At 39.4% G+C, this 72,089-nt stretch overlaps 6 non-coding genes across 6 annotated transcripts; all 6 read right to left on the bottom strand.

Annotated features, from left to right (window-relative positions):
- Positions 1–33,885: 33,885 nt before the first annotated feature.
- Positions 33,886–33,959, bottom strand: trnan-guu (transfer RNA asparagine (anticodon GUU)). Its single transcript has one exon. It is a non-coding gene; the product is annotated as a tRNA-Asn (tRNA).
- Positions 33,960–36,147: 2,188 nt separating this feature from the next.
- trnan-guu (transfer RNA asparagine (anticodon GUU)) lies at positions 36,148–36,221 on the bottom strand. The gene has a single exon. It is a non-coding gene; the product is annotated as a tRNA-Asn (tRNA).
- Positions 36,222–37,784: 1,563 nt separating this feature from the next.
- trnan-guu (transfer RNA asparagine (anticodon GUU)) lies at positions 37,785–37,858 on the bottom strand. The gene has a single exon. It is a non-coding gene; the product is annotated as a tRNA-Asn (tRNA).
- Positions 37,859–38,409: 551 nt separating this feature from the next.
- Positions 38,410–38,483, bottom strand: trnan-guu (transfer RNA asparagine (anticodon GUU)). The gene has a single exon. It is a non-coding gene; the product is annotated as a tRNA-Asn (tRNA).
- Positions 38,484–42,621: 4,138 nt separating this feature from the next.
- trnan-guu (transfer RNA asparagine (anticodon GUU)) lies at positions 42,622–42,695 on the bottom strand. The gene has a single exon. It is a non-coding gene; the product is annotated as a tRNA-Asn (tRNA).
- Positions 42,696–44,042: 1,347 nt separating this feature from the next.
- On the bottom strand, positions 44,043–44,116 carry trnan-guu (transfer RNA asparagine (anticodon GUU)). The gene has a single exon. It is a non-coding gene; the product is annotated as a tRNA-Asn (tRNA).
- Between the last annotated feature and the right edge of the window lie 27,973 nt (positions 44,117–72,089).

Genomic DNA, 72,089 nt, shown 5'->3' with positions numbered 1-72,089 from the left:
AAAAAAAAAAAAAAAAAAAAAATCCCTCAAAATAACAAAAAAAAAATATAATAAAAATAAGGAAAGCTGCAAAATAAGAAAATAAAAATAAAGAAAAACTCAAAATAACTAAAAAAAATAAAAATAAATAAATAAATAAAAATTAACCCCAGGATCATGTAGAGGGTTAATACGAACATTTAAGACCAGAATGAGTCTGAAGCAGCAGAGACAGAGAGAGGGGACAGTTTTTTATGTAAAGTGAATTGGAGCCAGAGTCGATGGAACCGGAAGCGCGCCCATGATCACTTCCTGCTTGGAACACAGCGGCTAGCAGGTTAGCTATGTTCATTTGCATATACAGTCTGTGCATTCAACTGAAAAAAGAAAAAAATCACTTGTATATCGCTAAACCAGACCAAAACATCAGCAATTTGACAAACAATCAAATGGCAAATCCAGTTATTCTCTCTGTTTTTGTCTGTAAAACCCCTCACCACACACTTTATACACTTTTCTCACACAGGCGTTAACATTTTCTCACATTTCTCTCTCGTTTAAACTCTCTCAAAGTTCAAACCTTTGTCGGCGTCTTTGTCGGTGCAGAACGTTTCATCGACATTGTGGGTTTTGTCGGGGAGAAAACAAATTGCAAACGTACAGCACTTCAGAGTCACACTGAGATCCAACGTTTATGTAAATTTGTCTGAACACATTCTGTACTGGACAGGAGACACGGCACGGAGGAGACTGATGGACAATGGTCTACAGTCCAACAGCCAATCAGGACGCACGACACACTGGTCTACAGTCCAACAGCCAATCAGGACGCACGACACAATGGTCTACAGTCCAACAGCCAATCAGGACGCAGGACACAATGGTCTACAGTCCAACAGCCAATCAGGACGCACGACACAATGGTCTACAGTCCAACAGCCAATCAGGACGCACGACACAATGCACGTTCATACATTGTAAAAAAAAAAAAAAAAAAACATGTAAAATTGCACAAAAATTCCAAAATAATGCAGGGCAGTTAGCATTAGCATTCTCACTGACCTCGTCTAACACTTTGTACTCAACATTTGTTACAGATCAAACTACGTGAACGAGCCCCAACTTTATCCAAATCCACCTCGTTCTGAACTTTCTCTCATTTCCAAAGACGTTTTGTTCCAGGTCCGATCTTAACCTTCGTGATTATTCCCCCACTTTTCTTTATGCTTGTCTCGTTCATTTATTATCACCCCACTTACCCGCAGAGGTCAGAGGTCGCGGCCGTCACCCTTTTTGCTAACGACGAGCTGAGCCGACACATCCGTCCGGTCGGTTAGCCTCCGCGCCACGTCCCGACCCCCGGTGCCCCCTGCAGGTGCGGGGCAGGTCAAGCAGCCAATTAGGCAAACTCATGGCTATGCGAGGGGAATAGATCTCATTAAAAAACACGGCTACAATTTGACCGAGCGGCCGAACACGAGCTCCTCAAACACGACTGAAACCTCCTGATTGCACTTTTAAATCACAGACGTAGAATCCAGTTTTTTAGGCTTTATTTATTTATTAGAAGGGACGATGTACAGAGACTTTATGCTCATAAAACAGAGATTATACCAGACCAGATTATAGATAAACAGCTAGTTTACATCTGCAGTCCCTGACAAACAATAGAAAAAAAAAGAAAAAAAGAAAAAAAAGAAAAGAAAAAAAAAGAAAAAAAAGAAAAAAAGGAAAAAATAAATAAAAAAAATAAAAAAAGAAGAAAAAAAAGAAAAAAAAAGAAAAAAAGGAAAAAAAGGAAAAAAAGAAAATAAAGAAAAAAAAGAAAAAAAAGGAAAAAAAAGAAAAAAGGAAAAAAAGAAGAAAAAAAGAAAAAAGAAAAAAAGGAAAAAAAGAAAAAAAAGAAAAAAAAAAGAAAAAATGATGCGTTCGATGTTTGCTAACGAAGGGCAGGACAACCGGGTCAAGACGCAGAACCTGTTAAAATAAACTTCTCGTAATGTGTTTTGCTCTTTACACCGTTGTTAAATGGTGAGAAAGTCATGTAAATTCTGACCAGACGGAAAGCTTTCGCCGTCATCATACGTGTAGAAAGAGAGAAAACACGTGAAAGAAGAGGAAGAGGAAGAGAGTGACCGACGCTGCCCTGAATCTGACGACAGCTGTTCAAAGCCTGGATCAGACGTGATGCTGTGACACATTTTACATCGACACTTTTGAAGCTCCAGATTAAAATTCTACGTTCAGATGTGGGCAGCATGGACTGTTTATATAAACGGACATAGCTAACCTGCTAGCCGCCGCCGCCGCGTTCCAAATACGACGTGATCATGGGCGCGCTTTTGGCTCCATCAACTCAATTCAGTTTAATCAAGATATGAGACAAATCGGTCTTCTTTTCCTGCGGGAAGGGGCGTTTACCTTCAATAACCTCGCTCTGGATTGGCTCTTTGGTTGCTACGATAAAAAGGCACTTGACAGGATGTAGGTGAAATCGAAAAAAAAACAAAAACCAGATGTTAAAACCACATGGGCTGCTGGTATGTGCCGTTCTTTACCCTGAATCTGATCTGTTTGACCTAATTCCTAAATCTTTACATGTATTGATCTGTAATGTTTTCTATTTCTTTGACCTAATACATATTAATCAATGCGTCTAAAAAAGTTTCCACATAAATATGCCGGAGTTAGCGCTGAAGCTACATAAAAAACGATGTGTCCAGCAGCCTCGAGTCGCCTGGACGAGATTAAAACTAGTTTGATTATTTTGATGATACAAATACTCAGTTTGTTCATTTGAGCTGAAGACGACACTATGGAGACGACAGCTCTTTGACCATCGTGCGGAAGTGATTCAGCGTAAATCTGACTTTTTGATCTATTGATTTTATATTTTTTAAGGTTTGTACTATTAGGAATTCCACAACACTACACAAACACTCACTCATTCACACGCAGAAATGTCTTGCCCAATGATACAATAACAGTATTCACCTGTGGGAGCTGCTGTTGTTTGTATTTATAGATTATGTTTCTTGTGTGCGTCCCTGAATCTTCTACTTTTCCCATAATCCTGGCTGTTGGACCTTTGCTGTTATTGGACGACTTCAGCGAACTCCCACCCTCTTTGTCGTCCGTGCTGACTTTGTTTGTTAGTCAAGATGTTGTTAATTACTGTGAAATTTGTGTTTTAGTTAACTTTACCTTTTGTTTTTCGTTAAAATCTTGCAAGGAACCATATGTTTCAATATGTATTTTTAGTTCCTTTTGTTCCGTTTACCCTTAATATCCCTGTTGATTAAATTACTTCTTAATTTACCATCCTCCATCTTGGTTTTCGTTTGTTCCTTCCCCGTCCCCACACGAGTTGAGTCATAAACAGCTACCAACAATATTTCACGTCAAGAGTGGAATTTGAACCGTTAACCTATAAATCAGACGACAAACGCTAAACCAACTGAGCTACCAGAATTTTCCTTTTAATCGACACAAGTTTTAACGATAAAATTAAACACGTTTCACTTATTTTTTAGGAGTACGAGCAAACAGTCACGAAAACATCGCGCAGTTGTATCAGGAATCCAAAATACGCAAAACAATATTAATAAAACTCCGAATAATCCAGGTCCATTATCAAAACAGGTGTGAAAATCAAAACTAGAATGTAGCGTTTCAGTGCAGCAGCTAACACAGCGTATTCTCAAAAAAAGCTATCTCGATTTTACCATCCCATCCCCGTCTCCTATCTCTTTTTCCCCCCGTGGGTTTGAGCTCCTCTGTGGCTCCGCGGCGCCTCCTCCCAGTGTGGAACCAGCAGCAGGGCCCCGGGCGAATGCTTTCCCTCCCCGCGACCGTCCTCCGCGGGAAACTTTGATCCAGCCGTTCTGCTCAGATGTAGATACGAGTAAAAACTTCTTCACTTGACGGAAACCGAAACGAAAAATAAAAAAGTCTGAGGTGTTACGTGGAGGAAAATTGTTAAAGTGTGTGTCTCGGTTGGACCAAAATGGACTTTCTGGACGTACTTAAGCTGTGAGACGTGTCAAGTCTAAAGTTTAAGTGTCTGACAAAACTCATATTGCAATAACCTGTAACAATGAGAAATAGTCTATGAAAAGTATTTATTGCTCCACTACAGTGACTTGAAGATACAGATCAAACCTTTTCCAGTCAAACACTCGTTACCGGCTCTATATTCTCGTTGAAGTTAAACGTGTTGGAGAGATTGCATCAGGAGTTTTGTAATAAAGTTGGAGGATTGCTGCTGTAACTTCACTTCTGCAACGATCTTCGGTAAATAATTGGTCACGTTTTTTTTTTTATACGGCGCGTTTCCATCTTCAAAGCGATTTACGTCAAGGAACTATTCACACGTTCATGAAACAATCTGAGCGATCGAGCGGGATTCGAACTGTCGACCTTCAGATCAGTGGACAAACCGTAGACTGTTTATATAAATGGACATAGCTAACCTGCTAGCCGTCGTGTCCCAAAGTGAAGTGATCACGTGCGAGCTCTGGCTCCAATTCACTTTACATTGAAAAACTGTCGCTCGTCTCTGTCCCTGCGTCTGTCAGACTCGTCATTTTGGTCTTAAATGTTCGTATTAACCCTCTACATGATCCTGGGGTTCATTTTTTTGAGTTATTTTGAGTTTATTTTTTAAGTTTATTTTATTTTATTTATTTATTTTTATCTAGTTTGCATTTTGTTCGTTTTTTTGTTATTTTTATTATATTTTTTTATTTTGAGGCTGTTGTTTTTTTTAGTTATTTTTATTTATTTATTTATTTTGTTATTTTGAGGTTGTTTTTTGTTATTTTTATTATATATATATTTTTTTTTGTTATTTTGAGGTTGTTGTTTTTTGTTGTTTTTATTATAATTTTGTGTCTCTAAATCAAGATATGAACATTAATAACAGACAAATCAGGCGCCTTCTTTCCCCGAGGTCGCTCCCGTTAGCGTTAGCAACAGGTTCGATCGACAGCGTTGCAAAGTGGCACAGCTTTGGTCCAGATCAAAACTCTAAATATGGTCACGTTCTAAAAATAACCCGCAATAGGTGAAATCTGTGAAGTCTCAGCTTTATTTTTTACATTATTCTCTCTGTTTTTGTCTGTCAAACCCCTCACCACACACTTTATACACTTTTCTCGCACAGGCGTTAACATTTTCTCACATTTCTCTCTTGTTTAACTGATTAACAGTGACTCAGGTGTTACTTGTGTATTTTTATTGAAAAGAAAATAACTTCCACTCGACTCCGATGTAAAAAGACAGTTACAAAATTTAAATTCCCAGCTTTGCAAAATCATTTTTTACAGAAATAATCAAACCAAGTCTCAAAAATAAACAATACTACGGTAAGAAAAACATTTGTCTCCGTCTTTCTGCGCCGCCTCAGCACGTTTCAAAGGCGTGTGCTCTTTTCCTCGTCCGTGCTGTCGCTCTTAAAGTGACGGTAACATATTTACGTAAAACTTAAATAATAACAGTTCTAAGATATTTTAACATCAACATAAAACAGCATTTAGAACAAAATATCAACACTGTAAATGTGCAGCATGATTATATATGAGTTAAACTTGTCTCCTAAACATTCTGTCCTGAGACGCGACACAGAGGAGATCGATTGCGGCGGTCTGTAGCGCCTTGGCCGGTCGGGACGCAGAGCACAGTGCACGTTCATACGCTGTAAAAAAGACAGTAGAATTGCACTGGAAAAATCCGCGAAACAGCGAAAACACGAAGGGTGAACCACGATTTCGCGAGTTCCCACTGTCGTCTCACACTAAAACACTGGTTAGTTAAACTGTTCGCCCTCGTGTGCGTAGATTCTAACTCACAAAGTCGCTCTCTTTACAAACTCTATCCCCAAAACTCTCCTTCAACCTTATCAGAACCTCTGGACTTCGACGATTCTCTTTACATGATTCGCTCAAACAGCAGTACGTTTCTCTCTAAGTACTTCAATCCTTATCGTGTACTTTGAAATACATCGGCAGAACACTTGGCATCATTTACGTAGCCGTTCACTCCGCGTTTTGAGTGCTTCGTAACGACCGCCGCCTGAGGATTCTGACTCCGAGACAGAAAATCAATGTCCTCTTTGTGCGCGCTCGTGTCTATTTATGATCCCGATGCAAAGTGATGCAATAACGTTTTACGTCAATACGATAAAACGTCTTTACTTCGCACTGTACAAACCATTTTATATCACACCGCGAGGCTACGCTGGTTTATTTCAATCAAAACGAATGATAAAAAAAAGCGAATAGGCTCAAATGGGTTAGTTTGTAAACGCACGCCGCGGTCTCCAGATGGCTACGCTAACAAGGAGACGGAGAATATCGGACCGCGGCGGCGTTAAATGGGACATGGCCGGTGAAAACTACTCAGGCTTGATATTGTGTGCTTCAGTAAACCCAACTCGTTCACGCTTCATTTGAACCCGGAGGAAATAAAAATCACTACTTTGCCTTTGAAACGGATCCTGCTGCAACCAAGCTAACACGAAAACCCTTTAACAGCCAGCGGACACTTTGTTTTATTCGTTTATTCTGCAGCGTGGTGGCAGGGTTGTGGGTTCTACTCCCGCGCAGACTGAGGCGTGAGGAGTTTGCGTGTTCTTCTTGTATCTCAGTGGTTTTACTTTAAATAGGATGTGCTCATAGACGCACCCCCGGCTCCTTGTATTCACCGTATTTTCCGGATTAAAAATGTCACTTTTTTCCATAGTTTGTCCGATGGTGCGACTTATATGTGAAATTATTCAAATATAAAGCTTCATCTTCCTCTGGAGTTGGTGGATTTGTTCAGAAGTGACACCGAGGATGAAGAATTCAGTGGATTTATTGATTTGGAGTGAGATCCAGAGTAAAATTATAACTTATAACTTGCCTTTAAAGATAAAATGTCTGTTCTTGGTCATTACTTCCTGTTAGCGTCACTACTTCCTGTCCAATTTTATTAATTTTTGCAAGATTCAGCTAAAACGGAGATAAATACTGTTAATAGATGCTGTTGTTCTCTATTTTATCCTTATTATTTAACTTGTCTTCAAAGATAAAATGTCTGTTCTCGGTCTCGGATTTTGTAAAATAAATTTCCAACTGTTGAAATTTAAATGCAAACCCGTTGAAATTCATAGGAGAATGTCTCTGTGTAGACATTTTTTTGGCTGAAACATGTGGCACCAGACACAGTGACATTCTCCTGTGAATTTCAACGGGTTTGTACCTTCAGAAACCAAAAACGTGATAACTGACCACTGTTCAATCCTGGAGCTTCTTGGTCGGCCATCTTTGTTAATCGCCAAAACTCTCAAAGTTGTTTTTTTTTTATCTGCAAAAGAAATTAAATCCATGTGAAAAACAAGTAAAAAAAAAAATAGTAAGGTTCTAACTGTATTAAAAGTCCTTAAACCGAAAAATTCACCTTATTTATTGAATGACCCTCGTACATGCCACTTTGTCCTGTGAGTTTATATTTTACTTTTATTTTTCCGTGTGTCATGTGCCGTTTTGTGTGTTTATGTAACATGAGTCTGAGTTTGTTATATTTGATGTGTTTGTTCTACTGTGATGAAGAAGTAAGACCACAGTAAAAATCAGCGAAAGGAACTCTAGTTTTGTAAAATAAATTTCCCCCAAAAATGTGACTTATATTTGCTTTTTTTTCTTCATTATTACGCATTTTTTCACTGATGCGACTTATACTCCGGAAAATACAGTATATACTTTTTTAGAGTTGAGAACAGACTGAACTTTCCGTGTTTAAACTTCATCTTACATTTACTTACAGTCGTCCTTTTCTTTAAATTTCACCATTCAATTCACGTATTCTGTTGTTTCGTTCGATTTTATCTTATCCAAGTTTGAAATGTCACAGCGCTGACGTAATTCAATACGGTCTTTATTAATTTTCCTCAAATCTAAAAATAAAAATGTACTTTCTGTATTTTCAACGTGAAGATGCTGCACAGAATCTGAATGTGATCAGATTTGCAGAGAAGTAGAAGTAGAAACTGGTACTGTACATCTGAAGTGCAGTCGTATAAGTCGTGTGGACGGGCTGTGCATTATTTATACAGAATCAAAAGACAGTGATGATGCCAGAAATGACACTCAGCTGATGCAATGGAAAGGAATCTGATTGAAAGTAAGTTAAAAATGCACACGCGACAGGAGCTCATCAATAACTCATATGTACAGCATGTGTAGAGACTCCAGCAGCGTGGAACCAAAAACCCATCAGGATTTTCTTACAGCCTATAATTTCAGTTTGATAAAAGTTGGATGAGTCTATCTATGTCGTTAAAGCAGAACTAAGTCATTTTCGGCAATTAGAGCTCCCCCTACAGCTCCTTTGTGAGAATACACTGCCGGGAAACAATAAATAAATGAATAAATTAATTAATTAATTAACAGTATAATTATACATAAATAATTTAATGTCGCAAAAATATGTACTAAAAAAAGAAAAAGCTTTTTTTTTTTAATAAATAAATAGATTAAATTGAAATAAGGCAGTATAATTACATATAAATAATTTAATGTTGCAAAAATATGTACTAAGAAAAAATAAGCTGTTGGGTTTTTTTTAAATAAATAAATACATAAAAATGAAATAAGGCAGTATTAATTACATATAAATAATTTAATGTTGCAAAAATGTGTACTAAAAAAGAAAAAATAAGCTGTTGTTTTTTTAAATAAATAAATACATAAAATTCAAATAAGGTAGTATAATTACATATAAATAATTTAATGTTGCAAAATATATATTTAAAAAAAGTAAAAGAGGCGTGTTTTTCTCTCGTCGGGTCATGTCGACCATATTGCCGCTGGTTTTCCTCATGGACAGAGCAGGTGGAGACGACAGATGTTTCAAACACCCCAAAAATACATATTTAACCATCACATCATGAGGTAAAATGTAATGTTACTTAGTTCTGCTTTAATGAAGCGTCTTAATTTTAACTGTGTAACTTCTCCGTTTGAGGTTCTGCCAACAGCTGGTCTCATGGAGATGCTGTTGTTTTGGCAAAAATATGGACAGTATGGCATTGTACTGTTGCATTTATTTATTACTGCACAAAAACTTGTAGTTTCTTTTCTTACTGTGAGCGCAGTCGCCTTTAGGCCTGACACGATAACACATTTTGAAGTGCGATATATTGACGATAAATGATTCTGAAACCAAACTATGAGCAGATTTATCCCCAAAAAAACATTCTAAATGCACAATATTACAAAAAAAAATTAGCTGAAATAACTAAATATCAAAATCCAACACGTAAGTAAATACTTTGCATCTATAACGAGTCACGTAAGTTATTTATTCAACTCTCTACAGCTCAAATCTTCTCATATTGCAAAAAAAACAAACAAAATTAAAGCCGCAAGCGGCATCGAACGGCCCTCGCGGGCCGTGCTTCGCACTCGGCCGACCCGGCACTCCCTGTGGGTGGCGCTGACGCGCCACTTGCCTCTGTTTTATTGCGGCTTTGGACTCCGTTTGGCACCAAACAAGTGAAAAGACATCGGAAGTGCTGATGCACAAAATGGCAAAATTTGGCTTTTTCCAGGCATCGCCATGGCAACACTGTGCAAAATACAAACTTGGCCCCCTGGACATTTTTGACGGGGACGACCTGAAGTATCACTGTGCCAAATTTTATGTCCGTCGTTGACGGTAATAAGTCGTTATAAGACTTTGAAATGTACGACAATTTGGACATTTCCCCATTAGGATAACATGGGCGCTCTCGCGCATCGCCATGGCAACACAGTGAAAAATACGACATGGGTCTGATTGACTTTTTTGATCAGGATGACATGAAGAGCCATGGTGCCAAATTTCACATTATTCCATGAAACTAATATTTTTGCCATGAATGGGAAAAATTGTGAGGTTTCCCATTAGGATAACATTGGCAGTTTGGCGCATCGCCATGGCAACACGGTGCAAAAGACGACTTAGGTCTGATTGACTTTATTGATTGGGATGACCCAATGGAATTTTGTGTCAAATTTGGTAACATTTGGGAAAACTAAATTTTCGGTCCTCCATACAAATTTATTAGGTGTTCTGTAGGGGGCGCTATCGCGCCAATTTAGTTTCTACCATAATGAGTAGCTTTAAGCCCGAAAGTTTTACAACTGATTCGAATTTGAGCCAAATCGGACTTTGCATGCGCAAACGGGAGCAAATTTTGAAATTTGAAAATTGCAAAAATTCCGATGGAATTTTGCGGCTTCGCCGCACGGAAACCGTAAAAGGGATCATCATGAATTGGATAACTTTTGATGCCCCACTTGTCTAGATGATGTACAGTGATTTTCAGCCCTCCAGGTGAGGCGCCTTTAGAGGAGTTGACAAAAATGCGAGGTCAGCGAAAACGCTGACTCGGCATTTTGGAATTTTCAATCCAAGATAGCTGACTTCCAGTGCGTCCGAGGGCGTGGCCATAATAATCTTTTTTGTTTGGCATCACTTGAAGAATGCATGTCCCGAATTTGGTGGCTGTATGAAAAAGTTGACGTCGACGTCTCCCATTGACGTCAAAAATTTGACTTTTGCAGGGGGCGCTGTCGCGCCATTTTTTTATGTCCAATGATGCACCACATAAAAAATTAAATTTTTCGCCAGACCTGAATTATGGGCAAAATTTGGTGAGTTTTGGAATATGTTCAGGGGGTCAAATTCCTGCTCAAAGAGCAGAAGAAAGAAGAAATAAAAAAAAAAAAAAAAAAAAAAATAATAAAAATAATAATAATTTTAGCAAAAACAATATATCCGATAACATTAGAATGACATATTATACGTTTTTTTGAAAGCTCTCGACTTTCCCCACGTCACTGTGGGGTCAATGGCGAATGACGAGCGCTAACGCGCTCGTCATTCGCCATGGCGTCGGGGTCCGCCATTGACCTCCCATTGACTTCCATTCATTTTAGCAGTAACAAGTATGGCCCATGCCTGCGGCATGGGGGCTTGGATAGGGCTCGATGCCAGGAGTGTGTTTGGGTACATTAGCGCTTCGCGCTGCGTCAGCGTCAACATTGAGTCAATGGGCTTCGCCCATTGACTCAATGTTGACGCTGACATGCTAGCAAGAACAAATATGCATGTCCCATGCCTACGGCATGGGTTGCTAGGACACAGGAGTCTGTGCAGGGGGCGATGGGGGACGACTCCTCCTATTGACTCCTGTTAACGCATGTCAGCGTTAACATCGAGTCAATGGGCTTCGCCCATTGACTCGATGTTAACGCTGACATGCTAGCAACAACAAATATGAAAACCCATGCCTACGGCATGGGTTGCTAGGACACAGGAGTCTGTGCAAGGTCGCGGTGCTGCCACGAAGTTGCGCGCTTCGCGCGCAACTTCGTGAAGACACTCTGCAACGATGAGTGCTTCGCACTCATCGTTGCGGAAGCAATAGGCCCTACGCCCTGTAGGGGCTCGGGCCTAAAAACGGCAAAACCATCCCACTACTGCAAATAAAAAGCCCCGAGATAAAGACGGACTCTCATAAAATATTGTTCCATGTACTATTTATTGAGCGAGAAGTGAAGTAGTAGTTAATGTGACAGGCTTCGCCGCCTTTCCATAGATCTGACCTGGTGGTGTCGTGCACGGAGATAAATGTAGAGACAAACAAGTGGCAGACTCTTGTTTAAAACGTGACATTGTGCATCTGTGTATTATGTTTTTACGTAGTTTTTTTTTCTCGTCTGACAGTTCCCATGTGCACTTCACTGTGATTGGCTAAACCCACCTGTCAATCACTCAGAGCACGACTGAGACTGACCGGTTGTAAACACATAACGCCACTGAACTGCTCGTTATGTTTCCGACGCCCGTTGGAAAACATCAGCTGTGAAAATTACACTCGTTCCAGTTTGGAGCGGAATAATTAAAATGACATTGTTGTGGCGGAACCCGGAGGACAAACTCGGTTAAATCAATTCATGTAAAAATGCATTTGAAAATGGGATATGACATGCATAAATGAGCCATAATGCTGACAGTGGGGAGGTAATGCATGCACTTATAAATCTCATTACTTAAATCCAGGGCCGCGCGGTGACGCTGATCTCCATCGACGTGCAAGAAGATTCCAATGTCGTCCGGATAGCCTCTTGTCGAGCTAATCGGAATTCTGATGAAAACAATTCAAACTGAGCCAGCGTTTCAATGACTGCCTTCCATGAGAAATGTTTAGGAAAAAAGCCTGATCAGATCCGCGGCGAGTTAATGGAAAGGGCGGGGTCACGGAAGGTGGAGTGGAGAAGCATCATCGACGAGCGACAGGCCGAACGCTCCGTCAGGCAGTGAGGAGTGAACTGTATTTAAACAAAAGTAAAGCCGTCTTTCCTCAACGAATGTGTCTTCAGGAGGTTTTAAAGTGGTAATCGGGCGGTGAAGGGTCGTTGGTGCGGTCGTGGAATTTTAAAAATCGAAGAAAAGTTGCATAATACAGTCGTCCCTCGCTACATCACGGTTCACCTTTCGTGGCCTTGATGTTTCGTGGATTTTTTTTGTGCAGTTTTGCTTTGTTTACAGTGTATGAACGTGCATTGTGTCGTGCGTCCTGATTGGCTGTTGGACTGTAGACCATTGTGTCGTGCGTCCTGATTGGCTGTTGGACTGTAGACCATTGTGTCGTGTGTCCTGATTGGCTGTTGGACTGTAGACCATTGTGTCGTGCGTCCTGATTGGCTGTTGGACTGTAGACCATTGTCCATCAGTCTCCTCCGTGCCGTGTCTCCAAATTTACATAAATGTTCGAGCGACACTACAGGCGCCAGGAGGAGGAGGAGGCGCGGTCAGAGGAACTGTGAAATACACGTGAGTCACTTAATTAAAAAACACGAGAGAAATGTGAAAAAAAATGTTAACGCCTGTGTGAGAAAAGTGTATAAAGTGTGTGGTGAGGGGTTTTACAGCCTTAACCTCCTGGGACCTGGCGTCTTCATATGTGGACAACACATTTTGGGTTGTCTCGGCCACAATGCAAATTTTTAGAAGAAGAAGAAGAAGAAGAAGAAGAGCAGCAACAAGGCAAAAATGTTCAATTTAGAATATTTGTAAGAGTTTAGAATGTTCAGTTTTTTGGATTTTTTTTGGAAAGTCACATGTCTCCTGCTCCTGTCTCTTCACATGAGACACTTTGTTCTAAGAGACACAATTGTTGTTTCTCATTTTATTTTTACTCAGGACAAATGTTGCTGTTTCAGGGTTTTATAGGTTGTTGTTTTTTTAGGTTGTTTTTTTTTTATACTTAATAGTTTTTGCAAATCATTATTACATTTTTTTGGTCAAAATGATTAAAATGTCCACATATGAGGACATTCGTTTTACATCACTTTTCTCAGAAACTACATCATGTGAAAAGATAATTGTTTGTTTTTACATCGTCAGGTCCAATCAGCCCAAAAAACAGATAAATTAATAAATTAATAAACATGTCATAGAAGAGCTTGGGTCTCAGGAGGTTAAAACATAAAGAATCACTGTAAAAAATAAAGCTTTCACCTATTGCGGGTTATTTTTAGAAGATTAACATTGCATTGTGGAACTTTTTTCTGGTGGAGGATAATGTGTTGTTGTTCACTTATCTGTCTCCATGGCAACAAGCACCAGGCCAAACCCAGAACACACACTTCTACATCACTTTACGAAGACGCCCGTCTGAACACTGGAGAACCTCCTCGTTTTCAGATGATTGACAGGTGGATTAACCAATCAGGGACATGCCTGGTCTGTATGGGGAAAATAAAGGAACAAAACAGTCACATGGGGCTGAAAAACATGGCGGATTTCTGCAGAATCAAAGAGCGAAACACTAAACTCTGTTAAGATGAAAGAAATTTGATTTAAATTTGTTTCATGTGTCACTGAAAAAAAGAGTCTAAAAAACACAAAGATATCAGTCTGAATTCAAGTATTTCAGAGCAACAAATAAACACCTGTAACAGAATAAAATAAATCCAGATAGATTAGTTTCATATCAAAGTCTTCTCCATAGAGACCTGCACTGTCACCTGCCAGAAAAGTTACACATTGCACCATTAAAAAAAATATTCTGAATTCGAGATATTTTAACCGAGACTATACATTCAGTTTTGCCAGTGTGTATATATATTCTGTCCTAATTATGAGTGTCCACATAGCAGGCTAATATGCTAATAAGCTAACTTCGCGGTTGTGTAAAACTTTCCAAATGAAGTACCACACTGCAGTAACTTCCATTTTCTCCTCGCTGCAAATACCATTTTCCTGAATAAAATCACTTGTGACAAGCACGATCAGTCAAAGTGTCCAGAACCAGCTTAAGCTCGCAAAAAATCTCATTTTATTCACTCTGCCCCTACTGTATGTGACGCAAACTAAGGGAGCTGTCAGAAGAAATATGCATAGAATAATACAAGTGCAGGAATTAAGCGGAGATGTATAGTTAAGCCCGTGCATTCGTTCAAAAAAAAGTTAAGTTAATTTGCATATGCTTGTATAATCAGATTCTCTGCCATGTCCACAGTACAACATCCAAAAAAAAGATGGCGTTTCTGTGCTGCAAAAGTGTGAACTGTGACTAAAGTGAGAGCGGAGTTCATTTATATTCCGAGTTTCTGACAATTGCTCCAAATCTGGACTCAAGCAAAGAAATGACTTGAAATGTGGACAGTTTCGGGACAGATACTTCTCCTTCTCAGACCAGCGGGGACCAGTACCAGTCCGTTATGCATTTGCTGCACAAAAACAGTCAACAATTTATCAGCGACCGCATCTTCTCCGACGTAACTTTCACCCGTCCCTCATGACTCGCTAATAAACTTGTCGGCAAATCCTGAGAGGAAATCGCCACAGAAATCCCTTTGATATAACGGCGAGTTTATTATATCTGTGCCGGATCTGCTCTTGTCTCCACGACGACGTACCACGTATAACACATCAGACACGACGCACAAAAGTAGAGCCACGAGCGAGCGAAAATGAGCCAAAAACAAGTCTTTGGAGAGGTTTTTTGCAAAGGAAAAAAGGCCAACTGAGTAGCCAGAAGAGGAGACTATGACCTCCAAGAAAAAGAACGCTAAATTTAACAGAAAACACCAGGAGTCCGACTTAAAATATGGGTTTGTCGCTACAGATGAGTCTCACACGCAGAGTCCGCTCTAGCTAGCTAACGAGGCAAAACCTTACTGCCATTTCCAACGTCATATCTGTGTGAAAGGGGCTTTTCTGCAGCGACAGCACCAAGACGAAATAATGGAGCGGACTGGACATAAGAAGCACTCCGCAGGTCATCGTCTCCCGTCACTCCTCGATGGGACGACCTCATCGTGGAGAAACAAGCACAGAACTCCCTCTGACTCAGCCGTATACTTATTTTTGCCGTATTAAAAAGGCCACTCCGTGAAAATAAAACCTACAATATTCTGCTCCATGGTGCAAAAAAGGTTGAGGACCCCCTGGATTTGTCGGTATATTTAACTAAAACTTCATTAACATCATCAAACTTCTGTTCATCCATGTTCTTCCTCTTCCTCTAAGCAGGGACTCCCAGACTTCCCTCACCCCAGACACGTCATCCAGCTCCTCCAGTGGGACCCCAAGTCATTCCCAGGCCACCCAAGAGCCTCCTCCCGGTGGGACATGCCCGGAAGAACAGGCATCCAGGATCATTATACTTGCTAGTTATTTTCTAGTTTTTTAAAAAATGTAGTAAAGTTTATCATTTTATTTCCAGTTTAGACACAAAGGTAATTCCACAACTGTTAGCTAGCAAATGTAATGCTAACAAGAACCAAAACATGTGAAGATTAAACAATATTCATGATTAAACTAACAACCTTTATATTATTAAATGAAGGTTCAAACTGTCAGAAAAACATGATCTTGGATACAGTTTTCTGTGTTGACGTCGTAGTCGCTAGAGATGTTTTATTTTAGAAATCAGCTCTACTTCCTGTATCATTTTATTCTTTTCTTAACTTTTTTCTCCACAAACTGCCACTTAACTGATGTAAAACTGTGACAAATATTCACCACAGATACAACCCGACAAAATAAATCAAAAATGACAAAAATATAAAAGCCCGTCATGTTCGCTTTACGTTAGTTTTGTTGCTCTGAGACGCTTAAGCACATGTAGTAAACGTTGTGTTACGATTACCATTTAAAATATTTTACGACAATTGACAACAACAGAAAACAGAAATGTATAATTCTGATTAACAGTGCTTTATAATCAATGCGCCGTTAGCATGCTAGTTGCTTTTAGCTTCACCGTGATGGCAAAACTCTGCTCAAAAACTAAACTAAGCGTGTTAGGAAAGTAGGGAATATGTCTGGACCGCTGCAAACTACGTCAAACTACTCCTTGTGGATGACTTTCCATTGTCAAAATGTACTTTTGGCACGACGGTGTTTGCAAAGAGTGTGTTGATCCTGTATCTCCTGGAGTTATAGCGTTACCACAGCAACAGCACGATTCTGGGGCTGTCTGACCCATCCAGAATGATTACTTACATTTCACAGTGTGGTCGGCCAGTGCAGCTGCCTTATGCTACAGCTAATTACTTCCATCTTGGAGGAGAAGTGAGGCCATCGCACGTACCCACAGACCCAGAGGAGGTGTTACGGGATTCACGCTTTTGATAAATTATTTGCGATGGCTCCTCCGTTTTCAGCATGAGTCGGAGAGGCTGTGTGTTTATACCTCCCTCACGACGGCAACTGCAAACAAGAAAATGCATAAAGGTTCAACGGTCTGGAATGAATTTGGATGCCCTGCCACTGAGGAACATGTACGTGCAATTGTTCCTCGCTATAACGCGGTTTCTCGCTGTTTCGCGGATTGTTTTAGTACAGTTTTACGTGCTTTTTTACAGTGCATGAACGTGCAATCTGTTTACATAAACGTTGGATCTCAGTGTGACTCTGAAGTGCTGTGCGTTTGCAATTTGTTTTCTCCCCGACAAAACCCACAATGTCGATGAAACGTTCTGCACCGACAAAGACGCCTACGAAGGTTTGAACTTTGAGAGAGTTTAAACGAGAGAGAAATGTGAGAAAATGTTAACGCCTGTGTGAGAAAAGTGTATAAAGTGTGTGGTGAGGGGTTTTACAGACAAAAACAGAGAATAATGTAAAAAATAAAGCTGACGACTTCGCAGATTTTTAGAACGTGACCCCCGCGATAAACGAGGAAAAACTGTAGTCAGATTCCTTTGTGTGGACTTTAAAACTGCACAGACCTTCAGACTTTTACCTATGACGTTACAAAACTGGAAAATTCAAAATCACATGTTTTTATGGAATTTCGAAAGAGTGGACTTACTTAACGTGTGTGAATAAAGCAAAAATACAACTCCAGGGATGTTTGTGATGAGGGAGCAGTGTTTTTTATGGTTAAAAGCTAAAATAAAGGTACATTTTGCTTTAATTGTGTTATTTAATTTGCAGATCCAAACACATTTCAGAAAACTGTGTCTACAAATTTAGACCAATATTTATTATGCAAATTTGATATTTTGTATTGTCTTTAAGAAGAGAAATGTGAGAAAATGTTAACGCCTGTGTGAGAAAAGTGTATAAAGTGTGTGGTGAGGGGTTTTACAGACAAAAACATAGAAAAAACTGTAAAAAATAAAGCTGATACTTCGCGGATTTCGCCTTTTACGGGTTATTTTTAGAACATAACCCCCGCGATAAACGAGGGACCAGTGTAATACAAGTTTGTCCACTGATGTGAAAGTTGGTGGTTCGATTCCAGCTCCCACGGATGATTTGCTGTCGCTGTGTCCTTGGGCAAGACACTTAACCCGCCTCGCCCCCAGTGTCTGTGTTCACTGGTGTATGAATGTGTGTGTGAATGTGTGAGCGGTTCCTTGATGTAAAGTGTTTTGAGTGCGTAGAAAATGGAAACGTGCGATATAAAAATGCATTTCTCAAGGTTGCGGGTTAGACTCCAGAGCCAGATTGTTTCTGTGTGAACTTGGCTTGTTTCTTTTCAATTTGGATTTTCTTCTTTCTTCCAACAAAACCAAATTGGCAAAATAGGTCAAATCCACCAGCTGAGGAAGTCCTGACCAAGACTCGCTCAAGATCTGGAGATCCTATGTGCCGTCTTTCCCTCTCCCTTCTGTGTTTTTGCACCTGGACCTGGGCGGAGACTCTGGCACCGCCCACCACACACCTGCAGCCAATCAACAATCAGGACTGAGGATCCTAGATGCACCGCTAGAACGTCAGCGTATCCTCCATGGTACAGTTTTTGTGATTTACAGTCATAGTACTCAGGTGTTTTTTCTCGTTTTTGGCTGATCCCGTTTCTTGGTCCCACCTCAGCCTCCGACCCAGCTCCCCACGACCGGAACGAACACCTCAGCCTCTGACCCAGCTCCCCACGACCGGAACGAACACCTCAGCCTCCGATCCAGCTCTCCACGAACGGAACGAACACCTCCGCCTCCGACCCAGCTCTCCACGAACGGAACGAACACCTCAGCCTCCGACCCAGCTCCCCACGACCGGAACGAACACCTCCGCCTCCGACCCAGCTCCCCACGACGGGAACGAACACCTCAGCCTCCGACCCAGCTCCCCACGACGGGAACGAACACCTCCGCCTCCGACCCAGCTCTCCACAACCGGAACGAACACCTCCGCCTCCGACCCAGCTCCCCACGACCGGAACGAACACCTCCGCCTCCGACCCAGCTTCCTACAACCAACATTTGCATTTCCTTGTTTGTAATAAACTCAATCAAACTTTTACCCCGAGTTTGCGTCTTTGATCCCTCAGACGTTGCGATACCTCAGAGGCTCTTGATGAAGAATGGGTCAAATGCACAGACTGAAAACAAATCTCCGGAGGTGGCCTGTACCCCCCCCCCCTTCCGTCCAGAAACAACCATGTTTTCCATATCGGCGTTCTTCTATATCCAGTGAAACGGGCGACTGCGTGATAAGATCCAGCTCTACAGGCAGAATAAGAGCGATTCGATGTAACTGATGAGAGCGATAGAAGAGGATTAATGAACTAAAGCTGGTGTCGTTGTCAAAAGGAGAGAAAAACAGCTCCGTCGGAAGTTGGTATTCCATGTTCGTCTTCCCTGGTAGATGAATGCAGTTTGTGTTGTAATGGGTTTGGCCTTTTCTCAATCTTCCACCTGAAAACAGCTCGTGCATGTAATGAAAGTGATTGAGGATGGCTGTTTGCATTTGTTTTGGGTGTTTTCCCCGACTCCGAATGGAAAAGTCATTTCAGGACATCGTTTTAGTCAAACAATCCGTCAGCACATCAGGATTATATTGGTCATAAATAACGCCCTGTCGTTTTAAATCACATTTCTGGGTCGTTTTTCCCCGATCTCTCCGCAACTGCTTTTGGTTCGAGTCCAGTTTTTCGTCCCCGGCGTAGACTCAGTTTGGTCCCGTTCTAGACCTGGTTTAGTTCTGAGTTTAGTCCCAATTTTAAGACTGCACAACTTCTGAGCTATTCTGAATTCTATCCCACTATGAAGAGACTTTCCAAAATGATTTCTTGGCCTACTTTTAATGATGCAATCAATCTATGTCAAGTGAAATAGGGTGAGTTTTGTCTTCCAAGTTCCCAGGTAATTTGCAAGAGAATATGCTGCTTAAAAATGATACCCGCTCCCTGTAAGTGTGGATCTGCTCTGCATGTAGACGGGACGTAGCCGGATGAGTCGGATGCACGAGGAAAGAGGTGCAAGAGAGTGCATTTATATGAAAGTTTGATGGAGACACAAAGGTAGAAGGCTGAGATCGGGCGACAGTAGCTCAGGTGTTATCGTTGTAGTGTTATAAACCATTATTTTTATTGCAAAAACGAGCAGTGCAGATCATTCACGAGGTTGTTTTACTCGGTCTTTTCATCCTTTCCAAATTATTAAAAATTCCCGACCTTGTAAAATATTAAACTGCAGTTGTATAATTCAAAGTTAAAAATGTAAAAATGTAAAAATGTTTTGCTCTTAAATAACTTAAAATTTGAGAGGCTATGGAAATGTTCTACTGCCTAAAGGGGGACAGGGGGCACCTTGGACAGGGAGTGCGGAGGAGACGGTGCGGGCGGCGCCGGAGTGGGGAGCAGGATGCGAGTCCGGGAACGTGGGGCGCAGAGGCGGAGACAGGTTGACCAGAGCCAGGGAGAGGAGCAGGGTGCAGAGTAGGGTCCAGAAACGTGGAGTGCAGAGACGAGACGAGACTGTACCAGGACGGGGAAGCAGGGGCGGAGCCAGGAGCGCGGGAGCTGGGACGGTCCAGAGAGCAGGATCTGAAGAGCAGCGTAAAAATTCCAATGAGCGAGGTAACGAGAGCAAATGTACCAAAAAGCAAGAGCAAGCTAGATATTCATGTTGACACGCGGACGATCTGGCCCTGAGTGTCTGGTCCTGGCTCCTCTTGTCCACGGCGGGTGGCGATGATTGCGCTGATGGGATTCAGGTGCGTGTGGGAGGAGCCAGGAAGTCTGGGCAGCTCCAGACTCGGGCAGGTGAGGGAGGGAAGGAACAGAGCAGGAGAGAAAATCGGGAACGGGAACAGTGCGGATCGTGACACTTATAGAAACACTGTACGGCTCAAGTATTGTAAGTGAACTTTTGTTGCATTTTCTCTTTCTCACTGTGTCTGTGGTGTTTGGACTGATCTACTGCTCGACTTTAAGTCTTATTTTGCACGTTGTTGCTCACTTACAACTCAATGGTCAGGATGTTTTGATGGGACTGTGATCTCTTCTGACGATGAGCTGGAAGGACTAACCAGTTTTGTTTTTGCCCTGCAGTGGATTATGGATTTGCGCGATTACGAACTGAATTTGTTTGATTTGAACTGAACTAAATCCTGAAAAAGGAAGAAACTGAACTCACAAAAAATCTAAATATTTGACAAGGGAGTGCCTTTCTTTTTGTTGTTTTTTTGTTTTATTTTTTATTTTGTTCAATTATATTAAATTAAATAGTATGTCACCTTATGTTTGTACTTCTGCCCAATACATTTTATTTTATTTCAATCCAATCTGTTCCGTGTCATGTGCAGCTCCTGACCCGGCTCTTCTGTGTCCGTCTGAATGTGTTAAGTATGTGGTAAGTATGTGTGTATATATGATATGTATGTGTGTATATGTGTGTATGTACATAAAAATAAAATAATAATATATAAATAAAAAAATAAACAAAGCATGTATTTTATGTCCTAATGGAAGACAGGAATGAGATTTAATAAGTTTTCTTCTTCTCACTCCTTTTTGAGCTTAAATAAGAACAAATTTGTGAAAAGTGCTTTAAGCGTACTCAATATGTGTGCTTGAAATAAATAAATAAATTAAAAATGAAGTGAATAATATTAATAAAAGTGGAGGAGGACATACTGCAGTACTCACTTCTCCCTGTGTCTGTTTGAGTTTCTTGGGGCCTCTCTGGTTTCGACAATCAACCCAAAACACACACAATAAGTCAAATCCTGCAGCTGAGGAAGTCCAGACCAAACCGGGCTCCAGATCCAGAGATAGTCCCCCAAGCGCCGGACTGCGGTCGTCCACTTTCGTCCCGGCGGCTTTGAATTACGGATGAAACGCAGAGGACGATATTCATCCAGTGGCATTAAAAGCTTCAATACTTTTCCCAGTGAATCTTATAAACGACGGCCCATTGTTCCCTTGTCTCCTTCACTTTGTCTATTGCCTGTTTAGCATTACCCAGACACGTGCACCTCCATCACAGACCTGCCAGATGGCCCCTCATTGTATATTTGCAATGATAGAGCTTAAACTGCGATGGCTGTTTGTCTACTCAAAGTGCAGGATTAAAGTAGAAGATCAACCAGGGGCCCATTTTGGCAAAACACTCATTTATTTTTTTATGATTTTACTGCTTGTTCTTTCAGATCAGCACCTGCTAGTTCCGCCTCTGCCAGCCCAGCCATAATGTCCACGGATCGTTTAACACACAGCGGTGGATACGGCGGCTGTAGAGGCGATAACCGCAGAAAGATTTTTACGCTCAAAATATTAAAGGTGCTAAAGTTGATTTTTGATGAGTTCATTTTAAAGTGTTTGAAGTCGTCCGAACTTACACTTTTCTAACACGTTCCCATAAAGGATCCACTGCGATGACAACTTTCAGAGGCCAGAGCCAGTTAAGGAAACTAGCATGCTAACAGCGCACCAGAGATACAAATGCTTTATAATCCCACACAGACAGGACACAACGATGTCATTTTGACCCTGTGACAAACTGGGCCTTTGTCCTTTTTTAATAGTATTTTAATTTGGTTTGTGCACATGTTTGTTCATTTTCAATAACTTTTCAATACTAAACTAAATAGAAATATCCCGGGTTTGTTTTGTTTAGTTTTCAATCAGTTAAATCACCCACACTAGTTAGTTAAAATATATTTGATTTAGTTATTCAGTTTAATACATTAATCCTCTTACCTGCATCTCCACATGGTCCAAACAAAGAGGGGGCGTGGCCTATGTCGGCCATTTTATAGACTTGAGAGGGGGCGTGGGCCGGACCATGTGGAGGGAAAACTGGTTTAAGTTTGTTTATTTCTTTGCGTTAATGTCTTGTGTATTTTTGTTCAATGATATAAGTGTTTATAGTTTATTTTGTTAAACACTTTTAGTAAAGAGAGAGATGGTTTTATATGGAAAATACTGCTCATGTTACACCCACAGCCCCTGGAGAAGAGATGGAGTAAACCGGGGGAGGAGCTTCTGGTGCAGGAGAGTATTTTAGCCGGAGTAATTAGACAGATGGAGAACATCAGTGTAACCAGGGCACACGTGAACTTTTTTTTCTTAGTTGTTTAAGTTTTGGTTGCTTAGTTTTTGTTGAGCACTGTCCACTTTTAGTAAATATGTATTATTTTTGTGTTCACGGTGTACCACTACACGGGAATAAATGTGTCTAATGGGATTTCTTTTGAGTCTGCCTCCTATTTTGATCACTCGGGCCAGCTTCCCCACAGACTAACTCTAAGTCTAACTCTACCAGTATCTTTACTTCTACCACTGCCTCTACTACTACCATTACTACTACTACCATTACTACTACTACCATTACTACTACTACACAGTCTCAAAACTCGGGGCTTTCTCACCAATTTTATGTAATGTGTGTGTCAGCAAAACATTATTTTGGGCTTAGAAGATCTGGTTCAGCTCAGAGGAAACAGACAGAGCTCAATAATAACAACAGCAGCAGGATGTGGAGCCTGTGTATCATGTACTGTGACAAAAGTACACAAAAAAAGTATGTACAATATTTACAAAGAGTTTCAGAGCCTCTTACCACATCAGCAGTGTCCTTCATGTGGTCGTCTGTTGGACACTGGCAGTTCAGAACGTTGCTGTTCAGTAAAATCCAATCCAAGTAGAAGAATAAATGTGACCTGTACAAGACATTACAGTTTGAGTATTTGACATTCCATTATTATTATTGCAATAAATAAATAAAAACATTCTAGATGTGCATCACAATAACAAATCCACAACTGCACAGTATAAATACATCAGACTGCTCAGAGCAAGTGTTTGTAAAGTAAACTCCTTCAATTAATGAACGAATGAATTTTAGCTGCTAGTGCTGTTAGCGGCTAATCACAAACAACAACAAAAATAAAGACAGTATCAGAATAAACTGAATCAGAGTCAAGCGACTGGTCAGACACATTTAAAAACTCAGGCTCCACGAGTAAAACAGACGCAGTGTGTGATAAAACAATAAAAGTAACATTAGCTTTCACATTAGCTTAGCATTAGCTCCGTTTAGCATTAGCAGGTTTAGCATTAGCATGTTTAGCACAGTGACGCTCACCAGTTCCTTTGGTTAATCACACACAGGTCGTGACTCTCACAGACACGGGACAATCTGAAGGTTCAGAGACACAAACTCAGGCACAAAAATATGTAAAATATGAACTGAATGTTTTTGTAGTTATGGCTCCACCTCCAGCTGTTCTCCGCCTCCACCCACCTCCACCTGTGCGTCTGTTTACTCCACACACAGGTCACACTTCCACATGAAGTATGGCGAGATTTTGGGTTGCTGTGGTAACGGAGCTCACAGACAGAACGTTATTAAAGTACAGAGAGTGTAAAATGTATTAATATTATACTTTATATTCTGGGTTACACAGTCTTGTAAACATCATATCGATATTAAGTGTAACATGTTCCAAATGTGGTAAAGTGGATTCATATTTCAGTGATATTTTATGATATTTCAGTTTATTGTACTGGTTATGTTCTAAAAATAATCCACAACAGGTCAAATCCGTGAAGTATCAGCTTTATTTTTTACAATTATTCTCTACGTTTATGTAAATTTGTCTGAACACATTCTGTACTGGACAGGAGACACGGCACGGAGGAGACTGATGGACAATGGTCTACAGTCCAACAGCCAATCAGGACGCACGACACAATGGTCTACAGTCCAACAGCCAATCAGGACGCACGACACAATGGTCTACAGTCCAACAGCCAATCAGGACGCACGACACAATGGTCTACAGTCCAACAGCCAATCAGGACGCACGACACAATGGTCTACAGTCCAACAGCCAATCAGGACGCACGACACAATGCACGTTCATACACTGTAAAAAAAGCGCTGCATTATAGTGCGGCACAGCTCTAAACTTATGCTAAAAAACACAATGAAAACAACTTTTAATAATGACTAGTGATCCAAATAACTAGTATATAACTGTTTCTATTTCATTACTGTGTCATTTTAAACGTTAAGACGAGTCGACGCCCCACGGCAGCGGTTTGTTATTTGTCGAAATGCTGCACAATGAACCCTCAAAGTGTACATTTTGTCATCTTCTTATCCCAAAGCTCCGGCGCTTTTCGTCTTATCAGTCAAGTGTCAGTGAGGTTTGCTCGTCTCCGCTCCTTTCACGGGCATCAAAGGAGTGACATTCTCTACAAAGGCTCGACAATGGCGGGCTTTGATGAGAAGACACGAGCAATCCGAGCAGAAACAACACGAGCCTTTGTTACTCAACACGGAACAACTTTACATCCGTGAGCACAAAAATGCCTCTGCTCTTCATATAAACTTTGTTGTTGTTGTTGTACTTATGCGGTAATATCAGCGGAGGCACAGATGCGGCGGCGTGGATTAGCACTGACGCCGATGCCAAACCAGCAGCGCAAACGAGGAGGAGAGCTCAACTGAAGCGTGAGATGCAGGGGAAACATCGCTTTGGATCCAAGAACGGTACAGATTCAAAACGTTATGTCGTCATGACGCCTGCAGAGCCAAGAAAGAAGTAACGATGATGAAGTGAAAATGAGCTGCGCGGAAATTTGGAGGAGTCTGGATTTGGCGACGGAAAAGCGACTTTAAAGAAGAAATATAACGTTTTTTTATTATTATTGTTGACCTTTAAGGACCTTTGCTTTGGCGTTTCATGTTTTAAAACTAAAATAATGTCAATCTTCAGACAGTAGACATCTTATTTTTTTGGAAGCTGGTTTTAAAATGCGATTTAAAGGCAGTACGGGGAATTACAAATGTATAAATAAGCCACAGCGAGGATTAGTAACGTTTTTCCAACACGCTAACAAAAAAATGCTAATACAATGAGTGCGGTTTGACGGCAGAAATACAGTTGTCCCTCATTATTTCGCCGTTAACGTTCTGAAGTGCTGTACATTTGCAAGTTTTCTCCCCGACAAAACCCACAGTGTCGAAGGTTTGAACTTTGAGAGAGTTTAAACGAGAGACAAATGTGAGAAAATGTTAACGCCTGTGTGAGAAAAGTGTATAAAGTGTGTGGTGAGGGGTTTTACAGACAAAAACAGAGAGAATAACGGTACAAAATAAAGCTGACGACTTAAACGAGGAAAAACTGTAGTCAGATTCCTTTGTGTGGACTTTAAAACTGCACAGACCTTCAGACTTTTACCTATGATGTAACAAAACAGGGCAACTCAAAATCACATGTTTTTATGGAATTTTGAAAGAGTGGACTTACTTAACGTGTGTGAATAAAGGAAAATACGACTCCAGGGATGATTTTGATGAGGGAGCAGTGTTTTTTATGGTTAAAAGCTAAAAATAAAGGTACATTTTGCTTTAATTGTGTTATTTAATTTGCAGATCCAAACACATTTCAGAAAACCGTGTGTGTCTACAGATTTAGACCAATATTTTTTATGCAAATTTGATATTTTCTATTGTCTTTAAATACCACGATCCACTTTAAACTGAAACCTTTTGTGCAGGTGTTGTGTGGATGTCGCCGGTGTTGGGAAACACTAAAGCGTCTGTGTGGGAGTTTCAAATGTCAAACGTAAATGGCAAATCAATTTTGGGTCAAACAAAACAGTTTCAGCTCAAATGGATAAAAGTACATCCTTTTTCAAGATGATTTATAATTACCACAAACTCTTCACACGCGTTTAGGGAAAAGTCCAGCAGCTTTACGTCTGTTTTTGAGGATTAACACTGGATTTATTAGGTTTTATTTGATGTATTTTATTATTTATTCTAATTTCAGAGCGAAGTATAACGTGTTTGAATGTTAAATGTTAAAATTAAAAGAGCTTAAGGGCTGTGGGGGGCTGCAAGGGCTTCTGGGAGATTGCTGTAAGACATAGGACTAGAATACAGACAACACTAAAGCAGGACAGTGGAACTTTCCTGGTGCTGGACCTTCTTGTCTCCGTATGGGTCAGGGGTCACCAACTTTTTTGAAACGAAGGGAAATAACAAATAATGTGTTCAGTTTGCCTTTAGTTGCGCATTAATAAAGATAAACAATGATCATCTATGTCACATGTGTCAAACTCAAGGCCCCCGGGCTAAATGCGGCCCGCCCATGTCATTTTATGTGGCCCAAAACGAGATAAATTAAAAAGTTTGACCGTCTTAAAATGTCAGTTTATGAGCAGATACAGTTACACAGACATATTTTTAAATCTATGGAAATGTAAATGCAGTATTTGTAACTCAAGTGAGAAATAAATAAATACAGAGGCGGTGAAAGAACAAGTTAAAAAAGTAGTTTATTTAATTCCACGTGGCCCTTTTCAGAGCGACCATTTTGCTGATGTGGCCCTCGGTGAAAATGTGTTAATGATTTTTCACAATTATCAACAACGAGCAAAGTGACAAACAGATCAATATTCAGCAATTTAACTTTATTTACCTTAGTAACTGTTTGAGTAAATGTTCAGATGACATTTACATCACCACATCTCACAGGAAAAGTGTCGCATTTTCACAAACCGCTGACAAAACTTTTAGCAAAAATATAAACGACGTCGTGCCATGTTTCAAAAAGTGATCAATTATGTAACGTTAAAGGAAAATCTACTTACATACAGTATTTTTAAATAAATCTCGGCTTCTTTTTGTGACTTTTTCGCTGGTCTCGTGAAAAAAGTCTGTTTTTTCTGTCCGTAGTGAAGTGTCTCTCCACATTGCGCCGTTTTGCCGTCGCCGCAATCGCCCCACGGATGAGACACACGCAGGTTTATTTTATACTTGTAAAATTTGTTGTGAAAATGATTTGTTTTATTTTATTTTTTCATGTTTTTGGGGTAAAAAACTGCACATTTGGCGCTCGTGAGTTCAGCACCGGTTTTGTCGCGCGCTCAACACAAACCTTTGAAACGAGGAGGTCAGAGTTCACCGTAACTCATCTAAACTTCACGTACGACGTCATTCAATAAATAAGATGAAGGACTTTTTTTTTTTTTTTTTTTTAAGGACTTTTAATACAGTTTGAAGCTTACTTTTTTTATTTATTTTTTAAATTTTTTTTTACTTGTTTTTCACATGGATTTAATTTCTTTTGCAGATAAAAAAAAAAAAAAAAAAAAAAAAAACTTTGAGAATTTTGGCGATTAACAAAGATGGCCGACCAAGAAGCACGCTGCAAAAATCTGCAAAAAAATTTAAATTCATTTGAAAAACAAGTAAAAAAAATTAAAAAATAAATAAATAAATAAAATTCTAACTGTATTAAAAGTCCTTATACCAAAAAATTCACCTTATTTATTGAATGACCCTCGTATAATGAACATATTTTTAAGATATTGTCATTTTTAAAAATATATAAATACAAGGGCGAATAAAAAAAAGAAAAACAACAGAATAAGGTTAAATTTTAGATTCAGCTCATTAGTGAGTCGTGCTATTTTTAAAACCTATTTTTAGATGTTATCGCTTCAGTTGAAACGTTTAATTGTTGTTATTTGTGTGAAAAAACAGATAAAACCCATGTAAAGTTACATAATGAATGTTTAAATAAAGGTTTTGCTCATTATTGGGTCACATTCTTCAACTTGTGATCACCTTTCCAGACAATCTCACGTAAAAAACACTTGAAATTTAAAGTTTTCTACAAAAAAAACCCCATAAAAGTATATCGTTTCCCCAGATGTTGTGAGTCAAGGTGCACAGACTCACGTCGCTGTAATCCCCTTATCACAGAGTAGAAAGGTCATCCTGTATTTGTAAGTCTCTGAGCCAAAATGGCGCCCGCAAGAGGCTGGCTCGGCTCGGAGGACCATCTGGCGGCGTAAAAAAAAACATATTGTCCTGAGCGGAGCCGTTCTCCCAGGACCAGGAAGTGACAGAACGCAATCAATTAGCCGACGCAGGTGTTATGTTTCCACGGCGGCGCAGAGTGTGTGCAAAAACACCGAAACACACGGGCGAGTCACCTTTACAAAGACGTAGACCTGCTGACGGGCGTTAGCGGCGAAGGCGACGCTGAATTTACGAAGGTGCGGAGGAATTTCTGAGTGAAAAAACAAGAGGAGTTGAACTTTGGGTTTGTAAAATGTAGTATTTTCGTGCAATAATCAGGTAAACTATCTGCGTTCGAAAGGGTCACGTCGCTTTTTTTGAGTTTTGAGTACGTTTCCTCCCCATTCCAAAGCTGTAATATGTTGTTTTATGTGGTTAATCGCTACGGCAACAGTCCAAAAATGTTGAATGGTTCCATCTTGTCTTGTTGTGAACTGTTTGTTACTCGAATATCGTCGAAGATTAAAGTGGCATTACATTCAATACATTAAATATGGCGTTTTCAATCTCCATGGAGACGAGCAGGTCATGCTACCAGATCTGTGGAGAGGCGATCCCGCTTTGCCACGTTTGTTTTTGGTGATGGAGACGCCTGTGAGTGAATAAATGTTTGATGCCATATGTTGAACAAGACGAAGAGATTCATAAATTAATCTAAAAGAAGTAAATCAACTGTTTGCAGAAATAAATAAATAATAAATATATAAATATAAAATGTTACATATGCTTTATTTATTTATGTGGTTTTGTGGAAGTATTTGAAGTACTTTTAGAGAGTCTGGGGGTTTTGAGTGAGTTTTATGTAATTTCCTGCATTTTCTGTGTAATATTTACTACAAAATGATCATTATTGTTCCTGATTTTCTGTGTGGGTTTTGCTCGGACGAAAAGTAAAAAAATATAAAGAAATAAAAATAATTTCAATAGAATGTAGAATGGAGAATTTAAAGAGCCGCTCTGGAGGCTTTAAAGAGCCGCTTTAAAGAGCCGCTCTGGAGGATTTAAAGAGCCGCTTTAAAGAGCCGCTCTGGAGGCTTTAAAGAGCCGCTCTGGAGGCTTTAAAGAGCCGCTTTAAAGAGCCGCTCCGGAGGCTTTAAAGAGCCGCTCTGGAGGATTTAAAGAGCCGCTTTAAAGAGCCGCTTTGGAGGATTTAAAGAGCCACTCCGGAGGCTTTAAAGAGCCGCTCCGGAGGCTTTAAAGAGCCATGCCGGAGGATTTAAAGAGCTGCTCTGGAGGATTTAAAGAGCCGCTTTAAAGAGCCGCTTTGGAGGCTTTAAAGAGCCGCGCCGGAGGATTTAAAGAGCCGCATGTGGCTCTTCAGTGACTGGTTTCAGACTCTTTCCAGGACAAAACAAGTGCTGCCCTTCAGCAGAAAAGTTTCCTTGTGCACGTTTAATAATAAAGACCCAGTGAAGCTTCTGTCAAACTGTTTATTCATGAAAAATACACAATATGTTCACGCTCAGTTCTTTATTTTTTTATGTATAGCACATAATGAATGTGTATAATGCAATTTCTGCTCATGTCTTTTGATGGAGGAAATTTGCAATTACTGTACGGAAGGAAATCAAACCTAGATTATTTTACTTTTTTACATTATTATTATTATTATTATTATTATTATTATTATTATTACACTCTATTATTGCTATATAATTTTTTTTGTCTTTATTGTGAATTTATTATTATTATTATTATTTTATTATTATTACATCGTATTATTGCTATATACTTATTTTAGACTTTTTTAATCTTTATTGTGTGTTTTTTATTATTATTATTCTTTTTTTTATTTTATTATTTATTTCTTTTTTCTGTGTACATGGTCTTTGGGTGAAGGGACGGTTAAAAGTGGTTAAAAATTAAAAAAGTAACCGTACTGTATATCTGCAGATTAGATCAAAACTCAAACACAAAAACACGACCACAAAAATAACGACCCGGCGATTAATTACGAGGACGACGGCTGATGCGACTAAACTCAGTTGTAAAACATTAGCGAGGCCCATTTGCGCCGCACGCTCCGACACTTTGAACTGCGTAAATTTGAATAAAATAAAGTCGTAATGACATCCAGTTCATTTGGTGCATTTGTCCGGTTTGCTGAATTGCTGTTCTTATCTCAGCTCGACGCTTATTTGACTAACTACACTTAACGCGTCGGGTCTGGTGATACTGATAACCCTTTTCATTAGGCGCCGCGTTAAAAGACGATGGAGTTTTACGGCTTAATATAGAAACTGTACATAATGGGACGAACGGTCGGAGCTTTATCAGAAACTCGTCAGCGCAGAAGATGCATTTCCTTGGCTGTAATGTGCCATATGCTCATCAGGGACGCGATGTAATTACCCGTGTTTAAATCAAAGTGACAAGGACGCCCCATCAATTATTGGGCACAATGTTGTTTGTCGCCGCCGAGTATCACGGCGAAAACGACTCCGCGAACATTTCACAAGAGAGAAAACGAAAATGTGCCAAAACCGTGCACTTTGTCAACAGCTACATCAATAACTTTGCTCGGGAGTTGTTTTCGACGCTAATTAAACACGGAGACGGGAGCGTGACGTTTGAGAAGGAGGTTTCGTGCGTTTGACGGCGTGAACGTTTCGTGACTATTTGGAGAGAGTGAAGTTTGGTTTTTTAGCTGAGTTTGAAGTACAGAACGTGTCGAGACGGTTACGTAGGCGCGGGATCGATACGGAACGACGCAGACGAGGTGAAACTGAAGACGTGGAGCAGCAGAACATCCGCCGAGAAAAGAGAAAATGGACGTTCCACTTTGAGAACATGATGATTAAAAGTACGGTTTTATGTTTTATTACTTTACTCTTAAACCTTGTGTACTTATTGTAAAATGTCTACACTGGAACCTGCTGCTTCAGTTACATCACGGCTGTCCAAACTACGGCCCAGGGGCTAAATCTGGCCCTCAGATCAATTTTTGTTGGCCCTCGTGCTTCATCCTAAACTGGAACAAATTGATCAGGAAGTATTTTTACTACAAACTGAAGAGATTCTGCCTCTATAACCTGAATTTATTTTTACTTTTCTCACACAGGCAATAACATTTACTCACATCTGTCTCTTAGCAACGCTGTCAATCAAACCTGTTGCTAACGCTAACAGGAGCGACCTCGGGGAAAGAAGGACCTGATTTGTCGGTTATTAATGTTCATGTCTTGATTTACAGACACAAAAGTGGGAGGAGCAGTGTGAAGTGAGATGGAGCCAGGAAGTGCGCACATGATCACTTCCTGTTTGGAACGCGGTGGCGGCTAGCAGGTTAGCTTTGTCCATTTATATAAACAGTCTGTGGTTATGACAGTGTCGCTCTGTGAGAGGTTTCACTGACCCTGTAAAGTGTAAAACTGTATTATTATTATTATTATTATTATTATTATTATTATTATTATTACGATTAACACTCCAGTTCCAGACACTCATTTTATTTCTCAGTTTGTCATAAACAAACTGTTCTTTTTTACAGCTCAAACAAATGTAAACTGTAAATGTCTCTGTTGGTGATATAACAAAAAATAAACTTCAAACAAGAAAATATTATGCATTTTTAAATTATGACATTCTCAGAATAGATGATGCAGACGATTTCTCTCTCTGTCTGTGTCTCTTTGTCTCTCTGTCTGCCTCTGTCTCTCTTTCCCACTCTGTCTCTCTCTCTCTGTCTGCGTCTCTGTCTCTCTGTAAAAAATAAATTAAAAAATAAAAAATAAAATAAAATAAAATAAAATAAAAAATAAATAAAATAAAATAAAAATTAAATTAAATTAAATTAAATTAAATTAAATTAAATTAAATTAAATTAAATTAAATTAAATTAAATTAAATTAAATTAAATTAAATTAAATTAAATTAAATTAAATTAAATTAAAAGAAAAGAAAAGAAAAGAAAAGTACAGACATCACAGCAGCTAGGTCCTGGCTCACATTCACAACAACAACAACAACAACAATAATACCGGCAAATTAGTGAAATAGGAGATTAAATCATTGCCACACATGGAAAAATCTGTGTACGTCCATTTAATGTGTATTTAATTTGTTCAAGTTTCAGAAAACACATGATATCTGTGAGCCATAGAGAGAACGAGGGGCATCTGGGAGATTCCAAAAGTAACAATAAGCATCTTGCAATTAGAGACGTAAACTATAACGTCCCTCTGTGTGGACGTCAGTACAAACACACCTCCATTCCCACTCGTCTCCTTTCCCGATCTTCACGGCGTCTTATTTGCGTCTCGTCCGTAGCAGAGCGGCGCAGAGGAAAGTGCCGGGGCCTCTCTCTCTCTCTCTGTACTTTTATGTGCAAAGCAGTGAGGTATAAAAGCCTCTAATCACACAGTCCAGTCTGACCTTGCCGCAGAAGATGAAACATTTGTCAGGCTTTAAAGACGGAGCGTTAAGCGTCTGCTGACTCCGGCTCATTTTCACCACGGCTTTTCTCACAGCTGTCCCGAGGAGGCAGGGGCCGGACGAGACGAAATACTATCAACATCTACTTCTGTTGTTTTGAGACAGCGGCGTGCACTTACCTGGGCTTCATTTTACAGCGGTTCCTGGTTTATCGCGAGGATCACGTTCTAAAAAATAATCTGCGAAGTCGTCAGCGTCATTTTTTAGCAATTATTCTCTCTGTTTTTGTCTGTAAAACCCCTCACCACACACTTTATACACTTTTCTCACACAGGCGTTAACATTTTCTCACATTTCTCTCTCGTTTAAACTCTCTCAAAGTTCAAACCTTCGTAGATTTTTTAAAAATAAGCGCAGTATTATAGAACGAAACCAAACACTAAACTGTACTGTAAATAAAAATGATGCTTTTAGAAATACTGGAACTAATTTAATCGGAATACGAGGTTGGACACATAAGAAATGATTAAAAATGACTCACAGTTCCTCTGACTCCGCCTCTTCCTCTGACTCCGCCTCTTCCTCTGACCCCGCCTCTTCCTCTGACTCCGCCTCTTCCTCTGACCCCGCCTCTTCCTCTGACCCCACCTCTTCGTCCTGGCGTTGCTGTAATGTCTTGTTGCAGTTTCGTCCCTTTTTGCTCCTTGTTCAAACTTATTGCTGCTGTCGTCCTGATGTTATTTTCCTCCTTCTTTATGCGACGAACCAAAGATTTATTTATCCCGTAATGGCGCCCCCTACAGACACGGAACTTCAACTTCCCTCAGATTCAGTTTTATTTATTTTACGATTCAGTTTTATTTTCATACGTACAGTAAAGACGTTGCTGCCCACACTGGACGCCAAGAGTGTATAAAATCTGAACACATCTCGTCCCTGGGTGGGCTCGAACCACCAACCTTTCAGTTAACAGCCGAACGCGCTAACCGATTGCGCCACAGAGACCTGCCTGTAAGTAAAAAATAGATCATTCAGACGGAGCATTTAACGTAGTTTTGACTCTTCACACTTTAAATAAAACTTGAAACATTAATATTTGGTCTGTATGAAAATGAAATGTGATGTTTTTTAGGTTTTATTTATAGGTTTACTCAAATTTGCCGTAAAAAGTTCTGATTATGATCAATTGGACCAGTTCAGCTGAAGGTCTGAGGGCCGCATTTAGCCCCCGGGCCTTGGTTTGGACACTCCTGCTGTAAGTAATCTGAGAAATGCAAAAGGATAAGTTTAATGTGACACTGTGGAACATCTCCATGGAGACAAACAGGTGACAGACTCCCACCAGAAAAGTTACACAGTGAAGTTGAGATGAAATTCAAAGAAGAACATGGAGTTTGACTAAATGTTTACGCCGATACAAAGAGTTTTAAACATAAACTATAGTCAGAGGTCAGACTGGTTTACAGGGGCCCAAACTGTTTTATTGAGGGCCACATCTCAAAACATATTCAAAGCTGAGGGCCCCGGTGATCAGTGCGGCGCTTTATACACAGACAGAGCATTGACTTTGTGTTAATTAGGATTAAACTCATTGATTTCAGGTCTGTGTCTGTGAAGTGACATTTGAGATGATACTGACAGAAAGACTGGACTGAAGACTAAACCAGGACTAAACCAGGACTAAAACAGGACTAAACCAGGACTAAACCAGGACTAAACCAGGACTAAACCAGGACTAAAACAGGACTAAACCAGGACTAAAACAGGACTAAAACAGGACTAAAACAGGACTAAAACAGGACTAAACCAGGACTGAATCAGGACTGAATCAGGACTAAAACAGGACTAAACCAGGACTAAACCAGGACTGAACCAGGATGTACAGGATGTGGATGTTTGTTGTTTTACACAAGTTAAATGGACAGAGGCTCAAACATTAAAATATAACAACAATGATCAAAAAATAAGTGATAATAATAAAATCAAATAAAAAACACTGTGCTGAATTATAGTTGTGTAAATGTTTGGTGCTTTATCTCTGAGACGGTGTATTTTTCTTTATTTTATTTATTTTAATCTCGTTGAACCTGTTGAAGTTTCAGATACAATGGAGTCAAACCTCACACTTCTCACAATTTCACCTCAGAAATTGAATTCACTAAGCAGCTTAGCAACTTCACAAATAGAAGCTACTATTTTTAGCCTTATTTAAGCTTCGTCTGGATACAGGAGGGGTGTGTTCTTGCGCCCTCTGAAGGTAACACTGGCTTTGGACGCTCCGAAATCAGGAGTGAGTTTGAAAATATAAAAAAAACCCTTAAAATTCTGTAAAATTCTTTGCTTAAAGGCAGCGGCAAAAGCCAAATTGTAGTAGTTGGAGTTGTATTTAGCTTCCATCATCTTCTGTAAAAACTCTTCTACCTCTGAGCTTCACAAAATGAGGTTTGAGCTTTCCCAGGTTTGTCGCGTCACAGGTAGAAACACGGCGCAGTTTTAAGTCCGAGCGTTTCAGCCGTCAGATCGCCTTCATTCAAACCGTGCGCTTGCATAAACACGTCTGGGCATGTTCGTTATCGGCTAGTTTATTTTTATCACTTATGGTAATTCCAGCCACTTCCAGCAGATGGTGAGCTGCATCAGATCATAGTATGAAGAGCACTGACGCTGGGATATGTGCGCTTCTTTTATTATCCAGTATTTTAAGTTATAAAACATGAAATGCCAAAGCAAAGAGCGAGTTTAAAGGTCAATAATAATAATAATAATAATAATAATAATAATAATAATAATAAAGTGCTTTAATTATGGGCTGAGAGTTTTAAAAAGAGGCAGAAGACATTTTAGTATGAGACGCTGAGACATGAACACGCTGCGGTCGCGCTGTCTGACCGTGTTTACATCATAGAGTCTTTATATTATATAGAGTTTGTTAGTTTGTTCGTTCGTTTCTGATAAGACAAAGATAAACCTCGACCCAGAGCCTTGTCCCGTGTCTGTTAGCTGCCGTTAGCCTTTTGCGTTTGACCCGGTGTTAGCGCTTGTATTTTTGGGGGAGAATCAAACGTCTAGAGGAGGATTTTTAAACGCCCGTAATTCAAGATTCAAGATTCAATTTTATTTTCATACGTACAGTAAAGAAAACACGTTGCTGCCCACACTGGACGCCAAGAGTGTATAAAATCTGAACACATCTCGTCCCTGGGTGGGCTCGAACCACCAACCTTTCGGTTAACAGCCGAACGCACTAACCGATTGCGCCACAGAGACCTTTTTAATTTAAAAGTTCTGCTCATGATCAACTGGGCCAGTTCAGCAGGACCAATGAAAGACTGGACTGAAGACTGAACCAGGACTAAACCAGGATGTACAGGGTGTGGATGTTTGTTGTTTTACACAAGTTAAATGGACAGAGGCTCAAACATTAAAATATAACAACAATGATCAAAAAATAAGTGATAATAATAAAAATAAATTAAAAAACACTGTGCTGAATTATAGTTGTGTAAATGTTTGGTGCTTTATCTCTGAGACGATGTATTTTCCTTTATTTCATTTATTTTAATCTCGTTGAACCTGTTGAAGTTTCAGATACAATGGAGTCAAACCTCACACTTCTCACAATTTCACCTCGGAAATTGAATTCACTAAGCAGCTTAGCAACTTCACAAATAGAAGCTACTATTTTTAGCCTTATTTAAGCTTCGTCTGGATACAGGAGGGGTGTGTTCTTGCGCCCTCTGAAGGTAACACTGGCTTTGGACGCTCCGAAATCAGGAGTGAGTTTGAAAATATAAAAAAAACCCTTAAAATTCTGTAAAATTCTTTGCTTAAAGGCAGCAGCAAAAGCCAAATTGTAGTAGTTGGAGTTGTATTTGGCTTCCATCATCTTCTGTAAAAACTCTTCTGCCTCTGAGCTTCACAAAATGAGGTTTGTGCTTTCCCAGGTTTGTTGCGTCACAGGTAGAAACACGGCGCAGTTTTAAGTCCGAGCGTTTCAGCCATCAGATCGCCTTCATTCAAACCGTGCGCTTGCATAAACACGTCTGGGCATGTTCGTTATCACCTAGTTTATTTTGATCACTTGTGGTAATTCCAGCCACTTCCAGCAGATGGCGAGCTGCATCAGATCATAGTATGAAGAGAACTGACGCCGGGATATGTGCGCTTCTTTTATTATCCATTATTTTAAGTTATAAAACATGAAATGCCACAGCAAAGAGCGAGATTAAAGGTCAATAATAATAATAATAATAATAATAATAATAATAATAATAATAATAATAAAGTGCTTTAATTATGGACTGAGAGTTTTAAATTATATTTTATAGAGTTCGTTAGTTTGTTCGTTCGTTTCTGCTAAGACAAAGATAAACCTCGACCCGGAGCGTTGTCCCGTGTCTGTTAGCTGCCGTTAGCCTTTTACGTTTGACCCGGTGTGAGCGCTTGTCCTGTTTTCGTCTTTTGTTTGATCAGATCAGCCCGGGGACAATTTCGCTTTTAGGTTTGTGATGTTGGCGGCGGCTGATACGGCGCCGTACGGGGTTGGTCCTTTCTGTTGTGACGTCGCTTTGGGCTCGGGAGGGTTTCTGCCGTTTTAGAGTCAAATAAAACTAACTTAATAAAAACGACTTAACGTTCGTGTCGTCTTTCATATGTTTGGTCCACACGGGTCAGAACATATTTTTGGGGGAGAATCAAACGTCTAGAGGAGGATTTTTAAACGCCCATAATTCAAGATTCAAGATTCAGTTTTATTTTCATACGTACAGTAAAGAAAACACGTTGCTGCCCACACTGGACGCCACGAGTGTATAAAATCTGAACACATCTCGTCCCTGGGTGGGCTCGAACCACCAACCTTTCGGTTAACAGCCGAACGCGCTAACCGATTGCGCCACAGAGACCTGCCTGTGAGTCTGGTGTGTCCAGACTTTCAACTGGGCCGGTTCAGCAGACTGGACTGAAGACTAAACCAAGACTAAACCAGGACTAAACCAGGACTAAACCAGGACTAAACCAGGACTAAAACAGGACTAAAACAGGACTGAACCAGGACTGAACCAGGACTAAACCAGGACTAAACCTCCATTGGTGTCTCTGGTACTCCCCTCTCCTGGTTCCACTCCTACCTCTCAGATCGCTCTCAGTTTATTCAGCTCAAGTCATTCACCTCACACCCCTTCCCTGTCACGTCAGGTGTTCCTCAGGGTTCTGTCCTTGGTCCTCTGCTCTTTCTAATCTATCTTCTCCCCCTTGGTTCCATCTTTAGAAAACATCACATTCACTTTTACTGTTACGCGGATGACACCCAGCTCTACATTTCCAGTAAATCCAGTAAAAAATTGGTATAAAATCAATAAACATAATCATAATCAAACATAATCTTTACCAAATATAGACTATGAAAAATAAAGGTTAAACTATGAAAACAGAAGCTTCTGCTCTAGACACATCTCGTCCCTGGGTGGGCTTGAACCACCAACCTTTTGGTTAACAGCTGAACGCGCTAACCGATTGCGCCACAGAGACCTGCCTCTGAGTCTGAGGTGAACAAACTCAACAGTGGATGATTCAGACGGTGCATTTAACGTAGTTTTGACTCTTCACACTTTAAATAAGACTTGCTAAATTTGAAAAGAAAATCTATTTTGTCCATATATAAACCGCACCTGAATATAAGCCACAGGTTTTCATATTGTAACGTGAGATATTTACTAAATACTAGTTACTAAACTCAAAACTCATGTGTTTAGAAAGGCCTTCTCATCCTGACCACTCTGACCATAACTGCTCTGTCTTTTAATCTATATTTGTTTTTTAATGTATTTTTAATCATTTTACACTGTTTTATTGTCTTGATGTATGGCGACCTTGAGAGCCTTGAAAGGCGCCTAACAAATAAAATGTATTATTATTATTATTATTATTATTATTAATAAACCAGGGCTAAACCAAGATTAAACCAGGGCTAAAACAGGGCTAAACCAGGACTAAAACAGGGCTAAAACAGGGCTAAACCGGGACTGAACCGGGACTGAACCGGGACTGAACCAGGACTAAACCAAGACTAAAACAGGGCTAAAACAGGGCTAAACCGGGACTGAACCGGGACTGAACCGGGACTGAACCAGGACTAAACCAAGACTAAAACAGGGCTAAACCAGGATTAAACCATTACTAAAACAGGGCTAAACCAGGACTAAAACAGGGCTAAACCAGGACTAAAACAGGGCTAAACCAGGACTAAAACAGGGCTAAACCAGGACTAAAACAGGGCTAAACCAGGACTAAACCAGGGCTAAAACAGGGCTAAACCAGGACTAAACCAGGGCTAAAACAGGGCTAAACCAGGACTAAACCAGGGCTAAAACAGGGCTAAACCAGGACTAAAACAGGGCTAAACCAGGACTAAACCAGGGGTAAAACAGGGCTAAACCAGGACTAAAACAGGGCTAAACCAGGGCTAAACCAGGATTAAACCAGGGCTAAAACAGGGCTAAAACGGGACTAAACCAGGGCTAAAACAGGGCTAAACCAGGACTAAAACAGGGCTAAACCAGGATTAAAACAGGGCTAAAACAGGACTAAAACAGGGCTAAACCAGGACTAAACCAGGGCTAAAACAGGACTAAACCAGGGCTAAAACAGGGCTAAACCAGGACTAAAACAGGGCTAAACCAGGATTAAAACAGGGCTAAAACAGGACTAAAACAGGGCTAAAACGGGACTAAACCAGGGCTAAAACAGGGCTAAACCAGGATTAAAACAGGGCTAAACCAGGACTAAACCAGGGCTAAAACAGGACCAGAACCAAACCAAGACCTAACCAGGACTAAACCAGGTCTCTTGGCACAGTCGTATCAGACGGCGTTGATCCTTGTGGGGATTTGTCTCTTGCTCCAGTCGCTGAATCATATTTTGCTGGACCAGGTGGAGAGTCATGAGTCAGAACATGAACATCAATAAGTCACTGCCCGACTTAGTTATTTGATTAGATTCATAGACAAATATAAACTCTTAAACATCTGAACATATATCTGGGTCTAATCTTCATCTTCACATGAGACGGTACGATAATAAACTATGACAGTGGTGATACAGAAAAGCTAAGCACAGTTATTTAACACTAACATTATCCAAAAAGAAATAAAAGTACTGCACTGAAAAATACTCCAGTAAATACGCCACCTTTTAGTCAGAGGTATTTGTATTAGAATCCATTAATGCAATCCCCATAAATGTGTCTTCGTGTGTCCTCAGCGTCCATTTTACAGAAACATATTTAGACGTGACTCATTCGGTTTCGAGGAATAAAGTCCAATAAATAGTGACAGCTGACGACAAACCTTCAGGCTGTGCTGCTGATTTCTTTATTTTTTATCACAGATCTGAGGAGCGTCCGACTCTGACAAAGACCGATACTTGCACCTTTCACACTCCGCTCGCTCTCGGAGTAGATTTAGAGGGATTTTCTAAAGGGCCTCGATCAATGTTGCTAATTAAGTTCACTTCAAGACCACGGATACGAGCCCAAAACACCAGATTAGTCTCGTTTCTTTTGCCGTATGAAGAGGTGATGAACGGGACGGCGTGGGGGGAGAGCGGGAGCATCTCGTACGTCTATAAATAACTCTCGACAACAGGAGGGAGCGACTCGAGAGAAGAAAACTGGTTTGAAGATCAACGAAAATTAAACGGAACAGAAATAAACAGCCGGGGATCTGCGGAGGAGTCGAAGGAGCAGCGTGGTTCAGGGATAATATTTACCAAACGTCCACTCCGCTCTCCCGACTGCTGTTATTGCCTCGGTTTCGCCGCGGGTGAGTGCGAGGTCTGCCGTGGAAGAGTTTGGCACGTTTAAAAAGACGTGTGGTGAGACATCTGGGCAGAATGAGGGCGCTGTGAGGGAGAGGCCAGATCAGATTTGCACACGAGAAAGAGTTTGAAGAATGGAAGAGTGGGACTTTATTTACATATAAAGAACGACTTATATAACCTCTACTTTGAATACAAACCATAATTTTCCACTAATATTATTTTTTTAATTTCTTCTCTTACGTCTTTAAGGTTTTCCACGGTCTCCCGATGGAAATCTTTTATCTTCCGCAAGACAGCCTCCAAATCTGACGTTTTCTTATCCACTTGTATTCTTTCGGGGGAGTCCTGCGTTAGCATGCTAGCCTCCATGCCAGCTAGCTCCGCTCTTAGCTTAGCTTGTTCCTCATTTTTGTCCGTGTTTAATTCAGCGGTACAAATGCCGTAAATTTGGGACCATAGAGCACACCGGAATATAAGCCGCACCAGCTAAAGATGCAGGTGATAATTGTAATTCAAGATTCAAGATTCAAAGTTTTATTGTCATACGATTCAAAGTTTTATTGTCATACGTACAGTAAAGAAGCACGTTTCCCTGTGCAATTAAATTCTTATGTTGCTGCCCACACTAGATGCCAAGAGTGTATAAAATAATTTGTTATAAAATCAATAAACATAATTATAATCAAACATAATGTTTACCAAATATAGACTATGTCTCTCTCCCTCTCTCTCTCTGTCTCTCTCCCTCTCTCTCCGTCCTTCTCTGTCTCTCTCCCTCTCTCTCTCCCTCCCTCTCTCTCTCCCTCTCTCTGTCTTTCTCCCTCCCTCCCTCTCTCTCTGTCTCCCTCTCTCCCTCTCTCTCTCTCCCTCTCTCTCTCTCTCTCTCTGTATCGTGACATTCTCGTCTTGTATCATTCTCTAAACTCCTCTGCTGTAATAACCTGTTCACTCAGTTTATTCATGTGTCAGCTGAACCTCATTCTGCTGAACCTCGACCGGACCGACTGCAGGAGGAGACGACCTGTTTGCTGAGTTAAATCCAGGTGGAGACTTTTTATATTAAATCTTATTGGTGTGACTAGAATGTTCCAGGGAGTGGCTTTAAACATGTCTGTATATGTCTTAGTGGTGCTGGTGATTCCTTTGCACATTATTCCACGTGTATTTTTATATATTTTTGCTTGTGTCGTGGCTATAAATATTCCGTTTGTCCATAGCGCTCTTCGTTCTCGCTCGTCCTCGCTGTGCATGGCCCCGCCCTCCACGCACCTGGGCCCCTGCAGGCTGGACCGTGTCTGTTAGCTGCTGTTAGCCTTTTGTGTTTGACGTGTTGGGAGCGACTGTTCTGTTTTCGCCTTTTGTTTGATAAGGTCAGTCAGGAGACGGTTTTGCGTTTAGGTTCGTCGTGTTGGCGGCGGCTTCTACGGCGCCGTACGGGGTTGGTCCAGTGCCACATTCTTTTGTTCTGTTTGGCTCATCAGCTCCATCTTTCTATTGTGACTTCGCTTTGGGCACGGGAGGGTTTTTGGCGTTTTAGAGTAAAATAAAACTAACAACTTAAGGTTTGTGTCGTCTTTCATTTGTTTGGTCCACACGGGTCAGAAAATGTTTCAGAAATGCCTGTAATTCAAGATTCAAAGTTTTATTGTCATACGTACAGTAAAGAAGCACGTTTCCCTGTGCAGTTAAATTCTTATGTTGCTGCCCACACTGGATGCCAAGAGTGTATAAAAAATGTGGTATAAAATCAATAAACATAATCATAATCAAACATAATCTCTACCAAATATAGACTATGAAAAATAAAGGTTAAACTATGAAAACAGAAGCTTCTGCTCTAAACACATTCCGTCCCTGGGTGGGCTCGAACCACCAACCTTTTGGTTAACAGCCGAACGCGCTAACCGATTGCGCCACAGAGACCTGCCTGTGAGTCTGAGGTGGACAAACTCGACAGTGGATGATTCAGACGGTGCATTTGACGTAGTTTTGACTCTTCACACTTTAAATAAGACTTGCTAAAGTTGAAAAGAAAATCTATTTTGTCTAAATATAAACTGCACCTGAATATAAGCCGCAGGTTTTCATATTGTAACGTGAGATATTTACACAGAAAGACGCTACACGGACACACTTTTTTTAAAACTGTGCCTGAAAATTGGCACCGACACGACATCAACACGGGATGAACACACCTGCAGGTTTAGAAAATAAAGCTGCACCAACACGGGCCTCTGCTTTTATTTCCTTTTGTCGTCTTTTTACATCGACCGAGTTGGATTCATTGATGCCGAGCTCACGTGCAGTGGCTCTATTTCCTTCTTTATCTTAAAAACGGCATCATATCCATTTCTTCGTGTGTTTTCCATGATGAGGGTGTGATGAGCAAAATGACCATTCAAAATCAAAACTAGTGAATTCTGTCTGTGTCACTTTTGCGTTTACAGCCGGAGAGCGCCCCCCGGTGGCCGTTATCCAGTAAAATTCTATAAATAAGCCGCGCTGTTGTATCGGCCGCAGGGTTCAAAGTCACGGCTTATTCTGACGTTTACGGTAGATTTTTTTGTTTTGTCTCTTGTCATCATCAGTGTTGCCGCGATATCGTCTCGTTTCACCTCAGAGGTTCTTCCAGAAGAACTTCCACTAATATTTGACCAATACTGTACCATTTTTACTTTATATTTTGAGAGGTCTAGTAGTAGTAGCAGCAGGTAGTAATATAGTTATGTAATGTTTCTGATTAGTGTCCGTCCGGTCCATGTTTTTGCCGTGACTAAAATGTTCCAGGCCTGGCCAAAAAAAAGAGGTCGCCACCAAAAAAAAAAAAAAAGGAACTTTTACGTCGCACATTCTGTGTGTTGTTGTTTCGTTTCTCTTCTCCAACGTCACAGATTTATTTCCATCCAGTTGTTGCATTAATGTTTCTCCTGTTGCATTGATGATGGTCGAGTCTGACGCGAGTCTAAAGTTTGTGTCGTCTTTCATACGTTTGGTCCACACGGGTCAGAACATGTTTCAGGGGTGAGGAACAACAGAAATGCCTGTAATTCAAGATTCAAAATTTTATTGTCAAACGTACAGTAAAGAAGCACGTTTCCCTCTACAATTAAATTCTTATGTTGCTGCCCACACTGGATGCCAAGAGTGTATAAAAAATTTGGTATAAAATCAATAAACATAATCATAATCAAACATAATCTTTACCAAATATAGATTATGAAAAATAAAGGTTAAACTATGAAAACAGAAGCTTCTGCTCTAAACACATCTCGTCCCTGGGTGGGCTCGAACCACCAACCTTTCGGTTAACAGCCGAACGCGCTAACCGATTGCGCCACAGAGACCTGTTGGTTAGTAAAAAATAGATTGACATGGACCACAGCGGATCATTCAGACGGTGCATTTAACGTAGTTTTGACTCTTCACACTTTAAATAAGACTTGAAACATTAATATTCGGTCTGTATGAAAATGAAATGTGATGTTTTTTAGGTTTTATTTATAGGTTTACTCAAATTTGCCGTAAAAAGTTCTGATTATGATCAATTGGACCAGTTCAGCTGAAGGTCTGAGGGCCGCATTTAGCCCACAGGCCTTGGTTTGGACACTCCTGCTGTAAGTAATCTGAGAAATGCAAAAGGATAAGTTTAATGTGACACTGCGGAACATTAAACATCTTCATGGAGACAAACAGGTGACAGACTCCCACCAGAAAAGTTACATAGTGAAGTTTTAAGAATTGTTCTCTCATTAATTATTACACAGCAATAATTATTCTTCACTGAGTCGACGTAAAAGAAAATAAACACGTGTATCTGCCCATAAACATTTAATTTCACTAATACATAAGTGACAGTTTACTACATACACTGGAGTATTATAGTGTAGTATCATAGTGTAGTATTATAGTGTAGTATTATAGTGTAGTATTATAGTAGAGTATTATAGTGTAGTATCATAGTGTAGTATTATAGTGTAGTATTATAGTGTAGTATTATTTTGTAGTATTATAGTGTAGTATTATAGTGTAGTATCATAGTGCAGTATTATAGTGTAGTATTATAGTGTAGTATTATAGTAGAGTATTATAGTGTAGTATCATGTTGTAGTATTATAGTGTAGTATCATAGTGTAGTATTATAGTGTAGTATTATTTTGCAGTATTATAGTATAGTATTATAGTGTAGTATTATAGTGTAGTATTATTTTTTAGTATTATAGTAGAGTATTATAGTGTAGTATCATAGGGTATTATTATAGTATAGTATTATAGTGTAGTATTATTTTGTAGTATTATAGTAGAGTATTATAGTGTAGTATCATAGTGTAGTATTATAGTGTAGTATTATTTTGCAGTATTATAGTAGAGTATTATAGTGTAGTATTATAGTGTAGTATCATAGTGTAGTATCATATTGCAGTATTATTTTGTAGTATTATAGTGTAGTATTATAGTGTAGTATTATAGTGTAGTATCATAGTGTAGTATTATAGTGTAGTACCATAGTGTAGTATTATAGTGTAGTATCATAGTGTAGTATCATAGTGTAGTATTATAGTGTAGTATTATAGTGTAGTATTATAGTGTCGTATCATAGTGTAGTATTATAGTGTAGTATTATAGTGTAGTATTATAGTGTAGTATTATAGTAGAGTATTATAGTGTAGTATTATAGTGTAGTATCAGTGTAGTATCATAGTGTAGTATTATAGTGTAGTATCATAGTGTAGTATTATAGTGTAGTATTATAGTGTAGTATCATAGTGTAGTATTATAGTGTAGTATTATAGTGTAGTATTATAGTGTAGTATCATAGTGTAGTATTATAGTGTAGTATCATAGTGTAGTATTATAGTGTAGTATTATTTTGTAGTATCATAGTGTAGTATCATATTGTAATATTATAGTGTAGTATTATTTTGTAGTATTATAGTGTAGTATTATAGTGTAGTATCATAGTGTAGTATTATTTTGTAGTATTATAGTGTATTATTATTGTAGTACTGTATATCACAATGACACATCCAGAATCGTCGTCGTTTTAACACAAACTCCACAAACCTCGTGCGTTTGTGTTGATGTTCCGTGTTCTCCGCGTGTCCTCGTCCTCCCACATTTACACTCGCTTTGATTTACAGGTGATGGTTTTCCTAACGCGGCCGTTTATCAGAGCCCCGCCCCCCGTCAGCGCTCGAGGCTCTACGTCCAGGGTGGAGGTTCAGAACGTGACACCAACATCACAGCAGCTTCACCACAACAACTCACACCGTCCTGATTCTGCTCCGTCAGCACCGGAACAGCTCGTGTGTTTAATGTGACGGCACAATGTACGAGAATAGTTTAAAATTAAGATGAAAAAGGGTCAGAAAGTGGATTTTGAGGTTTTTGATTTGCATTTGATTTGGTTTTTGATTTGGTTTATGTTTAATATAAAAACTGAGACTCACATGAAACAAAAACGGGCACAAAGTCGACGTCTACGGCAGCAACAAGCAACTAAAATGTAATGTGATTTTTTTGTTTTGTTTTGTTTTTTCCTCATAGTTAAATTGACTTTCTGGTTCATATTTTTATTGATGTGTGAACAAATATTATATGTCATTTAGACAATAAATGTATATACAGTACACCTCTTAATTTTTATATAACAAAATAAAGTAATAATAATAATAATAGAAAAAAATAATAATAATAAAATACTATAAATCATAAAATAATAATAATAATTAAAAATAATAATAATAAAATCACAAATCTTTAAAGATAGATGAATAAGTTAGAGCATTACACAATAAATCATAAAAAATATAAATCATGAATACAATATTAATGAAATAATAATAATAATAATAATAATAATAATAAATACATAAAATAATAATAATAATAAAGGGGGAGGGGGTGGCTTTGACAGTTTCAGAAAAGTCAATAAATGCCACTTTCTATAAAATTTGTTTACAATACTCTTCTTGGAATATTTAATCTCCACTTTCAAAAGGACATAACCTCATTAATCGGAGGTGGACGTGGAATTTGTTGAGACGGAGATGGTGTCTTACAACAACAGACGTAAACACCAAAACCTGCAGCTGTAAAGTTGAATCTGTCTTCTGGAAAACCACATACAGAGAAACATCAATAGTTTTTTGACAGGACTCTGGACGTGGCATCAAAATAAACCCGCCAGAAGGTTGTAAGGGCTGGGCAGGAAAAAAAAAAACATCTGCGTGAGGTTATAAAGTGATTCACCACAACTGTCACAAACATCCACCACAGAGGAAAAGTCTGAGTCCTGTTTTTGAGTAAAGACACTTAAACTGAACTTTAAACTGTATCAGAGTCAAACGGCACAAATGATTCTCTTATGAATGAGCCGCAATGTGGAGTCGCACCAGGGTTTGTCAGAAACTAGTCCCGACTCTTCTGTTTTAGTAAACGTCAAATGACCAACGTGTGACTGAACAGTGCCAAAGATTTTAGAAATGAGTGACTTTTTTTTGAGGGGTTTAATTAAAAAAGCTCAGTCCAGATTTCTTCAGGTGGGAGCTGTGGAAAGCAAACAAATAAAAAAAATAAAATAAAATAAATAAATAAAAATAAATAAATAAATAAATAAATAAATAAATAAATAAAAATAAATAAAATAATACAATAAAAAATAAATACATAAATAAATAAATGAATGAATGAATACAAAAACAATAATAAAAAAATAAATAAAATAAAATAATAAAATAAAAAATAAATACATAAATAAATGAATGAATAAATGAATACAAAAATATTAATTTAAAAAATAAACAAAATAAATAAAATAAAATAAAACATAAAACAAAACGAAGCACAATTTCTCATGGAGTTAAATTAACTTAAGAGCCATAATATTAATATTGAACATTTGTGAATCTGATCTCTAACATCTCAAGGGGAAACATTTGTGATTTATATAAATTTGGATATTTCTTTCATAAACAGTGACTCTCCCATAAATAGCTTTAGTTTAGTTCCAGTTCTAGTTTCGTTCTGGTTCTGATTAACTGTGTGAATGAAACTTTAATCATATTTAGTGTCGAGTCAAAGAAAACAACAACTTTGCTCCTTTAAAATAGGTTAAGATTAATAAACCCCAGGTTCTGCTGTAGCTCCGGCCTCTTGTCTCTGTTCATACTTCCCCTGGGTGATGTTTTTAGAAAGCACAATGTGGCATTTCATTGTTTTGCAGATTCATTCAAATTCATCTGCCAGTGACCACCGACGACAGCCAGACCACAATCAGAGCTCTGCAGGACTCAGGGATGTGCCGAGCGGAGCACAAACTCCCTGAACTTAAATCAAAATAAAACTGAGACTGTGGTGTTTGTCCAGATTGAACCCACTGTTTGGGCCTGACGGTGCGATTGCTCTTCTGTCTTTTATCGTCTCCTGCAGTGAGGAATCTTGGTCTGATTGTGGACTGTGCTCAAACTGGACCAGCACATTAGCTCGGTCATAAAGTCCAGCTTCTTACTTTGACGATGTTTAAATCCGGACTCAAAACGGTTCTTTTTAGCTGTGCGTGTGACTCAAAGGGGTTTATTCTGCACTTTTCTCCTTTAATGTTAATTTTATGATGATTATTTATGTTTCGATTTGTTGTTTTGTGATTTTAATGTCTTTTTTATTCTGTAAAACACTTTGAATTACCTTGTGTACGATTGTTCTGTACAAATAAACTCGCCTTGCTCCTCGTTAAAGTGAAACCAAACCTTTCACAGGCAGATTTTGCCAAAGCGATCCACACATTTGTAACGTGGCGTCTGGATTATTGTAATTCTTTGTCTGTGGAGGTGGATCAGGGCTCCCTGCGGCGCTCACAGAACGTCCAGAAGGCTGCAGCTCGACGGAGACAAAAAATAAAACGAGACACGTCAGGTCTGTGCAGCTGCTCTGGATCCTCATTTTACATCGGGTGAAATTCAAAGGGTTATTGTTTTTTTAAATGTGTGCACTATGTGTCCTCTTTATCCGAGGGAGTTACTGCAGCTCTACAGTCAATTCAATTCAATTTATTTTTGTAAAGCGGAAAAATCACAGCAGCAGTCGCCTCTTTAGAGCTGAAAACATGAGAAGTGATTTAAACAACAGAAAGAGACAGAATCGACAATGAAACAGAAACAGACAAACAAATTAATCCACGGAAAACAAGCAAATGGAGAAGTGTCCCAGAGCAGAGCGCCCCCTGCCTTTAGACCCTCGATCAGCAAGAAAAAAGTCTAAAAATGCAATGGGAAAAAGAGAAAACTCAAGGAGAACCACAGTGAAGGAGACGAAATGGTTGGTCCCTTCGGTTCATGAAAGAAAAACTCACAACGGTCACAGAAAAACCTTGAATCTGACAAAAGTAATAATAAATAAAAAGTCTATGACATTTAACCAATGAAAGTCAGACATTGCTTTTCAACCAGACTTCAACAGAATTATAAAAAAATAAATAAACTCATGAAACAGGCCTGGACAAAAACGATGGTTCACTTAACTTAATATTTTGTTGCACGAACTTTTGAGTCAATCGTTGCAATAAAACGATTCCTGTAACTGTCAGTGAGTCTGCAGCTTTAATACAATACGCACGACACACACAATACGCACGACACACACAATACGCACGACACACACAATACGCACGACACACAAAATACGCACAACACACACAATACGCACAAGACACACAATACGCACGACACACACAATACGCACGACACACACAATACGCACGACACACAAAATACGCACGACACACACAATACGCACAACACACACAATACGCACAAGACACACAATACGCACAACACACACAATACGCACAACACACACAATACGCACAACACACACAATATGCACAACACACACAATATGCACGACACACACAATACGCACAACACACACAATACGCACAACACACACAATACGCACAACACACACAATATGCACAACACACACAATATGCACGACACACACAATACGCACAACACACACAATACGCACAACACACACAATACGCACGACACACACAATACGCACAACACACACAATACGCACGACACACACAATACGCACGACACACACAATACGCACGACACACAATACGCACGACACACACAATACGCACGACACACACAATACGCACGACACACACAATACGCACGACACACACAATACGCACAACACACACAATACGCACGACACACACAATACGCACGACACACACAATACGCACGACACACACAATACGCACGACACACACAATACGCACGACACACACAATACGCACAACACACACAATACGCACGACACACACAATACGCACAACACACACAATACGCACAACACACACAATACGCACAACACACACAATACGCACAACACACAAAATACACACGACACACACAATACGCATGACACACACAATACGCACAACACACACAATACGCACAACACACACAATACGCATGACACACACAATACGCACAACACACACAATACGCACGACACACACAATACGCATGACACACACAATACGCACATCACACACAATACGCACGACACACACAATAGGCATGACACACACAATACGCACAACACACACAATACGCACGACACACAATACGCACGACACACACAATACGCACGACACACACAATACGCACGACACACACAATACGCACGACACACACAATACGCACGACACACACAATACGCACGACACACACAATACGCACGACACACACAATATGCACGACACACACAATACGCACAACACACACAATACGCACGACACACAATATGCACGACACACAATACGCACAACACACACAATACGCACGACACACACAATACGCACGACACACACAATACGCACGACACACACTATATGCATGACACACACAATACGCACGACACACACAATACGCACGACACACACAATACGCACGACACACAAAATACGCACGACACACACAATACGCACGACACACACAATACGCACGACACACACAATACGCACGACACACAAAATACGCACGACACACACAATACGCACAACACACACAATACGCACAAGACACACAATACGCACAACACACACAATACGCACAACACACACAATACGCACAACACACACAATATGCACAACACACACAATATGCACGACACACACAATACGCACAACACACACAATACGCACAACACACACAATACGCACAACACACACAATATGCACAACACACACAATATGCACGACACACACAATACGCACAACACACACAATACGCACAACACACACAATACGCACGACACACACAATACGCACAACACACACAATACGCACGACACACACAATACGCACGACACACACAATACGCACGACACACAATACGCACGACACACACAATACGCACGACACACACAATACGCACGACACACACAATACGCACAACACACACAATACGCACAACACACACAATACGCACGACACACACAATACGCACGACACACACAATACGCACGACACACACAATACGCACGACACACACAATACGCACGACACACACAATACGCACAACACACACAATACGCACGACACACACAATACGCACAACACACACAATACGCACAACACACACAATACGCACAACACACACAATACGCACAACACACAAAATACACACGACACACACAATACGCATGACACACACAATACGCACAACACACACAATACGCACAACACACACAATACGCATGACACACACAATACGCACAACACACACAATACGCACGACACACACAATACGCATGACACACACAATACGCACAACACACACAATACGCACGACACACAATACGCACGACACACACAATACGCACGACACACACAATACGCACGACACACACAATACGCACGACACACACAATACGCACGACACACACAATACGCACGACACACACAATACGCACGACACACACAATACGCACGACACACACAATACGCACGACACACACAATACGCACAACACACACAATACGCACAACACACACAATACGCATGACACACACAATACGCACAACACACACAATACGCACGACACACACAATACGCATGACACACACAATACGCACAACACACACAATACGCACGACACACAATACGCACGACACACACAATACGCACGACACACACAATACGCACGACACACACAATACGCACGACACACACAATACGCACGACACACACAATACGCACGACACACACAATACGCACGACACACACAATACGCACGACACACACAATATGCACGACACACACAATACGCACGACACACACAATACGCACAACACACACAATACGCACGACACACAATATGCACGACACACAATACGCACGACACACACAATACGCACGACACACACAATACGCACGACACACACAATACGCACGACACACACTATATGCATGACACACACAATACGCACGACACACACAATACGCACGACACACACAATACGCACAACACACACAATACGCACGACACACACAATACGCACGACACACACAATACGCACGACACACACAATACGCACGACACACACAATACGCACGACACACACAATACGCACGACACACACAATACGCACGACACACACAATACGCACGACACACACAATACGCACAACACACACAATACGCACAACACACACAATACGCACGACACACACAATACGCACGACACACACAATACGCACGACACACACAATATGCACAACACACACAATACGCACGACACACACAATACGCACAACACACAAAATACGCACGACACACACAATACGCACACACACACCTGTAACTGTCCTTCCAAACATTTAGTTCAGTAGGATTTAGGTCAGGGCTCCACTTTAGAACAGTCCAGTGTTTTCCTCGTTTCCTCTTCGATGTTTTTATCTGCGTGTTTTTTGTGTCTTGGTCCCGTTACTTTTGTCAGATTCAAGTTATTTCTGTGACCGTTGTGAGTTTTTCTTTTATTAACCGACGGATACCGACGTTTTTGTCCATTTTTGTGAGTACGTCCGTTTACTTTGACTGTAGAGCTGTGTCCAAATTCAAGACGTGACTTCGCCCAGACCATGGAACAGCGCCCTCTGTCTGTCGGATCCTCTGGTAAAAAAACAAAACAAACAACACCACAAATCTGCCAATCATTCTTTTACTCGATTCTGGAAGCTGCGCCACGGCAACTGTCAAATTAAATGTGTTTGGGTAAATGAGCCGTTATTTCCAACAGCGCTAAATTTTTGTGTTCGCAATTTAAGCCACATGAATTTTGAAATTGTGGTCGAAAAGTGTAAAAGTCTAAAGTGAAAACAAGCTTAGATAAAGTAGTGGTAGTTTATTACATTTACGCCAAGATTTGTGTCGTAAAAAACAAAGTGTGTGACCTGAAAATCCATCCATAAATATCACTTTTACTTCTCCCTTTCCATTTTTCTGCAGGTACGAAAGTAATTCAGTCCAACGATTGTGAAAACATTTGAAAGAGCAGTGCCAGAACGGTGCTGGTCGCCAATTAGCAAAGTCTGTTTTTAGCGTTGCATGTTCTGCGCAGTTTTAAAGGCAAATCATTTCTGAAATCTGGAGGGAGATCTTACAGTTCCCCTTGAGACGAGCCAAGATTCCTCCTCTTAAGCCCAAAAGTGCGAGACTCAATACTTATATCCTTACTGTAATCAGCTAACTTTCCACTATTTTCCTCGCCGCTCGCAAAATCTAAATCCAATACATTATAACCCACAAGAAGTACAACAAACAGCGCCAGAGAAATCTCAAATGTTCTGACTTTTAAGTGTCTTGGCAGCAGAAGATCGGCGTTTCATCTCAAGACAAGGGATGTGAACGTATCCCGCAACGCCAAGCCAAATAACCACAGCGTGAGGAGAAAAATGGGGTTCCAGGGACGAAGACGGAGGCAGCTGTTGGGTTGAACTGCGTTTTTGCTTCATTGGCATTTTCCCCCTGATTCGCAGAAATGGAGGTGGAGAGATTATAAACGGAGCAGGGACTGGGACAGAGGCCAGTTTAAATACAGACGTCGACCACAGAGAGTGACCGGATCAGTCTGGGCTGTGTGCGGCGAGGGGCCACAGTTTATGGAACGCAGACCTGGAGTTCAGGCGAAGAATGAGCACGACGCACAATAATAAGCACAATACGCACAATAATAAGCACAACACGCACAATAATAAACACAATATGCACAACACACACAACACACACACTCATGTAAATACTGCTGCAGGACTTAAAGGTGCACCATGCAGCTTTTATGGTGGGTTTACCTCCAGCTTGTCTCCATGGAGATGTTAGAGCTTTGTAAGGAATGTGCCTCAGTGTCACATCAAAATGATTTTACTTAAATTACATGTGTTTTTATTATTATTATTGTTAAATGCATTTTATTACTATTATTTTATATATTATTATTATATTATTAATTTATGATTTTATTTGTATTACTATTATTACATTTATTATTATTATTATTATTATTATTATTAAATGCATTTTATTACTATTATTTTTAATATATTATTTTATATATTACTTATATTATTAATTCATTTATTTATTTTTCGTACTATTATTACTATTATTATCAAATGCATTTTTATTATTACTATTATTATGCTTTATTTATTTTCTTAAGATGACAGCGCAGACCTGCAACTTATCCACTTGTCTCCACACATTTTGATAAGTTTAATGCCGCACTGTGGAGCTGTTCTGTGTCTGGAATGTTTCGCAGTAGAGCATTAAATGTAAACATCCTCCATTTATTCAATCACAGCTGATTTCATCACTAAAAACAGAAATATCTTAATGTGAGTGAGGTTAATGCTCTACAGTGTAAGACTCCAGACAAAGCAGTAAGATCTCCATGGAGACAAGCAGGGAGCGGACCCTCACAGGAAAAGTTACATAGTACAGCTTTAATATGGCCCCTAATATTTAAATCAAACAGGCCGAATGAAGAGCTAAAAGAGGAATAAAGAGGTAACCTGCATCACAAACAGAAGAGCCTTAAATATCTGAGTCGGTTTGGGTAACGCTGTATCCATGGCAACGACACAACAACTGCAGCAGCTGTGAACCAAGTTTGGAAAAATTGGGGATAATTACACATTTAATTGTAGACTCGGTTTTGTCATCATCTCATTAGCGCGAGCATCAAACCCGACATCTGAGATACTTTCCACAAAGCTCCTGAGGAAAAGTCGAGAGGGAGATTCTTTTTCCGTCTGTGTAAGAGTCGATTATGTTCAGATCACAAAACGTCTACGAGCTGGAGGACGTGTGTTTAACGTCAGATTTACAGATGTGTCGCTCTCGTTTATGGTTAATACATATGGAATTACTGCGTCTATCCTCATGAAACGAAAACTGTCATAAATGTTAGATAATTAAGTAACGAGCCCTTGACACATTGAGTCGCTCTGGAGTATAAGTCGCACCAGCCAAAAAATGCTTAATAATAAAGAACAAAAAACATATAAGTCGCATTTTTGGGGGGAATTTATTTTACAAAATCCGAGACCAAGAACAGACATTTTATCTTTGAAGACAAGTTAAATAATAAGAATAAAATAGAGAACAACAGCATCTATTAACAGTATTTATTAATTTTTGCAAGATTCTGCTAAAACAGAGATAAAACTGGACAGGAAGTAGTGATGCTAACAGGAAGTAGTGACGCTAACAGGAAGTAGTGACGCTAACAGGAAGTAGTGACGCTAACAGGAAGTAGTGACGCTAACAGGAAGTAGTGACCAAGAACAGACATTTTATCTTTAAAGGCAAGTTATAAGTTATAATTTTACTCTGGATCTCACTCCAAATCAATAAATCCACTGAATTCTTCATCCTCAGTGTCGATTCTGAACAAATCCACCAACTCCAGAGGAAGATGATAATTATATATTTGAATAATTTCACATATAAGTCGCGTCTGAGTATAAGTCGCACCATCGGACAAACTATGAAAAAAAGTGACACTTATAGTCTGGAAAATATGGTCTGTTTTATTAAGTCATAATAAAAAAAATATAAATAAAATGGCCATGATTAATAATGAAGAAAAAACACATATAAGTCGTATTTTTTGGGAGAAATGTATTTTACAAAATGGTGAACGGTCGTCACTGTGACAATAACCAAGTTGTAAAATTATATATTTGAACAATTTCACAATAAGCTGCACCTCCGGACAAACTATGAAAAAAGTGACACTGGAAAACATGGTACCTATGACGTAACAATCCTGGTAGAATTCAAATTGGTTTGTAATGGCTCAGCGCGAGTGGATTTACGGCACAAAATTCATCAAACAAACCTGAGTGAAACAAAATACACCGAATACATGCATGTTTTTGCTGGAAGAAAATGACCAAAACCTCAAGTGTTTATTTAAAAAGTGTTTTTCTTTAAAACGTAAAACAGACTGTGAGGAAAAGCAAAAGTAAAACCCCACAGTCCAAACAGTGTAATCTGTAGGACTGTGATGTATTAGCAGAACGAGTGAATGAGCTCGTGTTAAATATTTCAGAAGTCCTCCAGAACCCTCCTCCTCCTCCTCCTCCTCCACCGCGCTCCACCATTTGGACGCTGATAATGGCGTAAGTCGTGATTCATGACGCTTAAGAGCCCCTGATCAAGATTTATAAGTCAAGTGTGCATAAATTTTGCGCTCTCATCCATCAGGCAGACAAAAGAGAGGGCCACAATAAAAGCCAAACTTCCTCATGAGAAGGAGGGCAAGATTTATCCTCCGCTCCCAAGGTTTACTCAAAGAAGCAGCGTGTGATGCTAGCCGCGGTTAGCCATGCGAAGAAACAAAGGATTACTCACGGTGTCAGCTTTCTCTTATGTGCAGCATTTTGAGGATTTTTTTCCAAATTCAAAATATTTTTACCATATTTTCCGGACCATAATTCAGCCATTGGTGCGACTTATATGGGAAATATAAGTTTTTTCTTCATTATTATGCATTTTTTGGCTGGTGCGACTTATACTCAGGTGCGACTTATACACCGGAAAATACAGTTTTAGTTTTATTTATTGGTAAAGCAACAGTAACTAATAAGTCATTAGTCTGAAAACTGACGGAAGTGCATGATCGGGACATGAGAAACTCAAAAACAGGAGGCAGTAAAGACTATTTTGTCATTTATAGATAGAAATAAAACAAAAATAAATAAGAGTAGAAAGGTGCAGTGGACGATTGACTCGGGGAATGGTTTAATCATGTTTATTTTACAGTTTTTTAAATGTGCAAATGAAGGTAGATCGATCAGCGGGTTGAGAGCGGGGTTGCTTGCAGTCGTCCAGGAGTAGAACGCGACGAGGTGAGCTGGGTCGGAGGTCGTGGAGAGCTGGGTCGGAGACAGAGGAGCTGAAACGTCCGACTTAGAAAAGAGAAGCAAATGCAAAAAAAAAACCATGAGACTGAGCCTGAGTCGTACCACTGTGGACACGAGGACGATGTGGCGCTGAGTGTCAGGTCCCGGGTCCAGATTACAGATTAGTTGCAGGTGCGTAGTGGGAGGAGCTTAAATCTCCGCCCAGCTCCAGGCTCTGACACAGAAGGGGCGGGGAAAACAGCACAACAAAAGGCAGGACAGACCGGGATCTTGACATAAGACAGTTCTATAATGAAATGAGATAAAATAAAGCAAGTAAAATCCAACCAAATTAAATACAAGGTTCTTTCTTTGTGTCTTTAGTCAGTACATATATATATATACACTACAGACTCACCAGAAAAGTTACACAGTGCCTCTTTAACCTGAAGATCTGCACTATATCAGCCTGATGCCTTTGCCTTTCACCCAAACCCTTCTAATTCCATCATTCTGCTGTTTACGTCGTGCGTCGCGACCTTTCCCGACACAAAAAGTAACACCGGTGCGCTGTTAGCATGCTAGTTGTTAGGTTTATCGTGATGGTAAAACGACAGTCTAGTCCCGGGGCGTCAAACTCACTGTCACAGAGCGCCACGTCAACAAAATGGTTGCTCTTAAAGGGCCAGATGTTACTGTGAGATAAATGTCACTACGTTTTTATCTTAACGTTAATTAACCGTTTCTATATTTAATTACTTATTCAAGTTACAAATATTGCGTATGGATTTGCATAGATATGGAAAAAAATGGCCGTTTAACTGTGTATCTAATGAACTGACATTTTAAGACAGTCATACCTTTCAGTTTACTTTGTCGCGGGCCACATAAAATGACGTGGCGGGCCGCATTTAGCCCACGGGCCTTGAGTTTGACACGTGCGGTCTAGTCTCTGAAAGTGAGAACGCTCTAAACGGTACGTGAGGACTAACTTCGGACCACTGCAAACAGGTTAAAATGAAGTTCTAGTTGCGTTTTTCACGTTTTTAAGACACTAAACTGTCACGATTTGGCGATTTTAAAAACTCACTATTTTCACCATTAACCACTGGCTCAAAAATCTTCTAATTAAAATAAATATTGATGGTAATTTGAAAAGCTGCTGGTCTTTCCTTTTCTACCAAACAACTCCACAACCTCCAGCCAAATTTAAAAATACGACGGTGTGTTTTTCATTGTTTGTGCAGCAGAAAAAAAAAAGCACAAAGATTTTTCTTCCAACAGCGGTGCCAGGTAGACTTTTCAATATGAGCCTCCCACTGCTGCTCGCTGGAGGGCACTTGGAGAGAATTAGAGGCAGATTCTGGCAGAGGGGAGCAGGCCTCACGTAGCTGCTTCTTATGAGCTTTTTCTTCTTCCATTATCCCTGAAGCCGTCTCCACGTGGAAAACTCAGCCTGATTGTGTTGGATTATGAGCAGTGGGCAGAATAAAGAAACGCCTCAGTGTAAATGTGGTGAAGAAGCTCACGACTTGGATGATCTGAAGTCTGAGTTTATGCTTACGATGCAAAACGCCACGACGGCCAAACAATAGAAGAGTGTGTAGGGTTTTTTGGTTTTTTTTATATTTGTACATGTGACAAACTGGGCGTATGTCCCTTTAACTCTTTAAGAACTGAGCACAGACCAGTATAACTCCACTACTTTTACTCTGTTTAGCCTTAAAAAGTATCAGAATTTACTGCATTTTTTCACACAACTACTTCTATTTTACATATCCATCTGTGTTTTTCCTTTGACGCACATAAAATTGAATAACTGCGCTCTGATTGGTCGACGTGAGCACATGACCGTATTGACAGTGACATATTTAAAGAGCCTCGTGTCTCTGCTTTGAGACGCCGTTTGGATTTACATGAAGCACGATCGGTTGTGGAGTAAAACTGATGGAAAGACCACAACCCGTGAGTTTATCGCATCCGAAATAATAAGTTTAACATCATGGTCATTCTGTTTATTCACACATTCCAATCATTTTTCAATATCCAACTCATCAGAACCGTCCCGGGGTTTGTTTAGTTTAGTTTTTCCGTTAGTTTATCTTTAATTAAACCTGTTACTTTAAAGATTTTCTGTGGTTAAATGTGGTCAGTTCAGTTTAACTCCATCTGCTCTGACCTGAGTCTCCACACGGTCCAGACACAGAGGGGGCGTGGCCTGTGTCGGACATTTTTAAAGCCTTGGTTGTGGTCGTGGGCCGGACCATGTGGAGGAGAACTGGGTTAACATATATATTTATATTTTTCAATGTCTTTGTGCATTTGTTTCAGTGTTTAAGTGTTTATAGTTTTATTTTAAACACTTTTCCGCCGTGTTTGATGATCCTGCTGCACCTGAAGTAAATGGAGTTCACCTGGAGGAGGAGGAGCTTCTGGTTTGAGTCTTTCAGGGAGAATCAGGTACATTTGGGTTTTTTCCTTAGTTTCTTCATTTCTGTTGCTTTTGTTTTGGTTAAGCGCAGTCACTTTTCACAGTTACTAGTTAAAGAATAAAGACTGTCTCACTCTTAATTCAATTTATTCCACACATGTTTCAGTCGCTCTGACCTTCTTCAGGTATGAGGACAGCCCCTTCCGCTCCCCTTATATAAATTAAGGGACCGCCCCCTTTAATTGAAACAACCAATAGTCATAAGACACATATATTCACAATCAGACCCGAAAAAACACCCGCGAGATTGTGCATAATTCACTATACGAACGTTTTTTGTGAGTTAAAATGCACGGATAATAACCAGAAAACTATAATGATTAATCGATCAGAAAAAATAGCAGATATATACTATAATTTTTTAGATTTGTGTAAAAAAAACTGCATAAATGACATAAATGACACCCCCAAGAGGTTCCATTTCATCTCCCTCATAACTCAGAGCAAGAATCGCTGTGCACGTGTGAGTTTTTCCTTAGTTTCTTCATTTCTGTTGCTTTTGTTTTGTTTAAGCGCAGTCACTTTTCACAGTTACTAGTTAATACATTTCAGTAACGGAGCATTTTTCTGAGTCTGCCTCCTACTTCAACCACAGCACACGTCCAGAAAAGTGTGAATGTAATATTATCGCTGTCACGGTTAAACTAAGACGCTCACGATGTTGTAAAAGACGACACGCATAAGTCAGATTAAACAGATTTGAATGGAATTTACCACTTAAATTATGAGTTCTCGTAAAAAAAAAAATGTGTTGGATCTTGAGAAAGTTGCATGTCCGATGGTTTTCAAACTGTGAAGCTTCTGAAAGTTTAAAACGATAAATAAAGCTCTGTGCATGAACCAAGAGACAAAACGAACAAATGTAAAGGAGAGATACAGCTGGAATTAGAGTTGAGAATGTGAGATTTCACCAGGAGTTCCTATGATTTCAGATAAAATGTAATATTTGAATATATATGTATAAAAAAGTAGGTTGATTTGGACATCGACGTCTTCATTAAAACAAGAAAATGTGATATAACTGACAATAACGGACCATTTTGCACGTCGTGTGTAAATACTTTATGTGAGACAAAGTTTAGAAGATACAAAGGTCCTGCAGTATGAACAGGGGAGAAGTACTTCAAATAAAAGTACAGATACCGGAGCAAAACAAAAAAAAACAAACAGTATCACATGCAGTATTAATGTCCCCGTTTAGAAATGTACTTAAAGAGTAAAAAGTAAAAGTATTTCACGTAGATTTGTTGATCTTAAGGCGTCAGATCGTCGTGATTTTGATGCAGGTTTGTTTTGTGCTGGATTTTGTTCAACTCAAACAATTAAATCGATTGTTTTTACTTGTGTAATAAATAAACTCTCAGCGTTTTCAGCAGATCTGGAACAGTAATAAAAAAATACTTTACTTCTCAGTCCAGTTTAAAATGTAGAGTAGAAAGTACAGATATTGCTCTCAAATGTACTTAAATAAAAGTAAAAAGTACACAATTTAAAATGGACTTAAGTGAAGTAAAGATGCTGTAAATTTACACTTTATTCATTATGTTCCACTGACTATGAGACACATTCCTGTTTCTTTAAAAAAAACACATAATGATTTATTATTTTTATTATTATTATCTTATTTTGTGTCCATATATTTGTTTTATTAACGTCATTTTCACGTCTAAAGCTACAGGGAAAGTTGATGATGAAACTTGATGTTATGGTAAAACAAAACTTCCATTATAATTAATTGATAAACACAACTTATTAAATATAAATGAACGAAACATAAAATGGCACAGTGCTTCAGGCTTTATTGGTACAAGCATAAAACAAATCAATTTACAAGAGCCCGATTACTTTGTGAAACGCTCGAGGCTGAAAAACAGTAATTTCATCAATAATTAGTTCAAAAATCATGTCCGTATTTCGATTTTTTTCACTGAAATAAGGGCTTGTTTTTGCAGTTTTCCATGTGGTTCACTCATATAAAGTCCACAGCAGGGACCTAAATGTCCCCTCAGTGGACAAACACGCTCTGAGGCTGGAGTGAAGGATGCTGGGAAAGCAGGTGGTGCTGAATGAATGCATTTTGAATCAGTGGAACATGTTTGTGAATCCTTTACGGGGATCAGTAAAGGTGCTGCTCTCCAGTGAATTAGCCTCTGGAGGTCTGTGATGTCTTTGTTTTAGCAGTAAACAAGGAATATTTTAACATCAGCGGGTGAGAAATGCATTTTATTTACATTTATGACACATATCGACGTCTGAAAACGGCAGGAAATGAAGTGAGACGAGTTAAAACAGATGTAAGATACAGCAAACGGGCCACAGACGAGTAAAGACGTGCGGCGTTCAGCTCCAAATGAAGCTAATCGAGGCTAGCACGTATACCGGCTAATTTAGAGTCGAGTTCAATGTTTGGAATTATGACGAGTATCATAGCAACCAAAGAGCCAATCCAGAGCGAGGTTAATGAAGGTAATGCACCGCAGGTTTAGCAGGGAGCGAGCGCTTAGCAACGCTGTCAATCAAACCTGTTGCTAACGCTAACAGGAGCGACCTCGGGGAAAGAAGGACCTGATTTGTTTGTTATTAATGTTCATATGTTGATTTACAGACACAATAGTGAAATAAAAACCCCAGGATCATGTAGAGGGTTAATACCAACATTTAAGACCAAAAAACTAAACTAAAAATAACACAAAAAAATAAAGAAAATTAAAAAAAATAATTAAAAAAAAATCCCTCAAAATAACAAAAAAATTATAAAAATAACAAAACCTTCAAAATTAGAAAAAAATAAAGAAAAACTCAAAATAACTAAAAAATTAAAAAAAATTAAAAAAAATTAACCCGAGGAACAGGTACAGAGAGAGGGGACAGTTTATTTAAAAAAATAAATAAATAAAAATAATCTCAAAATAACAAAAAAATAAACAAGTAAAATAACAAAAAAATAATAATAATAATAAAAAAACCTAAAATGACTCTAACTCTCAAAAAATATATATATAATAAAAATAACACACAAAAAAACCCCTCAAAATACGAAAACAAAAACAAACAATCACTCAAAATAACTGGCTAACAGGTTAGTCATGTGTCCATCAGTATATCGTGGTTCACCTTTCGCTGTTTAGTGGATTTTTAAAATGTAATTTCACATGTTTTTGTACAGTGTATGAACGTGCATTGTGTCGTGTGTCCTGATTGGCTGTTGGACTGTAGACCATTGTGTCGTGCGTCCTGATTGGCTGTTGGACTGTAGACCATTGTGTCGTGCGTCCTGATTGGCTGTTGGACTGTAGACCATTGTGTTCTGCGTCCTGATTGGCTGTTGGACTGTAGACCATTGTCCATCAGTCTCCTCCGTGCCGTGTCTCCTGTCCAGTACAGAATGTGTTCAGACAAATTTACATAAACGTTGGATCTCAGTGTGACTCTGAAGTGCTGTACGTTTGCAATTTGTTTTCTCCCCGACAGAACCCACAATGTCGATGAAACGTTCTGCACCGACAAAGACGCCTACGAAGGTTTGAACTTTGAGAGAGTTTAAACGAGAGAGAAATGTGAGAAAATGTTAACGCCTGTGTGAGAAAAGTGTATAAAGTGTGTGGTGAGGGGTTTTACAGACAAAAACAGAGAGAATAATGTAAAAAAATAAAGCTGTACAGTCTTTTATTGAGGCTCTACAGGTTTCATCTTCCTGTTTAAACCTAATTCTAATTCCTGTATCAACTTTGCAGCATTTTCTTCACTTTAAACTCGTGGATATTCACCATTTTTGGCAGATTTACTCCTGATTCTTAAATTACAGATTATGTTTTTGGCCAAGACTCTTTCCCATGAGGCCGGCGTTTCCTGGTGGTCAAAAATGGAGAACTTAAGGGTCCAAAAAAACCTCCATATAACCGATATTTTATTAGCGTTACTGGAATAAGTACAGATTATGGATCTTATTTTCGAACCAAAATGAGATAAATGAATTACTTTGAGTCTGGACGCCACTCCGCTGATCCGACCTGTGCTATCCTTGTCATACTTCGGAAAACTCGACGCAGACACGCAGGCGGCAGCGCTGGAAAAGTGACACGGCGTCCCTTTAACGACACAAACGTCAGATCTCGTCGTTTCTTCACCTTCGTTTTTGAGCGCGTTGAGGTTCATGGATGTGTCTGTTGTTGCCTGGAAACGACACGGCGCGAGCGTTTGAAGGGGGACTGACCGCATCGCCAGACACCAGCCAAGAGGACCGGCCCCGGGTCTGAGCGAGAAAACATTTACAGCGTTACCGTGGAGACGAGGACGGCCGACTCTATTGTCAATAGCGTGCGTAGATTACACTGTAACCGAGTCGCGCCGCTACACAAACATGATTTATGACGGCGGCGGAGCGCGGCAGGACTCAAAATAAACCGTGAAAACAGAGCGATGAAAGCGGTTTTATTGTATCGTGTGACATTGGAGGGACGCGCCGCGAGGGAAGGGTCATTTTTCCACATCGACGCGGCGGAAAGTGGGACAGAGCGGGTCACGGGACAGGACTGGGTCAGCGCGGACGCCGTTTGCAAAGAGAAAATAAGGCGTTACTTTGGGCGCATGTTTAAAGGTGCAGTGTGGAACTTTTCTGGTGAACGTCTCCACCTGCTTGTCTCTTGTACGTGCGTTATTGGTTCACCTGGAATATCCCACAGTGTGGCATTAAACCAGGAGCGTCAAACTCAAATTCAATTAAAAACAGACAAATTCACAGGACGAACTTAATATTTATTGAAAAATTAACTGCACTGATGTGTAAAGTTTAACATTTTTATTTGGAAACAAGCTTTAGTTGTTTTTTTTTTCTTTAGTTTTGCTTAAAGACAAAATCTGGAACAACTCAAGCTTGATATTATAAACATATGAGAAATAAAATAAAATAAAATAAAAGGCTCATCAGTAGTACTCATTTCTTATTTAAATAAATCATATATAATTTATTTTTTTATTTTTATTTTATTTTATTTTTAGATAAATCTGCCTCCCATCTGTCTTGAAAGCTCCTCTTTTCTACCTTTTATTTGGCCATTTTTATTTAGCCGAGGAGACTTAGCTTAGTTGCTACTTGCTTAGCTTAGTTGCTACTTGCTTAGCTTAGCTGCTAACGAGCGTCAACAGAAAAGGAGGGTCACTTGCCGGTCTTGACCACACACCAGCAAAGCATTCTGGGATTTGTAGTATTAGTGGTGCATGCTTTATTTACCAGCTCATTTGATATGATCTCATGGGCCAAATATAATTCCACCGCGTCCCAGATTTGGCCCTTGGTCCTGAGTTTGACATGTGCATTAAACAATCACATGACACCAGGTCAAGTCAAAGAACACATCCGTTTTTTCCAGATTTTAAGCAGTCCAAACTTCTGTAACGACAATGTATAGACGTTTCACACTCAAGTCCTCAAAATGGCGTCCGTATTTTGAAAAAAGCGACGTGACGGCGACAAAAATGTGTCTAAGTGAACAGAAAATGGCTAATAACGTAATTATTTTTAGAAACGTTTAGTACTAAAACTTCTCGTTGATGAAAACAGAACAGGCAGTGACATTTTAATGGTTGTTGGTTCAAATCCTGGCGTCATTTTTATGCTTTTTCTTGCAGGTAAAACGCCGTCACGTTGAGGAGATGCTGTAGAAATGATCGCTTTACCAAATTCCCTTTAAAGAAGAGTTGGATGGACGTTGGAGGACACTTGTTTTGCATGAAGCCTCGTCTCTTGTGTAATAGGTTTTGGTTCAGGTGAGGACACTGGCTTAGCTCATCATAAAAAGAGTTTATTTTTGTCAGCTTTGATGTTTGCTTCACTTCACTTAGCACCACCAGCAGCAGCTTTCACTCTCTTTTCCAGGTTTACAGATTGTGCGGTGCGCTCTTAGAATGAGAAGGCGGCGCTTTTATCCGACTTTCTCCAAATTACCTCCAACACCAGCTCCATTTTGAGAATATGTAACGGAGCTATAATGGAGTCTAATGGAAGGATCGGCGTCACGGAAACCAAAACTTCCACTGTTTTATCAGACTTTTGGACCACGAGGAAACAGCCGCATGAGTTTAGATTGGCTGAAATGATATTATTTTGCCTGGAATGTCCCACAGTATTGCATTAACCTCCTGAGACCCGAGCTCTTGCAGGACTTTAGTTGCAAAAACTATTAAGAGCTTGAACACAGACATTTTGTGTAAAAAACAAAACAAAATGAGAAACAATTGTGCGTCTAGGAACAATGTGTATCATTTGTGCTGCTGACAGGTGCAGGAAGACATGTGCCTTTAAATACAAATAAATAAAATGAAAAAAAAAATTAAAATACAAAAAAATACAAAAAATATAAAAATAAATAAAAATATATAAATTAATTAATTTAAATACAATAACAAATAAAATTAAAAATAATAAAAAAATAAAAATAGTTAAAAATGAAATAAATAAATAAAACAATAAAAAATAAATACAAATAAAAATTAAAAATAAATACATATTCTAAACTCTTAAAAATATTCAAAATTGAACATGTTCTTGTTGCTGTTCTTCTAAAAATTTGTACTGTGGCCTAAACAATCCATAATGTGTTGTCCACAGATGAGGACACCAGGTCTCAGGAGGTTAAACCCATCCATCTTGCATTTATTTGATGTTTATTTCAGATTCCTCCACACATAGCAACTGGATTTGTGCCTATAAACATCTAAAAATAGTGTGTGAAAGGTTCTAAAGGTACATTTTGTAACTTTTCTGGCACATATTTGTAAGGTTTTTTGCTTTTCCTGAAAGGTTCCACAGGAAAAGCATGAAGTTTTACCTTAAGTCGCTCTGGAGTAAAAGTTGCAACAGCCAAAAAATGCATAATAATTAAGAAATAAACATATATAGGTCACATTTTTGGAGGGAAATGTGTTTTACAAAATGGTGAACGGTCGTCACGGTGACAATAACAAAGATGTGAACTTATATATTTGAATAATTTCACCCCCAAACTATGAAAAAAGTGACACTTATCGTCCGGAAAATAGTGTTTTCTATCTCCATCGAGGCAACTAGATGACACTACAAGGCCAAATGACAGCTCAGATCTGTGGAGAGGATGCTTTAGTCGTAAAAGCACCTGTAAACAAATGGGTTAAATAGATCAGTTTAATGCCGTGCTGTGTAACATGCAAAGTTGACGTATGTTTCTGCAGCTAAACTTCAATTTGGGATCGATAAAGTACAGATTTGTATCGTTCATTGATGCGTCTGAACATGATTTACGGCGTGGAAGTGTCGGGCCGCACATCAAACACATCTACTGTCCAAAAACGAGCGACGCAAACGGTGAATAAACCCCCTCACACGAATCAGACGAAAGAATTTATCCAAAAAAATACAATGAAATGAAAAGGACCTGGTCGACTATAGAACCGCACAATTTATGAATAAAATTAAGAATAAACTATTAACATTTCACATTTAAGATCTGTTTAAAAATCAGGACAGTGTTTATCGTCTTTGACGACATGAGGGAAAAAAGAAAAAACAAGAATCAGAACAAATGTAAAACGGCTCTGTGTTTGAACCACGGGAGTAAAAATATGTAATAGATTAGATGAAAATATCAAAGAGTTTGTATAAAAATAAAATTAAAAATCTGATGGATTGATATATGGATGGATGATAGATGGATGGATGGATGATAGATGGATGGATGGATGATAGATGGATGGATGATAGATGGATGGATGGATGATAGATGGATGATGGATGGATGGATGATAGATGGATGACAGATGGATGATAGATGATGGATGGATGATAGATGGATGATTGATAGATGATAGATGGATGATAGATAATGGATGACAGATGGATGGATGATAGATAGATGATAGATGTATGATGGATGGATGATAGATGACAGATGGATGATAAATGACAGATGGATGACAGATGATAAATGGATGATAGATGATGGTTGATAGATGGATGGATGGATGACAGATGGATGAAAATGATAAATTCATGAGCTTTGTCTTCTGCCTTTTCCTTTTTCAGACTTGTGCATTTTGATCGTTTCCTTGACTTGAGACTGAAATGTCTGGAAAGAAATAAAAGTAAAGTAAAGTATAAAGTATCTCCCTCTGTTACTCAAGGTTAGTGCGAGGTGGGAACAAAGAGAACAATTTAAAGACATTGTATCGATTTGTACAGTCGTAAAAGTGTAAAAAACAAACTCAAATACTTCATTTCTAACGGTTTGCAGTGGTCCAGAGTTATGTTTCTGTGTGATTTGGATTTCTAAACGTGTACATGAGCCAAAAGTGTGTTCCATAATCGACTCACACCTGCACAAATCCAACAGTGCATGTTTCTTATTGTGAAACATAACGTCTTGAATGCTGTAAAGCGGATTTTGACTTTTTTTCCATTCATTTACGGCTCAGACTTCTCTTTTCCGGTTCTCGTACGTGGCGTTTCTGCTGCTTTGGCGTCTTGCGTTGGTTTTACTCCCGTTAGCTTCTCGACGTGATTCATTCCGGCCGACACTCGCGCAGATGAATGTCATGCTTGATTTTTGAACAGATCTTTTATACGTTATTCTTCAGATTCTCATTCCAAAAGTCGTCAGGAGTGAGAGTTAGAATAGCACTTTGTAAAATCTCAATTTTCAGTTTCAATTTTCAGTCTCTCTGGACGTCGTGGTGTTTTCCATAAGAGTTTGTGAATCGAAACGGCCGCGTCCTGAGAGGAAGGAATTGACTGGGATCGAACAGGAAGTGATTCAGGAAGTGACTGTGACGGAGAGAAGAACTTTAATTAATTTTGATTTATAACTTACATTAGAGAGAAAGATGGATGACAGATGGATGATAGATGGATTGATGATAAATGATAAATAGATGGTAGATTGATGATGGATGGATGATAGATGAAAGATTGAAGATAGATAGATAATAATGTCTTACACTTGTAATACACTTTTCAAAGCTCTACACTAGAGTCATTATTCATTCATTTCCACACTTGGTGATGGTAAACTACAATTGTAGCCAAAGCTGCCCTGGGGCAGACTGACAGCTGCCAATCTGCACCATCGGCCGCTCCGACCACCACCTATCATTCACACACACACACCACTTTCATACTAGGCAATGTGGGTGAAGTGTCTTGCCTAAGGACACAACAACAACAGAACTTGGTCCGAGCGGGACTCGATCCTCCGACCTTCAGGTTGGGACCAACACTCAACCACTGAGCCACTGTCGCCCCAAATGATAATGACAGATAAATAATGTAATATATATATATATATATATATATATATATATATATATATATATATATATATATATATATATATATATATATATATATATATATATATATATATATATATATATATATATATATATATATATATATATATATATATATATATATGTGTGTATAATGTCATTGTTCCAAAATTATGTCATGGCATTCCGCAAGGATGTCACAGTTTTCCGCAGTGTCACTGTTCTGCAATGATGTCACTGCGTTCCACAACATCAGTGCTCAAGATAATCTCACAACATTCAACAATGACGTCACAGCGTTGTGTGATGATGTCACAGTGATGTCACAGTGATGTCGTGGTGCTCCAGGGTGTAACCTCAACAACAGCACAACATACTAAACCTTTTGACTCAGACATGCCCAAACTGTGGCTCGGGGGACAAATCCGGCCCTCAGACCAATTTTTCTTGGCCCTGAAGCTTCCGGGTGAATTGGCCCATATCACCTTGAACAGCATTTTTTACTGTACATTAGTGAAAATCTACTTTAACAAGCTCATATCAAATATTTAACGTGTCCCGCTGAGGATGTGAGCTTGAATAAAGGTCTAGTGGTTCAGTCTAACTTGTAGTAATGATGCAGATCCAAAGTATTCACTGTATTGGCCTCAGCTTTTGTCTGCGTTTTTATACGTGGCCCTTAATGTGAAAAGTTTGAACATCTCCGTTTTAACTGTTTCATAGCTTGTTTAGTCTAAATAAATGTACAATCCGCCAAAATGTCCCCTACCTGTAAAAATAAATGATACGCAATAAAATCTACACTTCAAAACTAAAATCCATATCGTTTAGCGTCGATCCCGGTGAGTCGTACACGCAGACATGTTAATAGGACCGTAACCAGAGGCGATAGTTCTCACTTTTCATAACAAAACATGTTCATCAAATCTCTCGCTCTTTGCTCTGATCGGCACATTTCGCATTCATTATGTATCATTCATGCGGAGAGGTCACGTCAGGAAGGCGCCTCTCACCTATTGATTTCAACACGGCATGCCTAATGAATGATCTAACCTTGGCAACATATTGAAACGCGCTCAATCAGCTCCACGTAGCAGAGGGTGAATAATGCATTAAACACATGATCAAAACAAACAGCCACGCTAAAAAGCCACCGTGAATACATTACGGCTGACGAACGCTCCGAGGCGCTGACCTTGGTTTCATTAGCGCCGATGCAGATGGCAAAATCCACTCTTTCAAAAAAAACCACTGAGGTCTTTTCAACTGAACCTCGACAGAACAGAGGACAGGCTCAGGGGGCGGCCGTGGAATGGACGAGTTTTATAATCGTTTGTCAAAGCAGTGACTGTGGTTTCGTTGGTAGAGTGGTACAATTTGACTGTGTCCTTAAAGAAGACACTTTGTCCATCTTGGGAAAGTTTGAGTTTGGTGGTTGGTGAGAATATCAGAAACACGAGTCGTACGGACAAACCTAACCTGGCCAGAAAATGAATTCAGATGGACTTCAGCCAATTTTAGCAAACTATTTAATTTGAAAAAAAAAAAAAAAACATGCAGAAGAAAAAGTGCTTTGTGTATTTGTGGACAGGGAAGACATGTGTGCTTTTCTCTCAACTCGATTTAACTAAAGTTCTCAGTTTGTTCTACCGCTGTGCCGCTTCAACCAGTCAGATTCAAATGTTTGCCTGACATTTCAACGAGAGCCGTTCCAGATTGAAAAATAGAAGTGAAAAATCGGACTGCTAGATATCAATCTGGCATCAGCGGGGTGAGGACAAACCTACTACGAGCTCAGAGAAGGGACAAACGTGGCACTTTCTGCGGGGTCTAATCACATTCTCTGACCAGCGTGAACTCCAGCTGCGTCCAGGCCTGTCACAAAAAACACAATTTGAAGTTTGAAGTAGTAAATAAAGACGATAAACGATGATATACAACTTAAACTATGCCACTGACACGACCCAAGAGCAGATTTAAACCGCAAAAACTGCTCTAAATCTATAATATTGTTACAAAATCATGAGCTGCGATGAATAAACAGCAGAATGAAACAGTTCAGTGCTTCGTTTGCATCTGTAATGAGTCAGAGAAGTTATTATTTCAACCTTTTACAGCTTTAATTTTATGATATCGCCAAAATAATTAAGAAAAATGCCTCATACACTATAAATATTGACCCCAAAAAACATTGTTCCAGCTTTCAAATACAGAAAGATAAGTCGATAAACTGTAATCACGATCGAGACAGACGTAGCTGTGTCGTGTCCTTGGGCAAGACACTTAACCCGTCTCGCCTAAATATGATGAATATATGAGCTGTGTGAGTGAGGAGTTGGTGGTTGGAGACAAAACGCAGCCACTACTCTGTTAGTCAGTCCCAAGGCAGCTGAGAAAAAAGCCATTTACTACAAAGTGCAAGCAGCAAATGAGAAAGGCCCATAAAGTCAGTATATATATATATTTGATGCATCTTGTTCTCAGACTAAAAACACATTCATAGTATATAAATGTGTATGAAATTAATCGTGGCATAATCCGCTTTGAGATCATTTCATCGTTGAGTTAATTATGACGGTTCATGGACTTGTTTTGTGTTGGTCAAACTGAACATATTTATCCGTCTGGCTCATTATTCGCTCTGTAACAGCCTGGAGAAAACTGCAGTCTTTGTCTTTCCGCTCACCGTTTTCAAACCTAATGAAGGTCAGTGACAACAACACCTTGAACGCATAAGGAGGTTAAAAATGTGACAGTAGAGCCTTTCTGTGTGTCATGTTCACTCCTCTCTCTGTCTCTGCTGCTTCAGACTCATTTTGGTCTTAAATGTTCGTATTAACCCTCTACATGATCCTGGGGTTCATTTATTTTTTTTTTTTTGTTATTTTGAGTTATTTTTTTATTTTATTATTAATTTATTTTTTTATTTATTTGAGTTCTTTTTTTAATTATTTAGAGTTTTTAATTTTTATTATCTTTTTTTGTTGCTTGTTTTTTTAAAGTTTATTTTCTTATTTTTTTTTTTAGTTTTTTTTGTAGTTTTTTTCTTCTTTTTGTTATTTTGAGTTTATTATTATTATTATTAATTTATTATTTTTATTTAT

Source organism: Periophthalmus magnuspinnatus, chromosome 22 (genome assembly GCF_009829125.3).
Source record: "Periophthalmus magnuspinnatus isolate fPerMag1 chromosome 22, fPerMag1.2.pri, whole genome shotgun sequence".
Taxonomy (NCBI): Eukaryota; Metazoa; Chordata; class Actinopteri; order Gobiiformes; family Gobiidae; genus Periophthalmus; species Periophthalmus magnuspinnatus.
This window is presented reverse-complemented; position numbering and strand designations above follow the sequence as displayed.